Below are 72,089 nucleotides of genomic sequence, written 5' to 3'. Positions count from 1 at the left end.
GACTCCGGAGATCGTTTCGTTGCCGCCGCCGACTGTTACTCCAACGGAGGTCGTGGCACACTTTATTGAGTCGACGGTTGTGGCCACTGCAGGGTTATCGGTGACGATACCACCTGCGGTTACATCTTTGCCTACTTCTGAGGTCCCGGTTACATCGGAAATCCCTCCTCAGTACACTCAAGATATATCACATCTGAGGTTTGATTTCGATGCAACTTTATCAGACTCAGAACGAATAGCAGCACTTGAACGGGTCGTGGCAGAACAATCAAGGATAAATCTTATCCAGACCCAGGCTATTCAACGCCTAGTTGCAGAGAATCAGATGCAGTCGTCCCTGCTGGTAGAACATGGAAAAATCATAGATGCTCTGAAGGAGTTCTTGGCATCTCAGGGGGAGACGAGCTGTAAAGGCGATGAGTTGAGGACCAAGAGACGAAATGATAGAGACGATGATCCCAATGCATCGAAAGATGCAGGTGGTGAGTTGCCAAGAACTGATCAAGCTCTTGGGACTTCCACAACTCAGGGGGAGTCGACAACTGCAGCTGGTGATGATGATGTGGTGGTTGTGGAGGTTGAGGAGATGGATGATGACTATATAGGTGATGATGATGTATTACCGGTGGATGAGATAGAGAAGATTGGTGCAGAGATAGTGATTGATAATGATATTGAAGAGGGAGAGATAGTAGAGGAGAATGTGGAGCATGAGATACCAGAAGTAGATAAGGCAGATATGAGTCAAGAGATTGGGAATGATGAGACTGAATGGGAAAGAGCGGCCTAGATGGAAAGAAGGCTATGCTCAATGGTTTGTAAAAACGAAGAAACCAGCGGTCCCTACAATGTTCAAGAAGAGTTACAACATTAGAGGCTATGCTGAAGCGAGAAAAGGGATTATTTGCTGGATATACGATGAGCAGTTGAGGCTCTTCGTGATTAAGAGATATGATGGCGTTCAGTACTTCAAAAGACTTTTGAGATCATTGAATACACTGCCAGAATGTGAGGTGAAAGACTTAGCCAGATTGGGATTGATAAACCGAAGTGATGATAATATGGCTAGAGTTATTGGGAAGATTGTTTGGAAGGAAAGTATAAAAGAGAAGAAGTTTGAGCTGTTGAAACCACAAAAGGGAAAACTTATCGAAGACAAAGATCGTGGATTGAGAGCAGATGGTAAACCTTGGATGATTATGAAGTATAAGCCGATCCGGTGCCTTAAAGAAGTGCCGATGAAACAGATGCCCAAGGATGTGCTCAAAGATCTAAAGTGGTGGTATGTTGATTGTGAAACAGCTGAAGCAGTGATGGAGGACGAAGATGAACAAGAGCTGCTAAGAGTTTATGATCCGATGCATCTAGTGAACTTGTCGCAAGCTGATCTGCAGGTGCTGAATGAGAAGAAAATCTTTTATATTCCTGCTTGGAAAGACGAAGCGAAGAAATATCAAAGAATTGTATCAGTGTGTGTACGCGAAGGAGTTCATGCTTGAAGATGAAGATGCAAGGTCGTTGAAGATTACAAGACACGTGTTTGAAGATAAAGAGTTGAAGCTACTGCCAAGGGGGAGTCTGTTGGTACATGATGTCAGTAGTTCAGTGTCTAGTGTCTGTAATCGAGTCGTTTGGATTTGAGTTTGTATGTAAGCGAAGTTGCTAACAAGTTCGCTGATATAGGCGAACTTGTTAGACAAGCGAAGTTAGAGACAACTTCGCCTGAACATGCCAGGCGAAGTTGTCGTGATTATATAAACTTAGGTTACGGCTTAAGTTTATTAGAATTGAACGAGTTCATTATTCAGAAAACGAGCTAGAGAGAGTCTGTATTTGGTGATCTTTGTATCACGTGTTTACGGTTGCAATATAACGTGTTTGTGTTTATTGTTACGTGTTTAATCGTTTTGTCTTCTACGCTCGTAACGTCTTACGTAGGGATTCCGCACCTACGTAGAACGAGATATCTCGTGTAGATCCGGCTGGGAACCTACAAGAACAGACTTGGCGGCCCAGATTTTTGAATTGTTAGTAGCACGGGTCACCTCCTCCTGAAGCTGAGCCTCGATTGAGGATGCGTGTTCCTCAGCTTACTTTTTTTCCTTGGTCAGCTTGGAGATCTTCTTGTCCTTAGCAGCAGCCATGGCCCTCATCCCTGACAGGGTCTCTACATAGTCCTTGACCATCTTGTCATAGTAGCTCCTGGCGGAATCCATGGCCTATACGTTACAGCAAAATAAGTTCAAAAGGATTTTGGATCCACAAGATTATATAAAAATTATAAAGGATCCTTACGGTAGTGATGAGATACTTTCCAGCCTCAAACGGGTCTTCTTTCTCTTGAAAGCTCCATTCTCAGCGCGAGTTGTTACCGGACGTGGTTCATGGACTGGCGTGGTCTTTGGGGTCTCCTTCTACAAGATAAGAAAGTACATGCCTTCCAAAGAGAACTGGGAAGCAGATTTGCCAGATTTCCGAGCACCTACAAAATACAATATAAAATATAAGTCCTCTCTTATTCTCAATTAATATCAAATAATATTATTAAAATTCTTACTTGACATATTGCTTATTAATTCTGAAATCGATTCTTGAATGGCTTCGGTAGCTATGGATTGAAAGGTCCTAATCTCAGGATCCAGCGAAAGGAATTTCTTCACCTTCTCCTCTGATCCAGGAAGATCAGCCAGCAAAGCAACGTTGTCAACTGAAAAGCAAAAATAAAATCATTAGATGAAGAATACGTTATTCCACCCGGGTTAAACAAGTGTTACTAGTTCTTCATGATTTGAAGGGAAAACAAGAGGTATTGGATATATAGCCGGATGGGAAGTTCCCAAGGAAACTCCATAGATATATGATAATTATATATCGCTTGTCAAATCTCATATGTTTTTTCAGGAAGTTTGAATTCAACGGCAAAATGACAGCTATGATCTTATCACAACCGCCATTTTGGGGGAAATTGTTAGGGCACAGAAATTTGACACTGTGGATACGTTATCAGTTATCCTTAGAATGTGTTCCAGATTCTATCAGGATCAAGGATCCTTAGTACTTGTTATATACTAACGGTTATTCTCTTTATATATTAATATATTTGATAGGTATAACGGCTGGAGACATGGTCTAACCTATTATTTCGCCCTCTAAGTGGCCTAGCACGTGGTCAAATAAGTGTATCAAATATAGAGGGAAGGTGGCATAAAAATAGGACTTCTTGTCTATATATTTTTTGTATTTAAGGAAGCATGATCAGCTAGGGTTGATATCATACACATTACACAACACCATTCACGACTTTTCTCTATAAATATAGCAACATACACACACTTAGAAGCATTTGTAATCGCTGATCAAGACTTCCAATCCTTGTAACCTTATTTTCTTGATTAATATAGTGGTGATAGACATTTGCCATCACCCGGGGTTTTTGTGTCGGTGATCCTATTACGGTCAATGGCTTTTCCTCGTAACAAATCTCTGTGTTCGTCCATATTTCGTTTATAAATTCATCATTGTTATACAAGCACTATACCTCACTAAACAAATTTGGTTACATTATCCTTAAACTGATTTTTGACCAAAACACCATTGCCCATTAATTTCCCTCCCTTTTTATCACATCCAAAAGCAATTGGGCCTTCAAATTACTCTTTATAACTAACTGTTAATGCACGGTTTTGTGACCGGTGATTTGCATTTAAAGTATTCAAGATTAAAGTATTCGATAGCTATGGAAAAGGGGTGTCTGTTAGTGCACGGTTTTGGTGTCTGTAGCAATCGACTAAGTTATAGATAGTCTAGGTTGTTTATTTAATGTAAAATGGCCCATTCTCTTTGGATTGTATAGCGAATGAGGTCCATTCGTTAGTTAACTAGACTAGTTCATTAAGGTATGAGCCCATTCGTTATGAAAGCATAACGAATGGTGTCTAATTCGTTATGAATATATAACGAATTAGGCTTCACTTAAAGAATGGGAGCATACTGCCTATAAATAGGCTAATCCATGCTCATTTGTAAGTGATCACACATATCAGAGATGTGAGAGATCCTAGATCTAAGTTAATTCTCTCCATAACTTATTATTATTCACCATTATGTATTCATCCATATTTATCTATAAAGTATGTATTTAACGTATTGATCGATCTCGTGTTCATATTGTATAATTGATGTACCGATGTGGCTAGATCCATGAAAGGGTTCAACATTAACCAGTGATCTTTTATCACATGTAATGTGCCTGGAACATCCACTATCCATATACCATACATCAATGACTTCTGTGGATTGTTCTTGAACAGTTGAAAATAAAGTTAATTAGTTGAGTCATGAATCACAAGCTATGCTAGCTTGAAAATCATCTGAAACTATAGCAGTAATTGGATTTGGTTTTTGATCCTCATAGACTAGTTCACAAGACTCATCAGTCTCATAACCTGTCTCAAACATCCTTCCAAAGTAGGGAATTAGGCTTGTGCATTCTTCAATTACAGTTTCCCTTTTAATAATCAGTTTGGAGTCTCATCCATGGGCTTCCACAAGAACCCTCTTGGTTCTAAACCACTTTTCAACAAGAATTTTTCATCACCATTCAATTCTTTTGCTTTCTTTCTCTTGAAAACTTTCTTCTTGAATTGTCTTTTTCCATCATCTGAATTTTAATCTTCAGAGTCAAATGAGTATTCTGAACTCTGAGATTTAAAGGATGATTTCTTCTCCAACCTTTTCATATACATATTCTTTTTCTTTACAAACACATCACTTAACGTTTTCTTTTCTTCATAATCTCCATCATTAACTTGCATACCCTTTTGTAACTACTCTTCATATTTCTTTTTATACAAACCGGAGTCTTGACCATAGAGTGTAGTGTTAGGAACAGTGAAAGGTTCTGGTATGATTCTTTCTTGACATGAATCTGTGTGATGACCATAAATATCACATATTCTGCACCAAACCTTTCCCTGTTTCTCTTTTGTATATTTCACTAGGACTTGGAGGTTCTACACCAATGGTTTTCTGACGAGTGATGGGCTTTCCAAAGTCTGTTGAGATAGGTTGAAAAACATTGATCTTTTCACTACTCTTATCATTAGATCCTTTGACGAACTTGACATTTTCTAGTTTTACTTTTCTTTCATTCATTTTCTTGTCTTTCATTAGGCTCACAAACTTTCTTGCAAAATATTCAACATCTCCAATGTCAAAGAGCTCATGATTTGATAAAACTGGGTAAATGGGTGGATACTCAATTTTTCTTTTTATTTATGCTTCATCTCTTTTTATTGAAGTATTTTCTTTCTTTTATGGACTTCTGAATGTTTATGTTATTTCAATGTTCTTCTTTCTTTGAGATCCTTCGCAAATATCATATGGTTTGTGGTTTCTTCTCATTTGTTCATTATGTTTTTTCATTTTTGGTGTATTGTTGGGCTATTTAGGAATCTTGCCCTTTGTATTCTTTCTTTTCTTCTCTTTACCCTTGTTACTCCCACAACTTGAACACTTTCAACTTGAAATATTTGAGTTTTATTCAAATGATTCACTAGACTCTTGATCTTTCATGGAAACTTTAACTTCAATAGATTCTTCATTTTCATCTTCTTTTGTGTCTTCATTATTCAACACAAGCTCACATTCTTGATTCACAGCAACCTTCTTGTAGTTTTAAATGAATTCCTCTTTTTCATTGAATACCTTCTTGAACTAATTTAGATAGGCTTCTGATGTGCGAAAAGCTATATATATATATATATATATATATATATATATATAACTAATTCTCGCAATTCAAAACTAAGTCTTAAACTAAAACGGATAACATATCTAAGCTTCACACAAACGACAGGTCGCGTAGTAGCACAATCTAGTAAGTCCGAGTATCGAACACGAAGACACGTGAAGTGGCTCAAATACTAAACCCTAACCAAGTCATGCCTAAATAATATATTTATTTATCTTATTTATTTAAAACTAACTTAACTAATTAACTTAACTAATTGTGAAACTTAACGGAACTAACGATAATAAGAAAATGAATCACCTAGGTAGGATGACTTAACGACTATAAGATGACACACAGGTGCTAACATGTGGTTGAAACCAGAGTTCTAAAAATAGGCTAACATAGGTGAGGTCAAGGCAACTAGTTCCCTACGGTCAGTTTTACAAAAAATCCCTAACGACGTCTAGATATCTTTTAATTCATGATTGTTAATCTACGTACCCTAATAACTCATCACTTGGTCCACGTCTAAGTTACAGATCTTACTAAGGCTTGAGATTTTACAAACCTAGGAGAAGAGGGGTAATTCAATATTAAGGACTAAATAACACAACTTACAAACTTAAACTAGCCGACAGCGGGAAAACCGTGCGTGGTCTCGCAACGAAAAACCCGATCAACTAACTAGCAAGATAATCCGACACCTATGTTATTGGTCCAAATCAAAGGTGGTGAAATCACTTACTTTAATGACTCAGGAAACATAAACCGTATTGGTGACGTCTAACAATCTCAATTAACACACAAAGTATTAACCAGGTTATGTGTCACACCCTGACCAAAGGCGGCGGAACATGCCGGGGTGCAACGTGATTGGATAAATACACAAGACACTATTTAAAGTGACAATATTTAAATAACTCATTTTATTTCATAAATCAATAAACAACACATCTCGTTCATACAAACAAATTGAATACAAGTAACAATTATATTGTCCGTTTACTAATATCCTAATAGTCTTTGTAACGTTTTTCGTCAAGTCCTCGAGTCAACAAAAGTTAAACCTGTAACATTTCATAAAATAAAGTTTGTCAACACAAAGGTTGGTGAGAAATTCATAAGTTTGAGCATATAAGTATATAGTAATAAAAACCACAAAACTTGTATATGAAACAATAAATAAAAGCAATAACTTGGATAAAATGAGGTCGCTAATAAGAATACATTAGCGACACCGTCTATAAGAAAATACCAAATAGATTCGGATTTCATGAGGTCATTAATAAGAATACATTAACGACACCGTGCTATAAGAGAATACCAGATAGTTGAATCAACCTTCCAAAAGCGATAAACACATAAGCATATATGCATGTAAGCATAAAACACCAAATCGAGCATTTATTTAAGTAAAGTATACAACAACGTTTGTGGGTTTAGATTCAAGTATAAAGCATTTAGTTGAATAAGTATGAAATGTTACCCCCAAAACAAAAGATGGAAAACGGGGTATGAAAGTATCACGTTCAAGTAATAAACTTGAAAGGTTGGTAATTTGGAGATTTGCCGGAACGATGAGTTTAACATATGAAGCCTAAATAAAAGGAAGTCTTGGATTAAGAAAGGTTGTCTTGAAGATATTTAAATAAAACAATTGTTGCGAAAAGTAAACAATTAAAGTTCAAGGTTTAAAATGTAACTATTTAAGAATTTATAATAATAACCCCTTTAAATGTAAGTTTTCTCGAAACCGGGTTAAAGTATCTAACCTTAATATTTACTTAACCTATGTTAAATAATAAGGTGGGAAATAGGCAAAGATGCAAGTTCCTTTGGGATAAAGATACTAAAACGGGTCTTTAGCGAGTGTTTCGGGTTGTTGGTTCGGGTCTTGATAATTGGTCAAACTCAAAGTCAACTTTCCAAAATAATGAATGTTATGAGATAACTCAATAAAACTTTATAAGACTTAACCAAGTATGTAGATCTATTGTTTTAGAACTAACAACGTACGCTAAGCGAGTGTTCGGTTTTGTCGGTCCAAACTATGTTATGAGATCAAGTTGGATCCAACATTTCCAAGTACTTAAGAAGATAATTAAAATCAGTTTGTAAACTATTTTTAAAGAAATATACAAGGGTAACAAGGGGTGTGTATTATATATATGTTGTACCACCATAAACAAATAAAAATAAGACAACATAAGCTAATTAGAATGAAAGATTAAACTTGGTTTGACATTTGGAAGTCAAACCTTCAAGAACACATAAATAAACAACCTTGGATCTATGGAGAATTTAGAGAGAATTTGGAGATGTAGCAAGTGTTAAAATAAAGAAGATGGGTGTGTATATATAAGGTTAGTGTCAAAGCTTCTTTGCAAAGTTCTCTTTTATGTTTACATGCAAATAGGTTGGTTAAACAAACAAGCAAAGCACAAAACAACAAGAAAAACGAATATATGCAGACCTGAGGCCACCACCCGCGAACCCCTGCCCCTTAGTAGTCGCGCGGCGTTCCCTAGGGGTGGGGTTGGTCAGCTCGTCTTGCGTTATTTGTTACACGTCCGGAAGTTCGTTTTTGATGTATTTTAGTCGTTTTAAAGCCGTTTTCGAATCTGTAAAATGGTTTTTTCAAATTAAACAAGTGGGAATTATTTATTAACATAAAATTCTATATTTTATATATTTGGAATGTTCGGGATATAAATCGGGTCGGTTTACGTGATAAACGAATAGATAAACGAATACAAATAGAACTCGAAATTGACGAATGTCACAGTATCCCCAACTTTTTAAAAATTTCATCCCAAAATTAAAATTAAACTCAAAGAAAAGGTAATTACTAACGAATTTCGCTTTTAGTAAAACAATTTCATGAAAAATTTTAAGCAAAGAATAACGTCAAATCCTTGCATGATTCGAAAAACGCTACAAATGAGAAACATAATAAAGACACTTATATATAGGATGTACCGTGGGCGTATCCAGCATGCCTTTATCATGATTCGCATTTCCATCTTTTTTCCGCTACCATTATCGGGTCTGAGCACACAACCGCACTTACTATGGCTTCCATACAGATTCCGATAATTAAGTGTGCACCCCTAATTATTTGATCGCCGTATAGTCCACATGGTTCGTTCCATTGTGTGGTTTAAGGGACATATTTATTTTAAAATCTAAAACATTAGAAATGTACATAAGGCTTGTTAAATTTTACAAACATTGATAAAACAATACCAACGGTTGGAAATTTTTTTTTGGGGTTGACTTTTTAAATAAGTATAAAATGGAATAAATAACTGAAACAATTAAATCCAAAAATATAAACCAAGGTGTAAATATTAATTTGGTTTAATTAAGTAAGGAAGATCGAATAATATGGAATTTAGGGCAAACAATTACGAAACGAGATTTGAAGTCAAATGTCTTCAGTGTGAAAGAATATATAAATCATTAAAATCCCTGGTTGAAAGTCGGGTCACTAAATTAGTATAAAATCCGATAAGTGAAATTTTAATTATGAGAACTCCGATAGAAGTAAGAAGTCCAATAAATGAAAACGAGAGTCCAAAGAGTGAAAATGAAAAAAATTCGATAGGTGTAAATGAGAAGCCCAATAAATGAGTGCATGAGGTCGGGGTAAACGACGTTACAATTAATAATAGCGTACGATGAGTTTCATACGTGAACAAACTTGAGGTTATAAGTAATTGAGAATACGATTGCGTAGAATGTAATAACATGAGAATGATGTGAGTTTCTAGGGGTGACGCATACGTGTATCAACATAAATAAAATAGCATTTGATTAACAACCAAAACAATCGATGAAATGTGATAAAATGTGAATATGACCACTATTGTGAAACCATTTATATAATCGTCATTATAGTAACTTACTGACAACCACACATAGGCCGCTTGATAGATTAAATGGAACGAGGTAGAATAATGCATAGAATCGTGTTTACATAAATGCTCAGATATGATAACATAGTCGTGAAAATATCGTTTAAAAGATAAACGAAATTTTAATGAAATTAAGGTTTTGAAAGTATTACACAAAATGTTATTGAATTTTTTGGATTTGGTCATGAATAATCAAGACACAAAATGAAATCTCATGTGCATAAAGTTACCATCGAAACATCTTATCAATGTAAAAGTAAATCGTAATAACAGTGAGACTCGTATAAACGATGAAATATGTAAGTCACGTATCATATACTCTTGAAAATAATATAATGAAATTGAAAATGAAGTCTTAAGTAAAGCTGTTCAAACATTTCCAAGAAAATGAATAAAATAATAAAGCATCGCGGTAGCGCGTAGCTAGAGAAACATTTAAATCATTACTAAATATGAATCTTGTAAGCCAAATTGTTAAAGGAATTTGTATACATAAAGTACTTGTGATGAAAAATATTTATGAAATGATGCTTGCGATAATAAAAGATAATAGTTCGTGTAAATCGTTATTGAACAAAATTTTTGTCGCAATATGAAGTATAAATCATTTATAAATGCGTCCCAAAAATATTTGCAAAGCCATGGTCATTGAGTTTATGCACGATGGTGAAAGTTGTAATTTGTTATTGAATCAACCTTGCGTTCAACTTTCAAAATGAAACCTTGTATTTATAAAGTTTTTTTTATGAGATTTATCACCTTAAGTGACAATGTTTAAAATCTTGAAATCACACATATAATCGTTTAATAACCTTTGAAAACAAATCCTCATAATAGAATTTTGTTGTCATGACAATCTTAGATTTTTGAAAGATGATTTATAAGATTTGGACAATAAGTAAAATCGTTAATCTTGAAAGAGTTTATAATCTATAAGTGATTATTTGAACACATGAGGTTGTTATGAATATACTTGTTTTATATATATACATAAAAATATTTAAGGGTAAAACGAAGCTTGCGTGCGTAGAGAGGGGTTTTAGGCTTCGAACGGTGACTGGTTCGAAAATTTGGTGAAAGGTGAGTGTATTTCGGTTGGCTTGCGTAGTTGGGTTTTCTTGTGTTGGGTTGATGAGTTTCGTTGAATTTAGGTCGTTTGAGTGGGTTAGGCTTAGATGATTGTGTGAGTAGTGGTTGGCTATTTAGGTGAGGTTTTGCTTATTTGAGCTCGGGTTAAGTTGATGGGTTGGATAATTTGATCTTGACTAGTTTGGTTTGAGTTTCGGTTTATACATGTATTTCGTAAGGAGTATTTGAGGTTGCTAATTTTGATATCAAACCTATGGTTGGATCGGAATGGTGTGGCGACATGGTTTGTGATTTGACATAGCAAGGATTGAATGATCGAGTCATAGTTGGATAAACTTTGGTTTGTATATGTCTAAGGCATTTGTGGATGGGTTTGTCGGAGTTATTGAAGTATCAAGAAAGTGAGTTTGATAGGTTTTTGTGACGTAAAAGTGTCAGTAATTAGGGCCTTTTGTTGGGTTGATTGTGTATATCTTGGATTTGCATGGGGTTCGAGTACGTGAGGATATACTTTTGGATGTTTAGGTTTTTGTTCATATCAAGAAAAGATTTGGGTGTGCGGGAAACTTTTGAAGTGTAAGGATGGTTGGTTTAAGGTGGTAGGTTGAGTTGGAGTACGTGGGTTTGGAAACTTGGGGTTGTGCTTAGGGGAGTTTTAACTAATAATAAGTTTTAAATTGAAAATTCATAATTTATAAATAATGTTTGAAACATTCAAGAAACTTTTGGTGATAAAACTACAAATTAATATTTTTGACGTGAAAACGTAACTTTCGCGAACCATCATGGATTGTTCTCGTTTAGCAAACTCATGTTTGTGAAAGGGTTGTCATAATAGTTAGAGAGAATTATTTAGGAGGTTCCCACGATTTTATTTTTGAATCGTAAAGTTTTATATAAAATAAAGAGAAAAATATTAAGATTTAAGTTTATATAATAGAAAAATATTAAAAAGAAAATACTTAAATTTTTCTTACACTAAAACAAGAGTTGTTACGATAAGTCGGGTCGGCTTAAGTTGTAAGATAATTTTCGAGAAAATTTGAAATAAACCACCCAGCGTAATGTAAATCGTTCTTGAAATGCTTAAAATTAAGTAGTGAAAAATATCGTGGGAAACTAAGTTAATAGAGTTTGCATTTTGAAGTTTATTATAAAAATAAGTGTCGATTGTCATGAGGAAGCAAAATAAGTTTTATAAAGATCAAAACAGAATTCCTTGCGTATGAGGAAATAGATATAAAAGAATAAGTGAATTTGAATGTCGAAATTTGTTACGAGGTATCAATATGAATGATGAAAGTTTGTTTTGAGTATAGAAATTTGCGTAATGAAAATTTTTACCAAGTTCGTTATTTAATAACGTATAACGAAAATGTCACGGAAAGTTAAAATGACCGGCATTATGAATCGAGAAATCGGCATAAACGGTTTATGTCTTTAAAATAGAATTTCTATGAAGTTTTGCATGAGGATTTCAAGGAATTTACAAGCTTTAAGTTTGTGAATTTCTTGAAAAATCAAGGCGAAACTACCATAAGAAATTCAAAACGAGGAAAATCGTATAATGCAAATTTTATTTGTGAAAATTTTATAGTGAACCAAAAATTGCATAATAAAGGTTGTTATGAATATAGATTTGGGAAATGAAAATTCTACAAAGTGTATTATATAAAATAGTGAAATTAAAACGTCATGAGAATTTAAATAATTGGTATTGTGTCATGTTAGTTTAAAATAGACGGGATCATTACAAAAATAAAATTCTTATGAAATCATGTACATATACTTAAAAGAAAATTTAAAATTTATGAAATGAGTATTTACTTGAAAATTTAAGGTAAAATTTATTATGAAACCTTTTTCTCTCTTTTTTTTTTGTATAACGAAACTTATGTGATAAGAATTTTGTTTATAAAAAGTCTAAATGAACAAAGATGACATATTAAAAGTCGTTATAAATAGTTCAAAATATAGGTATTAATAATATATATATATATATATATATGTATATATATAGGGGTGGGATCTAGAGAGAACTTTTTTTAAAGAGAGAACTATAGAACTAGTAAAGAATTATTTTTAACTATTTTTAAAAAAATATTTTGTGATTTCTTTTTCTTTCCTTCTTCTAATAAGATGATGTTGTTCCTAAAAAAAAAAAAAACTTGTCGGTGTAGTACTGTAGTGCATATGTGCACTAATGCCTATTGCATATATAAAATAGTGTTTTATTGCATATAATACAACACAATTGCATTATCCAATACACACTATTGAATATATGCAAATAGGATACTAATAATTGTATGCAAAACACATTATCGCATATATGTAATACAACACTAATGCACATATGCACTATATCGAATTTTTTTAATTTTTATATATAATATAACACTATTGCATATATACAATACAAACAACTATATATATGTTATTCAACACTATTTAAAATATCAAAATGCACACTATTGCACATATGCATTATAAAAAAATTCGGTGTATTGCATATATGCATTACTCGTTAATTTTTATATTTTTATATTTTTTTGTGGTGAAGAATAACAACATATAAGAAGGATGAAAGAAAAAAAATTAAAAATATTTTTTTTAATTAAATTAAAAATACTTCACTACTGGTTCTCTCCATAAAATGGAGTTCTCTCATGATCCTCTCCCTATATATATTTACTCACTTTGATTTCACCGCGATTTTTGCTACAAAAATTTATTTATCATGATCTCTTCAATGTAAGAAATATATATATATATATATATAGGTAGATGATCATGAGAGAACTCCATTTTATGGAGAGAACTAGAGAACTAGTAGTGAAGTATTTTTAATTTAATTAAAAAAATATTTTTAATTTTTTTTTCTTTCATCCTTCTAATATGTTGTTATTCTTCACCACAAAAAAATAAAAAAATAAAAAATTAACGAGTAATGCATATATGCAATACACCGATTTTTTTTTATAATGCATATGTGCAATAGTGTGCTTTTTGATATTTGAAATAGTGTTGAATAGCATATATATAGTTGTTTGTATTGTTTATTTGCAATAGTGTTATATTATGTACAAAAATTAAAAAAAATCGATATAGTGCATATGTGCATTAGTGTTGTATTACATATATGCGATAATGTGTTTTGCATACAATTATAAGTGTCGTATTTGCATATATTCAATAGTGTGTATTGTATAATGCAATTGTGTTATATTATATGCAATAAAACACTATTATATATATGAAATAGGCATTAGTGCACATATGCACTACAGTACTACACTGACAAGACTTTTTTTTTAGTATCAATACCATCTTATTAGAAGGAGGAAAGAAAAAAAATCACAAAATATTTTTTTAAAAATAGTTAAAAATAATTCTTTAGTAGTTCTCTAGTTCTCTCTTTAAGAGGAGTTCTCTCTAGATCCCACCCCTATATATATATATATATATATATATATATATATATTTCTTACACTGAAGAGATCATGATAAATAAATTTTTGTAGCAAAAATCGCGGTGAAATCAAAGTGATTAAATTTGTTTAAAAAAAAACTTTACCATGTGAAATCAAAACATATTAGATTGAATCATATCGGTCAAATAGAATTTATATAAATGAGAATTTTGTGATTGAGGATTAGTATGATTAAATAGAGGAAAAATTTATTTAAATCCTTGAAACTTGTAAATAATGACTTAAGATTTAAAGGCGGAAAAATCGTGCATGAATCACCATGACTTGATATTTCCGACACTCAAAACCTTTTTACATATAAATAATACCTTGTTGGAGTCTAAACATATGCACGTACCTCAGCGTCTTGTTCATGTTTTAGACTCAAATAACGATTGTAACAAATATAATAAATCGGAATACAACGTCATGTCAAATCACTTGTCCACGAGCCACCGTGGTTCTATTGTTTCAACACTGAAAATTAGGATGGCGATCGGAACGCCCGCATTCGACAACATAAAGTGGTCATCACATATGAGGCAATCTTTAAGGAGATTTGAAATAACGGGATCCAAGTTAAGCTCGTGATCCATAAAACACAATAAAACTAATGTTTTTGCGGTAAGGTCACGATACCTTAGATTATTATGAAAATGCATGTATGAGTATATTTCAAATTTATCAAAAGGAATGTAAGGATACCTTAGTATGTTTCGAGTATTTGTGTATATATATACGATTTGATGAAATAAATAAGTATATAAATAAACAAGTGTATTGTACAATCAAGGGTAAACACGTATAAGCAACACGTATAAGGATCATAAAGTAAAAACTATACTAGGTTGTTACATCTAACCACTTATCTTATAGTCTTGTAACTATGATACCAATCTGTCAGACCCCGGCCAAAGGCGGCGGAACATGCCGGGGTGCAACGTGATTGGACAAATACACAAGACATTATTTAAAGTGACAATTTTTAAACAACTCATTTTATTTCATAAATCAATAAACAACACATCTCGTTCATACAACAAATTGAATACAAGTAACAATTATATTGTTCGTTTTAATAATATCCTAATAGTCTTGGTAACGTTTTTCGTCAAGTCCTCGAGTAAAAAAAAGTCAAACCTGCAACATTTCATAAAATAAAGTTTGTCAGCACAAAGGTTGATGAGCAATTCTTAAGTTTGAGCATATAAGTATATAGTAATAAAAAGCCACAAAACTTGTATACGAGAAACAATAAATAAAAGCAATAACTTGGATAAAATGAGGTCGCTAATATGAATACATTAGCGGCACCGTCTATAAGAGAATACCAGATAGATTCGGATTTCATGAGGTCATTAATAAGAATACATTAACGGCACCGTGCTATAAGATAATACCAAATAGTTCACGGATTTATGAATTAACCTTCCAAAAGCGGTAAACACATAAGCATATACGCATGTAAGCATAGAACACCAAATCGAGCATTTATTTAAGTAAAGTATACAACAACGTTTGTTGGTTTAGATTCAATTATAAAGCGTTTAGTTGAATAAGTATGAAATAACACCTCCAAAACAAAACATGGAAAACGGGGTATGAAAGTACTCACGTTCAAGTAATAAACTTGAAAGGTTGGTAATTTGGAGATTTGACGGAACGAGTAGTTTAACGTATGAAGCCTATATAAAAGGAAGTCTTGGATTGAGAAAAGTTGTCTTGAATATCTTTAAATAAAACAATTGTTGCAAAAAGTAAACAATTAAAGTTCAAGGTTTAAAATGTAACTATTTAAGAATTTATAATAATAACCCCTTTAAAATGTAAGTTTGATCGAAATTGGGTTAAAGTATTTAACCTTAATATTTACTTAACCTATGTTAAGTAATAAGGTGAGAAAAATGAAAAGATGCAAGTTCCTTTCGGATAAAGATACTAAAACGGGTCTTTAACGAGTGTTTCGGGTTGTTGGTTCGGGTCTTGATAATTGGTCAAACTCAAAGTCAACCTTCCAAAATAATGAATGTTATAAGATAACTCAATAAAACTTTATAAGACTTAACCAAGTATGTAGATCTATTGTTTTAGAACTAACAACTTACGTTAAGCAAGTGTTCGGTTTTGTCGGTCCAAACTATGTTATGAGATCAAGTTGGATCCAACATTTCCAAGTACTTAAGAAGATAATTAAAATAAGTTTGTAAAGTATTTTTAAAGAAATATACAAGTCTTGATAGCTAAAAACACACTTGTGTGTCTTAAGCAAGTGAAAATTGGATCGATTCGGTTTACATCTCACAATACGTTCCTTGATGGTCTCCACATGCCCAAATAACCAAGAACGTGTATAAATGATTTTTAGAAACTTAAATCTAACATAAAGCATGTTTAAAACAACTATTTAACAAAACATCTAACAAGTTCGGTTCCAGTTTGGACTATTTACGGTTAAACCGAGGTTAGTCTCAACAAACCCCCACCATGAAACTTCATAAATATGACAAACAAACTAAAAAGAGCATATGTTAAACAAGATTAATATCTGCAACAAGTTATGTGTGTGTGTATATATCAAAAACACGAAGTCCTCCATGAAGCCTTGCCTTACGAGGTCCGAAACATAACCAACCGGAGTCGGAGAAGTAACTACCAAAGGTAACAAGGGGTGTGTATTATATATATGTTGTACCACCATAAACAAATAAAAATAAGACTACATAAGCTAATTAGAATTAAAGATTAAACTTGGTTTGACATTTGGAAGTCAAACCTTCAAGAACACATAAATAAACAACCTTGTATCTATGGAGAATTTAGAGAGAATTTGGAGATGTAGCAAGTGTAAAAATGAAGGAGATGGGTGTGTATATATAGGGTAAGGGTCAAAGCTTCTTTGCAAACTTCTCTTTTATGTTTACATGCAAATAGGTTGGTTAAATAAACAAGCAAAGCACAAAACAACAAGAAAAACGAATATATGCAGACCTGAGGCTGCCACCCGCGAACCCCTGCCCCTTAGTAGTCGCGCGGCGCGGCGTTCCCTAGGGGTGGGGTTGGTCAGCTCGTCTTTCGTTGTTCGTTACGCGTCCGGAAGTTCGTTTTTGATGTATTTTAGTCGTTTTAAAGCCGTTTTCAAATCCGTAAAAGGGAATTTCAAATTGAACAAGTGAGAATGATTTAGTAACATAAAATCCAATATTTTATATATTTAAAATGTTCGGTATATAAATCGGGTCGGTTTACATGATAAACGAATACAAATAGAACTCGAAATTGACGAATGTCATATTATGTAATTAACAACTACACAAAACTAATTCATGCAATAATCAATCACACGAGGCACGTGCAACCTAAGACACATCTAGGGCAGCAGGTATACACATAATAAAATCAGAAAATATGAACTTTACAATATAAAAACAATCAACCACTAATTAAGCACCCTAAACTAGTTAATTTAAACCGTTAAACATCAAACCTAGGTGATTCTAACCAATCTAGCCAATCATAATCAATGAACAGTAGCAAATATATATAAAAGTGATGAACATGGTCATATAAATCTGATTACAAAAGGTTTGAATGATTAAAAACTAAAAACGAACTTAAAATCGTTAAAATACTCAAACCCGACAACCAAAGGATAAAAGATAGACGCAAGCTTGTCCTCCTTGGTTTCTCCCCTAGAACAGGTGTGGTGGCTGCTAGAATGAAAAATAATTCATTCATAGGGTTTAATATATATACATAGATTCCTTAAACTTGCTAAACAAGCCAAAATAGGTCAAAACTCAAACCCACAAGGCCCATATAGGACAAAATAGTATAGGCTTATGATTTTGGGCAGCATATTGGGCATGGGGGCGCCACCACACGCAAGCAGAAAGTCTCACCTGGCCGTGTAGCGCGGCCAGGCCTTCGGGTCATTATGCATGCGCGTTCCATCTTCGATCCAATCCTCGGGTGAACTATATCCATTACTTTAAGACTTGTTTTCCACGCTCTTATCACCCATGATCCTACATCAAACATAAACATGTAAAAACCATCGAATACATATAAACAACAGCCAAAGCACATCGAAAAGCTTGATAAAACAAGTACGGAAATATGTGTATTTCATAGCACATCAAACATCCCCACACTTGAACATTTTTTGTCCTTGAAAATGTAATATACACAGGATCATACCCAAGAAGAAAATAACAACTCTCGGTTTTATATATTACTTTATTTTATTTAAAGCAATAGAAACAAATTGACGTATTAACCGCGATTACCGATATATTGATCCACTTTAAACCCAACCACCAACCCATCGAGATCCCAATTGTATTTAGCATTAAGTATAAATTAATAATTAGTAAACTAATCACACTCAAGAGTGGCAGCTCAGCTTAACCATATCTCAAACATAGAGAGCAATTGACTCTTTAATGGAAAGAAGAAAGTGCACTAGATGGAATTATAAATGACTAGTCATGTGATGGTCATACGAGCTGATTCCTATATATTATTGGACTTTGTCCTATATAAACCTAAAATTTTATTTATTGACTATGAAATTTCAAGCCTCAATACCGATAACCTCAGAGTCACTATCCCCTTGGCAACGCGTAAACTCTAAGCCCTGTCTAGTATGGACAACTTTGGCCTCTTTTGCTATTTTTTTGGATGCTTTTTGAATCTTTTATTTGTACTTTCTCTTTTTTTAATACCCTATGTATATAAATAATTCAAAGCTCATGAAAAGATGGAATTTTGGTGGGGCGCCACCACTCAATTTATTTTCATAAAATGAGTGATGTGCTATCTTTTAAGCGCACCAAATTCTCACAACATCAAAGTAAAAAGATTACGGTAATCCTCCGTATATCATATTGAATGTTAGCTTTGCCGCTTCCCCCAAGATGAGATCCCATAAAGTTTATGAATATGTTAAGGTTATAATTAAGAATACTAAGGGGAACTTTTGGGTAATAGTTGGGCCTACCGACACATCCCAAAATTATATACACAACTGTTCTGATTTATTCTATATATATATATATATATATGTATGTATGTATTAAAACCAAGAGATTGTCATGAACACTCAGCAATAAAAACATCTCGTGTTTGTTAGGGCACATATATTTGTGCTGAGGATATGTTATCATTATGTTACTTCTGGATCGAATATCCTTAAATATTTTTTCCAGGTTATATCTGGATCATGGATCTTCAGTACTTATTGTTTAATAACAATTGTATTCTTTGAATGGTGTCGTGTAATAGGTATAACAACTAAAGGACTTGGTTTACCTATTATTTAGCAGTCTATGGGAAGTGGCACGTGGTCAAAAGAAGTGCAACATAAACATTAGAAAAGTGGCGCATTAATAGGGCTTATAGCTGGTTATCTTGTGTGTTTTGTGACATTTATCAATTTCGGGTCATGTTTGTATTTGTATTTGTATTTGTATTCGTTTATCATGTAAACCGACACGTTTTGTAAACCGAAACCTTGGATATAATCAAAATGATGGATTTTATATTACAATATTGTTTTACACTTGTTGGGTCTTGAAAACATTCATTTCGGTCTTTAAAACGCGTAAAAATCACTTAAAACGAACTTCGGGGGCCAAAACTGTCATTTTTGTAAACTTGGAAAATCTCGTAATCAACCCCGTCGCTCCGCGCGAAGGGGGACACCCTAGGGCGTCGCGTAGCGCGACCAGTGTCAGATCAGCAGCTTGTTTTTTGTGTTGTTTTATGCAAACATGTGACCAAAACACCCCGTTTTCATGCAAAACTCTTTATGCTTGACCATTTCAACTTACCCTATATATGCATCACCATATACACCCATTAATCCCTACTACAACACCAAAAACTCTCTCAAATTCAAAGATCTAAATGTTGTTTTCTTAGTTTTCTTGAAGGTTTGACTTCTAAAAGTCAAACTGAGTTATTTCATTCATTATGATTAGCTTATGTAGTCTTATTAATACTTGTTTATAGTGGTACAACATATATATATATATAATGCACACCCCTTGTTTCCTTTGGTAGTTACTTCTCCGACTCCGGTTGGTAAAGTTTCGGACCTCGTAAGGCAAGGCTTCATGGAGGACTTCGTGTTCTTGATATATATACACTCACATAACTTGTTTGCACATATTATTTATGCTTAACTTCTGCTCATTTTAGTTTGTTAGTCACATTTATAAGTCTTGGGTATGTGGAGACCATCTATGAACTTGTTGTGAGATGGAAACCGAACCAAACTGAACTTTCGCTTAAATGACTTGTTGTTAACTTTTTAGTTGTAGAACTTAAATATTTTCATTTGTACATTATTATACAAGATCTATTTGGGTATGTGGAAACCATCTATGAACTTGTTGTGAGATGGAAACCGAACCGATCTGATTTTTACTCGCTTAAGACACACAAATGTGTGTTTAGCTATCAAGACTTGTATAATTCTTTAAAAATAGTTTACAAACTGATTTTAATTATTTTCTTAAGTACTTGGATATGTTGGATCCAACTTGATCTCATAACAAAGTTTGGACCGACAAAACCGAACACTCGCTTAACGTACGTTGTTAGTTCTAAAACAATAGATCTACCTACTTGGTTAAGTATTTATGGATTTTTGTGAGTTATCTCATAACAATTAATATTTGGATAGTTGACTTTGGGTTTGACCAATTACCAGGACCCGAACCAACAACCCGAACACTCGTTAAAGACCCGTTTTAGTATCTTTATACCAATGGAACTTGCATTTTAGCATTTTTCCCACCTTATTACTTAACATTGGTTAAGTAAATATTAAGGTTAGATACTTTAACCCGGTTTTGAGCAAACTTACATTTTAAAGGGTTATTATTATAAATTCTTAAATAGTTACATTTTAAACCTTGAGCTTTAATTATTTACTTTTTGCAACAATTATTTTATTTAAAGAATTTCAAGACAACTTTTCTAAATCCAAAGCTTTCTTTTATTTGGGTTTCATACGTTAAACCCGTCTTTCCATTAAATCTTCAGATTACCAACCTTTCAAGTTTATTACTTGAACGTGAGTACATTCATCCCCCATTGTCTATCTTTTGTTTTGGGGGTGACATTTCATCTTATCTAAACTAAATGTTTTATACTTGGGTCTTAAACCACAAACGTTATTTGTATACCTTACTTAAATAATTGCTCGATTTGGTGTTCTATGATAATATGCCTATGTGTTTATCGCTTTTGGTTAGTTGATCTATAAAATCCTAGACTATTTGGCATCCCCTTATAGCAAGGTGTCGTTAACGTAATGCATTTAACGATAACTATAAATTCCTAGACTATTTGGCATCCTCTCATAGCAAGGTGTCGCTAACGTAAATCTATTAGCGATTTTATCTATTTATCCAAGTTATTGCTCTTATTTATTCTGTTGTATATAAGTTTTGTGGCTTTTCTTACTATATACTTATATGTTCAAACTTATAAATTTCTCACCAACCTTTGAGTTGATAAACTTTATTTTATGAAATGTTAAAAGTTTACATCTAGGTTGATTATGGATTTGGAGAAGAAAACGTCCCAAATACCTCTAGGATATTAGCAAAAATGAACAATATTTGAATTGCTATATTTTGTTATATATGTTGTATTTGTCTTTTAAATATTGTTATGTGACATTTTCGATGTGGTGAAATGAAATGGCCTCAGTGATTACCGAACTTATAACCCAAATCCAAGCTACCCAACCTACACCCGTTGTTGCACCCGTTGAACCCAAACCCGCATCCTATTTGTACAAGTAATTTACTAATGCCAACCCGTCCGAATTCCTTGGAACCAATTGTGCGACTACTTTGTTGAAATGGGTCGAATCGATTGAGTTTGTGTTTCGACATAGCAAATGCCCCGAAGCGAAAAAGACAAATTTCGCTTCAATCATGTTTAGAAAAACCGCTCTAACACGGTGGGGTAGTGTTATGCACCTCCAAGGTTCAGATACGGTTATGGATCTTCCATGGGCCGATCTCAAGACACTTATGATGAAGAAATTTTGTCCCAAACACGAGCTCCAAAAGCTTGAGTTAGAATTTTGAAACCTAAAACAAGAAAGTGGTGATAACGCCGCTTATTCACTCCCTTTTCCTGAGTTGAGCATTCTTGTCCCTCATTTGGTTACCCCAACCGAGCGTGAGCTTGAAGAATACATTGGGGGTTTACTGATGCAAATCCTTGACTCCGTCATGAGTAGCAAACCCGTGAATCTTGAGGACGCTATCATTTTAGCCGGTGCGCTATTAGAAAATCATGTATCTAACCCTCAAGAAACCGAGTGAGAAAGCCAAGCCTGAGCCCGCACAGCAAGCCAAGGTTGAACCCGCACCACAAGCCACTAACTACTTTAACTCATCCCGTCACAACAACAACAAAACAACAAGAAAACCAAATCCAACTACCGAAACTTTTCCGTCACCCAACCCCAACAACAAACTCTAGCTCCACCACAAAACCGAAAACCATATACCGGTACCGCCCCACTATGCAACACTTGTCAACTTCACCACCCACCAAATATGCCTTGTCGCCATTGTACCATTTGTAACCGACTTGGTCATCTCCACACCACATGCCGATCCGCCCAATGAACCCGAACTAACCAACTAAACTAACCTATCCAACCAAGAACTTTTCCCCAAAATGCCCAAAACCGATATGCACCCTACCCACCAAACCAACCTCAACAACCCCGAGCTTGTTTCAATTATGGAGATCCTAACCATTTCCGCAACAATTGCCCTCGATTAACCTTTTCCAATCAAGCCCAAACCGTGACCATACCATACTACCAAACCCAACCCTATCAAGTCCGAACTTACCAACCCCAAATTCCCCAACTCAATGCAACACTCATTCAACCCATCCAAGCAATTCAAGCACCACCTCCACCTCCACAACAAGCACCTCAAGTCAATCATGGAAACCAAGGGCGAGATTTTATGATGAATGCAAATCAAGCTCAAGTGGCTAACGATGTCGTGAACGGTATGTTTTTGGTGAACTATCATTTGGCTTCTATTTTATTTGATACCGGTGCCGATAGAAGTTTTATATCTTTGAAATTTGAGTCGAAACTTGCGATGCCTCGAACTAAGCTTTCCTGACCATTTTCCGTTGAAGTCGCCAATGGCAATTCTATTACCATCAATTATGTCGTTCGCGATTGTTCTCTCATTCTTTACAAGCATAAATTCTTCATCGATCTCATCCCGATGCAAATGGGAAGTTTTGATGTCATAGTAGGCATGGATTGGTTATCTTTGCACCGTGCCAAAGTCGTTTTTTTCACTAAATTCATTCGCATTCTGCTAGTCAACGGTAAAATACTTAAAGTATTCGGAAACACTACTTCTCGAAGGTTGAATCTTATGTCGTGCGCCAAATCCCAAAAGTACTTGCGCCAAAAGTATGTTCCGTTTCTAGCTCTCGCGGTGACAAAAGACAAAAAGGAAAGGAAAATCCAAGATATTTCCATCGTTCGTGATTTCCTCGACGTCTTTTCCAATGATGTCACCGGTCTTCCGCCCGTTCATCAATTGAATTCCGTATCGATCTTGTGCCCGGCGCGATGCCCGTGGCCAAGGCTCCTTATCATCTATCCTTGTCGGAAATGCAAGAATTATCAAACCAACTCGAAGAACTTTCCGATAAAGGCTTCATTCGTCCAAGCTCTTCTCCTTGGGGCGCTCCCGTTCTCTTCGTGAAAAAGAACGATAGTTCGTTTCGTATTTGCATCGATTACTGAGATCATAACAAACTCACCATCAAAAATCATTATCCATTGCCACGAATCAACGACTTATTCGACCAACTTCAAGGTGCAACTTGTTTCTCCAAATTTGATCTTCGATCAGGTTGTCATCAATTGCGTGTTCACAAAGAAGACATTCCTAAAACCGCTTTCCGTACTCGATATGGAGATTTCAAATTTTTGGTTATGCCCTTCGGGTTAACAAATGCATCCGCGGTATTTATGGACCTCATGAACTGTGTTTGCAAACCATTCCTTGATAAATTCATTAATGTCTTTATTGATGACATCCTCATCTTTTCTAAATCTAAAGCCGAACATGAACATAATTTGCGTTCCATTCTCGAGCTCCTTAGAAACGAACAACTGTATGCCAAATTCTCCAAATGCGAATTTTTGTTCGAGGAAGTTCAATTTTTAGGACATATCGTAAACTAAAAAGGTATTCATGTTGATCCCTCTAAAATTGAGGCCGTTAAGGATTGGAAAACTCCAACGACTCCCACAAAAATTCGATCCTTCCTCGGTTTGGCCGGATATTATCGGCGTTTCATTCGGAATTTTTCCAAGATCTTTTTGCGTCTTACCTCCCTCACTCACAAAGGGAAACCATTAGTTTGGGGTTCGAAGCAAGAGGAATCATTTTGTACTCTCAAGTACATGCTTTGCAATGCTCCCGTTCTAACCCTTCCCGATGGAAATGACGATTTTGTTGTATTTTGCGATGCCTCCCATCAAGGTGTTGGTTGTGTTCTCATGCAACAAGGTCAAGTCATCGCTTACGCATCAAGGCAACTAAAGGTCAACGAGAAGAATTATACGACTCACGATCTCGAACTTGGTGCCGTCGTTTTCGCTTCCAAGATCTGGAGACATTACCTTTATGGTACAAAATGTGTGGTTTTTACCAATCATAAAAGCTTTCAACATATTTTTGACCAAAAAGATCTCAACATGAGACAACGACGATGGACCGAATTACTTAGTGATTACGATTGCGAAATTCGCTACCATCCCGGTAAAGAAAATGTAGTCGCCGATGCCCTAAGTCGAAAGGTTAATGTTAAATACGTCCTAGTTCTAAGCGTTTTGTTCAAACCGATCTTTAAATTCGTATCTTTCAAGCTCAAAGTACCTCCGTTGAAAAAGGTAACATGTACGACGAGATGTCATGTGGAGTCTAACTTCAACTCGAAACTAAAACCGATGGTCTTTTTTACTCGACGAAGCTCACAATTCGTGGTATTCCACTCATCCCGGTGCAGAAAAGATGTAGTTCGATCTTCGTGCTACTTTTGGTGGCCGGGTATGAAAAAGGAAGTAGCTTTGTATGTATCTAAATGTCTTACTTTCTCAAAAGTCAAAGCCGAACATCAAAGACCTTTTGGTTTACTCGAGCAACCACCGATTCCCGTTTGGAAATGGGAAGACATTGCTATGGACTTTATCACCAAATTACCCAACACCCAAAAAGGCAACGATAGTATTTGGGTGATCATCGACCGTTTGACCAAATCCGCTCGTTTCATTCCGATCTGCGAAAAGTATTATGTCGAGCAGCTTGCTAAAATCTCTGTTCGAGAAATTGTGTGTCGACACGGTTTGCCTTTGTCTATCATCTACGATCGCGATGCCCGTTTTACCTCTCATTTTTGGCGATCTCTTCAGGAAGCTTTGGGAACACGTCTCGATCTTAGCACCACTTATCATCCTCAAACGGACGGTCAATCCGAACATACGATTCAAACACTAGAGGATATGCTACGAGCGTGTGTTCTTGATTTTGATGGGAATTGGGATTCTCACATTCCATTCATCGAGTTCTCCTATAACAATAGCTACCATTCTAGCATTGATATGGCTCCATTTCAATCTCTTTTCGGTCGTAAATTTCATTCTCCGATTAGTTGGAACGAAATCGGTGAAGCTCAAATAACGGGACCCAAAATGGTCCAAGAAGCTACCGATGAGATCGATCAAATTCGTAAGAACCTCTTAGCTGCTAGAAGTCGTGAAAAGAGTTACGCCGACAAACGGCGAAAACCTATCGAGTTCAATATTGATGATCTTGTCCTTCTGAAAGTATCTTCTTGGAATGGGGTAGTCCGTTTCGAAAAGAAGGGTAAGCTAGCTCCTCGTTTAATTGGTAAAGTAGCTTATCGACTTGAACTACCACAAGAATTTGCTGGTGTTCATCCGAAATTTCATGTTTCGAATCTCAAAAAGTGCCTAGCCGAGGGTAATCTCCATATACCTCTCGACGAAGTACATGTCGATGAGTCGATGATTATGGTTGGACGACCCGCTGAGATCATGGATCGCAACGAGAAGAAAACCAAGCGTAGTCGTATTCGGTTAGTCAAAGTTTGATGGTAATCACGGCGCGACGCAGAATTTACTTGGGAACGAAAAGACACAATTAAAGAGAAGTATCCACATTTGTTGCATCGTTGTCTTCATCTTAATTTCGGGACGAATTTCCTAAAGTAAGAAATACTGTGACATTCGTCAATTTCGGGTCGTGTTTATATTTGTATTTGTTTATCATATAAACCAACAGGTTTTGTAAACCGAAACCTTGGATATAATCAAAAGGATGGATTTTATGTTACAATATTGTTTTACACTTGTTGGGTCTTGAAAACATTCATTTCGATCTTTAAAACGCGTAAAAATCACTTAAAACGAACTTCGAGGGCCAAAACTGCCATTTTTGAAAACTTGGAAAATCTGGTAATCAACCCCGTCGCGCCGCGCGATGGGGGACACCCTAGGGCGTCGCGTAGCACGACCAGTGTCAGATCAGCAGCTTGTTTTTTGTGTTTTTTTATGCAAACATGTGACCAAAACACCCCATTTTCATGCAAAACTCTTTATGCTTGACCATTTCAACTTACCCTATATATGCATCACCATTCCGACCCATTAATACCTACTACAACACCAAAAACTCTCTCAAATTCAAAGATCTAAAGGTTGTTTTCTTAGTTTTCTTGAAGGTTTGACTTCTAAAAGTTAAACTGAGTTATTTCTTTCATTATAATTAGCTTATGTAGTCTTATTAATACTTGTTTATAGTGGTACAACATATATATATATATAATGCACACCCCTTGTTTCCTTTGGTAGTTACTTCTCCGACTCCGGTTGGTAAAGTTTCGGACCTCGTAAGGCAAGGCTTCATGGAGGACTTCGTGTTCTTGATATATATACACTCACATAACTTGTTTGCACATATTATGTATGCTTAACTTCTGCTCATTTTAGTTTGTTAGTCACATTTATAAGTCTTGGGTATGTGGAGACCATCTATGAACTTGTTGTGAGATGGAAACCGAACCAAACTGAACTTTTGCTTAAATGACTTGTTGTTAACTTTTTAGTTGTAGAACTTAAATATTTTCATTTGTACATTATTATACAAGATCTATTTGGGTATGTGGAAACCATCTATGAACTTGTTGTGAGATGGAAACCGAACCGATCTGATTTTTACTCGCTTATGACACACAAATGTGTGTTTAGCTATCAAGACTTGTATAATTCTTTAAAAATAGTTTACAAACTGATTTTAATTATTTTCTTAAGTACTTGGATATGTTGGATCCAACTTGATCTCATAACAAAGTTTGGACCGACAAAACCGAACACTCGCTTAACGTACGTTGTTAGTTCTAAAACAATAGATCTACCTACTTGGTTAAGTATTAATGCATTTTTGTGAGTTATCTAATAACAATTAATATTTGGATAGTTGACTTTGGGTTTGACCAATTACCAGGACCCGAACCAACAACCCAAACACTCGTTAAAGACCCGTTTTAGTATCTTTATACCAATGGAACTTGCATTTTAGCATTTTTCCCACCTTATTACTTAACATTGGTTAAGTAAATATTAAGGTTAGATACTTTAACCCGGTTTCGAGCAAACTTACATTTTAAAGGGTTATTATTATAAATTCTTAAATAGTTACATTTTAAACCTTGAGCTTTAATTATTTACTTTTTGCAACAATTATTTTATTTAAAGAATTTCAAGACAACTTTTCTAAATCCAAAGCTTTCTTTTATTTGGGTTTCATACGTTAAACCCGTCGTTCCATTAAATCTTCAGATTACCAACCTTTCAAATTTATTACTTGAACGTGAGTACATTCATCCCCCATTGTCTATCTTTTGTTTTGTGGGTGACATTTCATTTTATCTAAACTAAATGTTTTATACTTGGGTCTTAAACCACAAACGTTATTTGTATACCTTACTTAAATAATTGCTCGATTTGGTGTTCTATGATAATATGCCTATGTGTTTATCGCTTTTGGTTAGTTGATCTATAAAATCCTAGACTATTTGGCATCCCCTTATAGCAAGGTGTCGTTAACGTAATGCATTTAACGATAACTATAAATTCCTAGACTATTTGGCATCCTCTCATAGCAAGGTGTCGCTAACGTATATCTATTAGCGATTTTATCTATTTATCCAAGTTATTGCTCTTATTTATTCTGTTGTATATAAGTTTTGTGGCTTTTCTTACTATATACTTATATGTTCAAACTTATAAATTGCTCACTAACCTTTGAGTTGATAAACTTTATTTTATGAAATGTTAAAAGTTTGCATCTAGGTTGATTATGGAGTTGGAGAAGAAAACGTCCCAAATACCTATAGGATATTAGCAAAAATGAACAATATTTGAATTGCTATATTTTGTTATATATGTTGTATTTGTCTTTTAAATATTGTTATGAGACATTTTCGATGTGGTGAAATGAAATGAGTTTGTTAAATATTGTCGCTTTAACTAGTGTCATGCGCTTATGAGGAATTGTTGCACCCCGGCATGTTCCGCTACCTTTGGTCGGGGTCTGACATATTTATTGAGCTATGATACGTTTTAGGTCACACGCACATCGTTCATTACATACCTTGCAGAGATTATTCTAGCTACACTCATTTACACATAGCTTTACTTTATTCATTGATCATAAGCCCCACATTTGTAATATCCTTTTTTGATTAATATAGTGGTGATAGACGATTTATCCTCACCCAGGGTTTTTGTGCCGGCGATCCTAAATCGATCAAGGGATTTTCCTTGTAAAAAATCTTTGTGTTCATATCAATTTTAGCTACATATGCATCGTTAACATACGAGCACTCTAGCTCACAAAACCGATTTTTGACCAAAACAATTTGGCGCCCACCGTGGGGCAAGTGGTGCTTTAATCCAGAAGATTTCACATCAACTATCAACCATTTCAACCTATACCATTACCAATCGCCTTTCAACAAACCTCTTCATCAACTACCATGCCTTTATCACTTTCTCTCTCATCAAAGACTTCATTGCCAATGCCTTCTCCACACGCGGGAGTACAAAGAACCAACGCCGCTGGGAGCAAGATGCAAACTCTAGTCTTCCAAGGCTCAAACTCCTCCGCTGCCACTCCTGTGGAAACTTCTAACAATGATGTTTCTGCTATTTTTTCACAGGTTAAGGCATACATGAATGCAGCAGAACAAAACCAACCAGAGGATCCTACGTGAATTTGAAGATCACAAGAAGTCAAAAAAGCCAACAGAGAATCAGACTCCCTTGTTGCCTAGGGTGTTGGATTTCACCACTCAATGATCCACGGCACAACATGCTCAAGGATCCTCTATGCTTCAACAAGGATCATCTTTCTTACAACCGGGATCCTCAATCCTCCAACCAGGATCCATGGGACAGCATGCTCAAGGATCCTCAGTCTTCCATCACGGATCCATGGGCCAACACACTCAAGGATCCTCAATCTTTCAACAAGGATCATCCATCCTTCAGCCAGGATTCTTAGGATTGTTTCATCAAGGATCCTTCATGCAGAGCGAAGGATCCTCGGGAGTTCAACATCAAAGGTCGTCGGATGTTCATGAGGGAGACTTTATCCCAATGCAGACCATTGCTTCCGGTGGACCAACTGTCATAGATGATGCATCTTATCCTGGATACTCTTCTGGGATACCATCCTTTAATTAACAAAGAGGTAACCCTTATAATCATATATCCTTATACAATAACCTTGGTTCTACACAGGATACATGTATCAATCAAGCCATGGCCAAGGAACTACAACAGCTGAAGGATATAATATCCAGCGTTCCAGGGGCGGTTCGAACCATTCCTGAAATTCCGGAAGGAAGTCATAAACTATCAATGTCACACCCCGACCAAAGGCAGCGGAACATGCCGGGGTGCAACGATTGCTCATAAGCGCATGACACTATTTAAAGTGACAATATTTAACAAACTCATTTCATTTCACAACATCGAAAATGTCACATAACAATATTCTTAAGTCAAATAAAACAACATATAACAAAATATAGAAAATTAAATATTGTTCATTTTTGTTAATATCCTAGAGGTATTTGTGACGTTTTCTTCTCCAAACTCCAAATCAACCTAGATGCAAACCTGTAACATTTCATAAAATAAAGTTTGTCAACAAAAAGGTTGGTGAGCAATTCATAAGTTTGAACATATAATTATATAGTAAGAAAAGCCACAAAACTTGTATACGAAACAATAAATAAAGCAATAACTTGGATAAATAGATAAAATCGCTAATAGATTTACGTTAGCGACACCTTGCTATGAGGGGATGCCAAATAGTCTAGGATTTATATAGTTATCATTAATTGTATTACGTTAACAACACCTTGCTATAAGGGAATGCCAAATAGTCTAGGATTTATCGATCAACCAACCAAAAGCAATAAACACATAGGCATATAATCATCGAACACCAAATCAAGCAATTATTTAAGAAAGGTATACAAATAACGTTTGTGGTTTATGACCCAAGTATAAAACATTTAGTTTAGATAAGATGAAATGTCACCACAAAAACAAAAGATAGAAAACGGGGTATGAAAGTACTCACATTCAAGCACTAAACTTGAAAGATGATAATTTGGTGATTTTCCGGAACGACGAGTTTAACGTATGAAGCCTAAATTAGAGAAAGTCTTGGATTTAGAAAGGTTGTCTTAAAGATCTTAAAATAAAATAATTGTTGAAAAAAGTAAACAATTAAAGTCCGAGGTTTAAAATGTAACTATTTAAGAATTTTTAATAATAACCCTTTAAAAATGAAAGTTTGCTCGAAACCGGGTTAAAGTATCTAACCTTAATATTTACTTAACCTATGTTAAGTAATAAGGTGGGGAAAATGCTAAAGTGCAAGTGCCTTTGGGATAAAGATACTAAAGCGGTCTTTAATGAGTGTTCGGGTTGTTGGTTCGGGTCTTGATAATTGGTGAAACCCAAAGTCAACTTTCCAAAATAATGAATGTTATAAGATAACTCAATAAAACTTAATAAGACTTAACTAAGTATTTAGATATATTGTTTTAGAACTAACAACATGCGTAAAGCGAGTGTTCGTTTTTTCAGTCCAAACTATGTTATGAGATCAAGTTGGATCCAACATTTCCAAGTACTTAAGAAAATAATTAAAATCAGTTTATAAACTATTTTTAAAGAAATATACAAGTCTTAACCATGGAACTTGTAAATATAACAAATAAACTAAAATGAGCATAATTTAAGCAAGATTAATATGTGCAAACAAGTTGTGTAAGTGTATATATATCAAGAACATGAAGTCCTCCATGAAGGCTTGCCTTACGAGGTCCGAAACTTAACCAACCAGAGTCGGAGAACTAACTACCAAAGGTAACAAGTGGTGTGTATTATATATATGTTGCACCACCATATTCAAGTGTTAGTAAGACTATATGAACAAGTTCGAATGAAAGATTATGGTTAGTTTGACTTGAGAAGTCAACTACTAATAATATGAAGAACAACCTTTGAATCTTAAGAATTGATAGAGAAGTTGGAGTAAGAGCAAGAGTAAAATGAAGAAGATGTGTGTGTATATATAGGGTAAGGGTCAAAGCTTCTTTACAAGGTTCTTTTTTATGCTTGCATGAAAATATATTGCTTAAACAAACAAGCAAAGCACAAAATAACAAACAAAATCCGTAATAATGTGCAAAGTTGGCTAGGCGCCGCGCGAGCATTCTCTTGACCCTAACCGCGCGGCGCGACGTGCCCAGGGGGCTGGCCTAGCTCGTCTAGTGTGGTTTGATTTGCGTCCGGAAGTTCGTTTTTGATGTACTTTGCTCATTTTAAATGCGTTTTTGAATCCGTAAAAGAGGTTTTCCAAATTAAACAAATGAGAATTATTTAGTAACATAAAAATCCAATATTTTATATATCATAAGCTTCGGTTTACAAAACAGGTCGGTTTACGTAATAAAAGGTTACAAAACGAATACAAATCGAGACTTGAATTTGACTAATGTCACATTATCCCCTACTTTAGGGAATTTCATCCCGAAATTAAGATGAAGATGATGATGCGAACAAGTGTGGATACTTATCTTTCATTGCGTCTTCTCGTTTCCATGTAAATTCCGTGCCACGCCCTGATTTCCATCGAACTTTAACTAACCGGATACGACTACTCTTGGTTTTCCTCTCGTTGCGATCCATGATCTCAACGGGTCGTTCAACCATGATCATCGACTCATCAACATGTACTTCGTCGAGAGGTATATGAAGATTACCCTCGGCTAAGCACTTTTTGATATTTCGAAACATGAAATGTCGGATGAACACCAGCAAGTTCTTGTGGTAGTTCGAGTCGATAAGCTACTTTCCCAACACGCTCAAGGATTTTGAAAGGACCAACGAAACGAGGAGCTAGCTTACCCTTCTTTCCGAAACGGACTACCCCCTTCCAAGGAGATACTTTTAGAAGGACTAGATCGTCAACATTAAATTCAATCGGTTTTCGCCGTTTGTCGGCGTAACTCTTTTGACGACTTCTAGCGGCTAGGAGGTTCTTACGGATTTGATCAATGACATCGTAGCATATCCTTGAGTGTTTGGATTGTACATTCGGATTGACCGTCCGTTTGAGGATGATAACTGGTGCTAAGGTCGAGACATGTTCCCAAAGCTTCTTGAAGTGAACGCCAAAAATGAGAGGTAAAACGAGCATCGTGATCGGAGATGATAGTCAATGGTAAACCGTGTCGACACACAATTTCCCAAACATAGATTTGCGCAGGCTACTCGACAGAATACTTCTCGCGAATCGGAATGAAATGAGCAATTTTGGTATATCGATCGATGATCACCAATTAACTATCGTTGCCTTTTTGGGTGTTGGGTAATTTGGTGATAAATTCCATAGCAATGTCTTCCGATTTCCAAACGGAAATTGGTGGTTGCTCGAGTAAACCAAAAGGTCTTTGATGTTCGGCTTTAACTTTTGAGCAAGTAAGACATTTAGATACAAACAACGCTACGTCCTTTTTCATAACTGGCCACCAAAAGGTAGCACGAAGATCGAAATACATTTTATCCGTGCCGGGATGAACGGAATACCGTGAATTGTGAGCTTCGTCGAGAATACAAATACGAAGGTCATCGCGATCGGAAATCCACAAACGTTTGATAAAGTACAAAAGACCATCGGGTTTGGTTTCAAGTTGAAGTTCGGCTCCATATGACATTTCTTCGTACATGTTACCTTCTTCAACGCAGGTACGTTGGGCTTGGAAGATTCAGATTTGAAGATCGGTTTGAACAACAACGCTTAGAAGCAGAACGGATTTAACATTAACCTTTCGACTTAGGGCGTCGGAGACAACATTCGCTTTACTGGGATGGTAGCGAATTTCGCAATCGTGATCACTAGGTAATTCGGCCCATCATTGTTGTCTCATGTTGAGAAGTTTTTGGTCAAAAATATGTTGAAGGCTTTTATGATCGGTAAAAACCACACATTTCGTACCATAAAGGTAATGTCTCCAGATTTTGAGGTCGAAAACGACGGAACCAAGTTCGAGATCGTAAGTTGTATAGTTCTTCTCGTTGACCTTTAGTTGCCTTGATGCGTAAGCGATGACTTGACCTCGTTGCAAGAGAACACAACCAAGACCTTAATGGGATGCATCGCAAAATACAACAAAATCGTCGTTTCCATCGGGAAGGGTTAAGATGGGAGCATTGCAAAGCATGTCCTTAAGAGTACAAAAGGCTTCTTCTTGCTTCGAACCCCAATCGAATGGTTTTCCTTTATGAGTGAGGGAGGTAAGAGGCAAAGAGATCTTGGAAAAATTTCGAATGAAACGCCGATAATATCTGGCCAAACCAAGGAAGGATCGAATTTCCGTGGGAGTCATTGGAGTTTTCCAATCCTTAACAGCCTCAATTTTAGCGGGATCAACATGAATACCTTTTTCGTTTACGATATGTCCTAAAAATTGAACTTCTTTGAGCCAAAATTCGCATTTGGATAATTTGGCATAGAGTTGTTCATTTCTAAGGAGCTCGAGAATAGAACTCAAATGATGTTCATATTCGGCTTTAGATTTAGAAAATATGAGAATGTCATCAATAAAGACAATAACGAATTTATCGAGGAATGGTTTGCAAACGTGGTTCATGAAGTCCATAAATACCGCGGGTGCATTTGTTAACCCGAAGGGCATAACTGAAAATTCGAAATGTCCATATCGAGTATGGAAAGCGGTTTTAGGAATGTCTTCTTCGTGAACATGCAATTGATGGAAACCCGACCGAAGATCGATTTTGGAGAAACAAGTTGCGCCTTGAAGTTGGTCGAATAGGTCGTCGATACGTGGCAAAGGATAATGATTTTTTATGGTGAGTTTGTTAAGCTCTCTATATTCGATGCACATACGAAACGAACCATCCTTCTTCGAGTTGGTTTGATAATTATTGCATTTCCGACGGGGCTAGACGATAAGGAGCCTTGGCCACGGGCATCGCACCGGACACAAGATCGATACGAAATTCAATCAGACGAACGGACGGGAGACCGGTGACATCATCGGGAAAGACGTCGAGGAAATCACGGACAACGGAAATATCTTGGATTTTCCTTTACTTTTTGTCTTTTGTCACCGCGAGAGGTAGAAAGGGAACATACTTTTGGCATAAGTACTTTTGCGATTGGGAGCATGACATGAGATTTAACCTTCGGGACGTTGTGTTGCCGAAAACCTTAAGAATTTTACCGTTGACGAGCGAAATACGGATGAATTTATAGAAGCAAACAATTTGGCACAGTGCAAAGACAACCAATCCCTACTATGACATCGAAACTTCCCATTTGCATCGGGATGAGATCGATGGAGAATTTATGCTTGGAGAGGATGAGAGAACAATCGCGGACGACGAAATTGATGGTAATAGAATTGCCATTGGCGACTTCAACGGAGAATGGTCGGGAAAGCTTATTTCGAGGCATCTCAAGTTTCGACTCAAATTTCAAAGAAATAAAACTTCTATCCGCACTGGTATCAAATAAAATAGAAGCCAAATGATAGTTCACCAAATATATACCGTTCAGGATATCGTTAGCCACTTGAGTTTGATTTGCATTCATCATGAAAGCTCACCCTTGGTTGCCATGGTTGACTTGAGGTGCTTGTTGTGGTGGTGGAGGTGGTGCTTGGATTGCTTGGATGGGTGGTGTGACATTCGTCAATTTCGTGTCCTGTTTGTATTCGTTTTGTATTTGTTTTATGTTGTAAACCGACCCGCTTTGTAAACCAAGACTCATGATATATAAAATATTGGATTTTTATGGTACCAAAACATTCCCATTTGTTCAATTTGAAAAACCCCTTTTACGGATTTAAAAACGGACTTGAAACGAGCAAATTACATCAAAAACGAAATCGGGACCCGGAATCGATCTCCAATTAGTTGGAACGAAATCGGCAAAGCTCAAATCACGGGACCCGAAATGATCCAAGAATCTACCAATGTGATCGATCAAATCCGTAAAAACCTCCTAGCCGCTAGAAGTCGTCAAAAGAGTTACGCCGACAAACTGCAAAAAACCAATCGAATTCAATGTTGACGACCTTGTCCTTCTAAAAGTATCACCTTGGAAGGGGGTAGTCCGTTTCGGGAAGAAGGGTAAGCTAGCTCCTCATTTTCTTGGTCCTTTCAAAATTCTTGACCGTGTTGGGAAAGTAGCATATCGACTCGAACTACCGGAAGAACTTGCCGGTGTTCATCCGACGTTTCATGTTTCGAATCTTAAAAAGTGCCTAGCCGAGGGTAATCTCCATATACCTCTCGAAGAAGTACATATCGAGGAGTCGATGATCATGGTTGAACGACCCTTTGAGGTCATGGATCGCAACGACAAGAAAACAAAGCGTAGTCGTATTAGGTTGGTCAAAGTTCGATGGGAATCACGGCGTGGCGCGGAATTAACTTGGTAACGAGAAGACGCAATAAAAGAGAAGTATCCACATTTGTTTGCATCGTCTTCATCATCTTAATTTCGGTACGAAATTTCTTAAAGTAGGGAATACTGTGACATTCATCAATTTCGGGTCTTGTTTGTATTCGTTTTGTATTTATTTTATGTTGTAAACCGACCCGCTTTGTAAACCGAGACTCATGATATATAAAATATTGGATTTATATGTTACCAAAACATTTCCATTTGTTCAATTTGAAAAACCCCTTTTACGAATTCGAAAACGGACTTAAAACGGGCAAATTACATCAAAAACGAACTTCTAAACGTGAAACGAACCACTAGACGAGCTGGGCCAGCCACCCTCCCCCCGGGCACGCCACACCGCGCGACCAGAGGCCCAATTGGAGCTCGCGCGGTGTCTAGGACCCCCTGTACACCATTTCTTTTTTGTTTGTTGTTTTGTGCTTTGCTTGTTTGTTTAACCAACCTATTTTCATAAAAAACATAAAAGAGAACCTTGCAAAGGAGCTTTGACCCTTACCCTATATATACACACCCATCTCCTTCATTTTCACACTTGCTACATCTCCAAAAACTCTCTCAATTCTCCATAGATCCAAGGTTGTTTTATTTATGTATTCTTGAAGGTTTGACTTCTCAAGTTAAACTATCCATTATCTTTCATTCTAACTAGTTAATCTAACATTACTAACACTTGAACATTGTGGTATAACATATATATAATACACACCCCTTGTTACATTTGGTAGTTACTTATCCGACTTCGGTTGGTTAAGTTTTGGACTTCGTAAGGCAAGGCTTCATGTAGGACTTTCGTGGTCCTTGATATATACACACTTATATAGCTTGTTTGCAAATACTAACCATGACTAACTTCTACTCTTTAGTTTATTTGTCATATTTAAGAAGTTCCATGGTGTGGGTTTGTATAGACTAACCTCGGTTTAACCGTAAATAGTCCAAACCGGAAACTGAACTTTTTCTTACTATTTTTGTTAAAATAGTTATTTAAACATGTTTAATGATAGTTTTGAGTTTCTAAAATCATTTTTACAAGTTCTTTGATATTAAGCATGTGGAATCCATCAAGGAACATATTGTGAGATGGAAACCGAACCAAATCGAAACTCTTTCTTAAAAGACTTGTTGTTAACTTTTTGTTGTAAAACTTAAATATTTCTCATCTATAAATTATTATACAAGATCTATAATATTTGGGCATGTGGAGACATCAAGTAACATATTGTGAGATGGAAACCGAACCAATCCGATTTTTACTCGCTTAAGAAACACATGTGTGTTTTTAGCTATCAAGACTTGTATATTTCCCTAAAAATAGTTTACAAGATGATTTTAATTATTTTCTTAAGTACTTGGAAATGTTGAATCCAACTTGATCTCGTAACATAGTTTTGACCAACAAAACCGAATACTCGCTTAACGTACGTTCTTAGTTCTAAAACAATAGAACTACATTCTTGGTTAAGTCTTATAAAGTTTTATTGAGTTATCTCATAACATTCATTATTTTGGAAAGTTGACTTTGGGTTTGACCAATTATCAAGACTCGAACCAACAAACCGAACACTCGCTAAAGACCCGTTTTAGCATCTTTGTCCCAAAGGAACTTGCATTTAGCATTTTTCTCACCTTATTACTTAACATAGGTTAAGTAAATATTAAGGTTAGATAATTTAACCCGGTTTCGAGAAAACTTACATTTTTAAAAGGTTATTATTATAAATTCTTAAATAATTACATTTTAAACCTTGAACTTTAAATGTTTACTTTTTGCAACAATTATTTATTTAAAGATCTTCAAGACATCTTTCTAAATCCAAGACTTTCTTTTATTTAGGCTTCATACGTTAACTCGTCGTTCCGGCAAATCTTCAAATTACCAACTTTTCAAGTTTATTACTTGAACATGAGTAACTTCATACCCCGTTTTCTATCTTTTGTTTTGGGGTGACATTTCATACTTATTCAAATCAAATGCTTTATACTTGAGTCTTAAACCACAAACGTTATTGTATACTTTACTTAAATAAATGCTCGATTTGGTGTTCTATGCTTACATGATTTTATACTTATGTGTTTACCGCTTTTGGAAGGTTGATTCATAAATCCGTTAACTATATGGTATTCTATTATAGCACGGTGCCGTTAATGTATTCTTATTAACGACCTCATGAAATCCGAATCTATTTGGTATTCTCTTATAGACGGTGCCGCTAATGTATTCTTATTAGCAACCTCATATTATCCAAATCATTGCTATTTATTTGTTGTTTCGTATACAAGATTGTGGCTTTTCTATTATATACATATATGCTCAAAAACTACGAATTGCTCACCAACCTTTGTGTTGACGAACTTTATTTAATGAAATGTTACAGGTTTGCATCTAGGTTAATTGATTTTGGAGTTTGGTGAAGAAAACGTCACAAATACCGTTAGGATATTAGCAAAAATGAACAATATTTGATTTGCTATATTTTGTTGTATTTGACTTATGATTATTGTTATGTAACATTTTTGATGTTGTGAAATGAAACGAGTTGTTAAATATTATTGCTTAAAATAGTGTCATGCGCTTATTGGCAATCGTTACACCTCGGCATGTTCCGCCGCCTTTGGTCGGGGTGTGATAGATTGGTATCAGAGACATGACAATTAGGATAGGTGGTTAGACGTAACGATCTAGAATTGTTATGCTTAGGGTCCTATACGAGTGTTCATACGTGTTTACTCTATTTTATTGTTCATATCGCATGTTTATTTATAAACTTGTTTAAAATTCCCTTAAAACGCAAAAGTAGATTTTTATTGTGTTTTATGGATTACAAGATTAACTTGGATCCCGTTGTTTTAAATCCCTTAAAGGTTGCGTTTATATCGGGTTTATAGCCATCATAGAAAATGAGACATTATAAAATGACTATTTGACAAAAAGATTCCAAGGATTGAAGGTGATTTACTTACCTGGGATGGTTGAGTTATAGTGCTCGTTTTCTAGGCCATAAACCGTGTTATAAATGTCAATACTTTAAGTAGTCGAATGCGAGCGTTCCGGTCGCCATCCTAATTTTTAGTGTTAAAACAATAGATCTACTGTGGTTCGTGGACTAGTGTATTGACATGACGTTGTATCTCGATTTATTATGTTATTATTGTTATTTGAGTCGAAAACATGAAAAAGTCGCGGTGGTTCGTGCACATGTTTAGACTCCAACATGGTGTTTTATAAACTTTTTAGTGTTGGAATATAAAGTCATGGTGGTTCATGCACGACTTTCCGACTCTATAAATCTCAAAATCTCAAATTTTCAAGCTTTAACCATCTAAAAATCATTTACGTTTTGTTTACGGTTTTGTTATTTATATACAAAGTTTTATATTTTACCTAACACTAACATCTTCTCCATACTAACTCTAGGATTCACAAATCAAAAATCGAAATCTTATTTTATTTTATACACCTTTATATTCATTTCCTTTTACCCAAAACCTTTCCATTTTCTTTATAAATTTTAGCATTCCTCCGCTAAGACACCAACGGCGCAAGAACTCCACCCGCCGCATGGCTGCTCTCGTCGCCAAACAAATGGCCGCTGTGATTCCCGAACTTATAACCCAAATCCAAGCTACCCTACCCGCACCCGTTGTTGCACCCGTTGAACCCAAACCCGCATGTTACCTTCTTAACCAATTCACTAGTGCCAACCCGTCCAAATTCCTTGGAACCAATTGTGTGACACCTTGTTGCAATGGTTTCAATCGACCGAGAGTGTGTTCCGACATAGCGAACGCCCCGATGCGAAAAAGACAAGTTTTGCGTCAAGCATATTTAGAGAAACCTCTTTAACATGGTGGGGTAGTGTTATGAGCCTCCAAGGCTCGGAAGTGGCTATGGCTCTTCCATGGGCCGAACGCAAGGCACTTATGATGAAGAAATTCTATCCCAAACACGAGCTCCAAAAGCATGAGGTAGAATTTTAGAACCTAAAACAAGAAAGTGGTGATAACGCCGCTTACTCACTTCGCTTCCATGAGTTGAGCATCCTTGTTCCTCATTTGGTTACCCCAACCGAACGTGAAATTGATAAATACATTGGGGGTTTACCAATGCAAATCCGTGACTCCGTCATGAGTAGAAAACCCGTAAACCATGAGGAAGCCATCACTTTAGCCGGTGCACAATCGGAAAATCATGTGAAGGCGGGTACCCTAACCCTCAAGAAAGCAAGTGAGAAAGCCAAGCTCGAGCCCGCACCGCAAGCCAAGGTTGAACCCACACCACAAGCCATCAACTACTCAAACTCCTCTTGGCACAACAATAACAACAACAACAACAAACCCAAAAACAACTATCAAAACTTTGTCGTAACCCAACCACAACAAATCTAAGCCCCAACTCAAAATCGAAGGCCCTATACCGGTACTTTCCCGTTATGTAAAGATTGTCAACGCCATCACCCATCACACTTACCATGCCGCCAATGCACAATTTGTAACCGTTTTGGTCATCTCAATACCATATGTTGATCCGCACAACAAACCCAACCTAACCAACCAAACCAACCAAGAACTACACCCCAAAATCCCCAAAACCGCTATGCACCATACCCACCAAGCCAACCCCAACCACCCCGAGCTTGCTTCAATTGTGGAGATCAAAACCATTTCCGCAACAATTGCCAAACCATGACCGTACCATACTACCAAACCCAAGCTTACCAAGTCCAAACCTACCAACCCCAAATTCCCCAACTCAATGCACCACTCATCCAACCCATCCAAGCAATCCAAGCACCACCTCCACCTCCACAACAAGCACCACAAGTCAACCATGGCAACCAAGGGCGTGATTTTATGATGAATGCAAATCAAACTCAAGTGGCAAACGATGTCGTGAACGGTATGTTTTTGGTGAACTATCATTTGGCTTCTACTTTATTTGATACGGGCGCCGGTAGAAGTTTTATTTCTTTGAAATTTGAGTCAAAACTTGCGATGCCTCGAACTAAGCTTTCCCGGCCGTTCTCTGTTGAAGTCGCCAATGGAAATTCTATTACCAGCAATTCCATCGTCTGCGATTGTTCCCTCATTCTTTCCAAGCATAAATTCTCCATCGACCAAATCCCGATGCAAATAGGAAGTTTCGATGTCATAGTAGGCATGGATTGGTTGTCTTTGCACCGTGCCGAAGTCGTTTGTTTCGATAAATTCATTCGTATTCCACTTGTCAACGGTAAAATTCTTATGGTCTTCGGCAACGCAATTCCTCGAAGGCTTAATCTCAAGTCGTGTGCTCAATCGCAAAAGTACTTACGCCAAAAGTACGTTCCGTTTTTAGCTCTCTCGGTGACAAAGGACAAAAAGGAAAGGAAAATCCAAGATATTTCCATCGTTCGTGATTTCCTCGATGTCTTTCCCGATAATTTCACCGGTCTTCCTCCCGTTCGTCTGATTGAATTCCAAATCGATATTGTGCCCGGCGCGATGCCCGTGGCCAAGGCTCTCAACCGTCTAGCCCCGTCGGAAATGCAAGAATTATCAAACCAACTCGAAGAACTTTCCGATAAAGGCTTCATTCGTCCAAGCTCTTCTCCTTGGGGCGCTCCCGTTCTCTTCGTGAAAAAGAAGGATGGTTCGTTTTGTATGTGCATTTATTATCGTGAACTTAACAAGCTTACTATTAAAAATCGTTATCCTTTGCCACGTATCGACGACTTATTCAACCAACTTCAAGGCGCAACTTGTTTCTCCAAAATTGATCTTCGATCGGGTTATCATCAATTGCGTATTCGCTAAGAAGACATTCCTAAAACCTCTTTTCGTACTCGATATGGACATTTTGAATTTTTGTTTATGCCCTTTTGGTTAACAAATGCACCCGCGGTGTTTATGGACCTCATGAACCGCGTTTGCAAACCGTTCCTTGATATATTCGTTATTTTCTTTATTGACGACATCCTTTTCTTCTCTAAATCCAAAGCCGAACATGAACATCATTTGCGTTCCATTCTCGAGCTCCTTAGAAACGAACAACTCTATGCCAAATTCTCCAAATGCGAATTTTGGCTCGAGGAAGTTTAATTTTTAGGACATATCGTAAATGACAAAGGTATTCATGTTGATCACGCTAAAATTAAGGACGTTAAGGATTGGAAAACTCCAATGACTCCCACGGAAATTCGATCATTCCTCAGTTTGGCTGGATATTATTGGCGTTTCATTAGGAATTTTTCCAAGATCTCATTGCCTCTTACCTCTCTCACCCATAAAGGGAAACCATTCGAATGGGGTTAGAAGCAAGAGGATGCCTTTTGTACTCTCAAGGACATGCTTTGCAATGCTCCCGTTCTAACCCTTCCCTATGGAAACGACGATTTTGTTGTATTTTGCGATGCATCCCGTTAAGGTATTGGTTGTGTCCTCATGCAATGAGGTCAAGTCATCGCATATGCATCAAGACAACTAAAGGTCAACGAGAAGAACTATACGACTCTTGATCTCGAACTTGGTGCCGTTGTTTTCGCTCTCAAAATCTGGAGACATTACCTTTATGGAACAAAATATGTGGTGTTTACCGATCATAAAAGCCTTCAACATATTTTTGACCAAAAAGATCTCAACATGAGACAACGATGATGGGCTGAATTACTTAGTGAATATGATTGCGAAATTCGCTACCATCCCGGTAAAGTGAATGTTGTCGCCGACACCCTAAGTCGAAAGGTTAATGTTAAATCCGTTTTGCTTCTAAGCGTTGTTATTCAAACCGATCTTCAAATTCGTATCTTTCAAGCTCAACGTACCTTCATCGAAGAAGGTAATATGTACGACGAAATGTCTTGTGGAGCCAAACTTCAACTCGAAACTAAACCCGATGGTCTTTTGTACTTTCTCAATCGTTTGTGGGTTCCCAATCGCGATGACCTTCGTACTTGTATACTCGACGAAGCTCACAATTCGCGCTATTCTGTTCATCTCGGTTCAGATAAGATGTATTTCAATCTCTGTGCAACCGTTTGGTGGTCGGGTATGAAAAAGGACGTAGCGTTGTATGTATCTAAATATCTTACTTGCTCAAAGGTCAAAGCCGAACATCAAAGACCTTTTGGTCTACTTGAGCAACCACCGATTCCGTTTGGAAATGGGAAGACATAGCTATGGACTTTATCACCAAATTACCCAACACCCAAAAAGGCAACGATAGTATTTGGGTGATCATTAATCGTTTGACCAAATCTGCTCGTTTCATTCCGATCCGCGAGAAGTATTCTGTCGAGTAGCTTGCTCAAATCTATGTTCGGGAAATCGTGTGCCGACACGGTTTGCCATTGGCTATCATCTCCGATCACGATGCCCATTTTACCTCTCATTTTTTATGATCTCTTCAAGAAGCTTTGGAAACACGTCTCGATCTTAGCACCGCTTATCATCCATCCGAACGTACGATTCAAACACTTGAGGATATGCTACGAGCATGTGTTCTTGATTTCGGTGGGAATTAGGATTCTCATCTTTTATTTATCGAGTTCTTCAATAACAATAGCTACCATTCTAGCATTGATGTGGCTCATTTTCAAGCTCTTTACGGTCGTAAATGTCGATCTCCAATTAGTTGAAACGAAATCGGCGAAGCTCAAATCACGGGTCCCGAAATTGTCCAAGAAGCTACCGATGTGATCGATCAAATCCGTAAAAACCTCCTAGCCGCTAGAAGTCGTCAAAAGAGTTACGCCGACAAGCGGCGAAAACAAATCGAATTTAATGTTGAAGACCTTGTCCTTCTAAAAGTATCTCCTTGGAAGGGGGTAGTCCTGTCATACCCTCAAAATCCACTAACGGAGTTTTACCGTCAGAGGGTGTGAACTAACAGGATCGGAATCATTAGTTATAATCAAACCATAAGTAAAGTTTTCAAACCACGAAAACATTTAAGTGTAAATAAGTGCGAAAGCGTAAAATCATAAACCAAGTGTTGCGTCACGCAGGACGACTTAAAACCCAATTTATAACAGTTTAAGAAAAACAAGTTTGCAAAACAATAGAGTTCAATGATGGATGTTCCTATGCCGCGCGCCCGCCTCGGCTACCTGAGAATAACATACTAAAAGTGTCAACACGGGGTTGGTGAGTTCACAAGTTTATATAAAATAAAGCGTTTGCGTTTTGCGTTTTGCGTTACCAGATAATGTTAAATCAATTATATATCTATAGGTAGCTAGCCTATAAAGCAAGTATTACTAAGTGTTCGACACCGAAGATGACTGTTTATCAATTGCCTTGCCACCAGGTCGATCCCGACCATGGTAATGTGTTAGCCAAGATTACACCCACTTGACCTCCAGTCGAGTTTAGCGTTGGGTGGGGTTTGTCAAACCCAGTGACTTGCTATTATCCAACACTATACGGTTCGATGTTATGAAGGACTTCAGTTGCTTCGTTTGCCACTTAGCCTTTACAAGTGATATATAACTAAATAACAAAATCTAAAGCGTTTTGGAGTATGTATTCTCCCCCAAGTAAAAGCGTTTAAAAGAGTGAAAAGGGGAACGTGAAACTCACTGTTTGCGAAGAATTCAAAACAAGTCAACCAAGAGATGCGCGTCACAGAAAATCCTCACTCGCGTTCTAAAACAAGAATGAGATTATCTAAGTGTTGGAACTATTATTGAGTCTCTAGACTCGGCACATAATACCTATGCATGAGATACGTTTCGTGTTTCGTTTGTGAATTGTGTGTGACTCAACAAACACATTGGTGATACGTTACATGTGTGAACAACTACTTACGTGTCAAGTATTAATATTGTACATTACTAGCAATTATTCCCAACAAGGGCAATTTAGTCAAAACATAGCAATTATCTAGCAACAAGCACGTTTCATGTATTTTCATATAGTTCAGCAGCTAGTTTCATCAAGACAGAATTCTACTTAAAAGATTACTCTATTCAACAGATCATAACATATCAATTAATTCACCAAAAATCGTCACAAAAGCACACATCAGTTAGGTTTCCAGGACTATTTTTATTGTATTTTTATTCCGCATAGATTTCTCACAATGATCAAAACATTATAGTAAACTCACAGCAGTCAAAATCATGCGCAACAGAATTTTATTTGTTATTCCTGTTATGAAAAATCCAATTAATGCAAGACCAATTGGGTTAGGTTCTTAACTTAACATTTTAACTTCCAGAAGTGTAACCAACCCATTTGGTCTTGTAGTTTATGAGATATGACAATTACAAAACAGCCTAACAGCAGGTCTCACAATTCAGATTTGCACTTCAGTTTTGTAAAATAATAAAAGTTAACTTTTACTCGTCCAAAAATTACAAACTTGGACTTTATAGAAACTAGACTCAACCTAGTACCCTGTAGTGTTAACAATCTCGACCAATTTCCACATTAACATTTTAGTTACAGTTGTCTAAACATAACTTAGAATCTGTCCAGTACCAGTTTTGACCTTTAATAACATTTAAATCGTTTGAGCAACCAAAACACCTCCAAATCAGGCGTGGTTGGGTTTTCTGAAAACTAGACTCAGAGCACTACCTTTTAGACTCATAATATTGGGGTTTGGTTTTATATTCAACAAGTTACACGTCGTTCAAGTTTAGTTATCTCTGCTGTCAAAACTCAGCAAGCACACACAATCGTCTAACATGCATCCTAAGCATACGACATATCTCCAAACATGCAATAAACATAATTATCCATAAAAATCAGTAGTAACCCTCAAGGGTTTACAAACAATCAATGCTCTAACAATCTTCCACCGTTCAAAATCACATATGATCATCTAAATCAATAACCAAAGCTTAATCAAGCATATAATCAACCCTAGTTCATCTTACTCCTCAATTTCGTGACTTAGGGTTTTAGATTAACCCATTAAAAATCAAAATCAAACGTATAGAATGCATAGAATAGTTGTTTATACCTTCCTAGCACCTTAATTCTTCAACCAAGAGCTTGAAAAGATTGTATGTATGTGTGTGTATGTTTACGGCAGCCAAAGGGGAAGGGAGTGGGAGGCCGATCGAATGAGAGGGAGGGGGAGGGAGTTAAGGTTTTGTTAATATTAATTAATAATAATATGTTACACAAAGGCCCCTCAACTTCTAATTATTACTTTTCTAGCATAAAGTAACTTGTTTGCATCTTGAGTTAGTGTTCTATATAATATTATCAAATAGCACATAAGCCTAACACATAATTATCAAATAATTATTGTTTGGATGTTTTTCGTTTATTCACCAATGGTTTGTGTTTCGGTGCAATCCCGAAAGACTACATATGTAGTGATTGTCAAGCGTCATTTAAAACCCTAGTTTAAATGTAATGGGATGTGAGTTATAGATTAAGTGGTCTTAAGTTTGAAAAATTTCGAATGAAACGCCGATAATATCTGGCCAAACCAAGGAAGGATCGAATTTCCGTGGGAGTCATTGGAGTTTTCCAATCCTTAACGGCCTCAATTTTAGCGGGATCAACATGAATACCTTTTTCGTTTACGATATGTCCTAAAAATTGAACTTCTTTGAGCCAAAATTCGCATTTGGATAATTTGGCATAGAGTTGTTCATTTCTAAGGAGCTCGAGAATAGAACGCAAATGATGTTCATGTTCGGCTTTAGATTTAGAAAATATGAGAATGTCATCAATAAAGACAATAACGAATTTATCGAGGAATGGTTTGCAAACGTGGTTCATGAAGTCCATAAATACCGCGGGTGCATTTGTTAACCCGAAGGGCATAACTGAAAATTCGAAATGTCCATATCGAGTATGGAAAGCGGTTTTAGGAATGTCTTCTTCGTGAACACGCAATTGATGGAAACCCGACCGAAGATCGATTTTGGAGAAACAAGTTGCGCCTTGAAGTTGGTCGAATAGGTCGTCGATACGTGGCAAAGGATAATGATTTTTTATGGTGAGTTTGTTAAGCTCTCTATATTCGATGCACATACGAAACGAACCATCCTTCTTCGAGTTGGTTTGATAATTATTGCATTTCCGACGGGGCTAGACGATAAGGAGCCATGGCCACGGGCATCGCACCGGACACAAGATCGATACGAAATTCAATCAGACGAACGGACGGGAGACCGGTGACATCATCGGGAAAGACGTCGAGGAAATCACGGACAACGGAAATATCTTGGATTTTCCTTTACTTTTTGTCTTTTGTCACCGCGAGAGGTAGAAGGGGAACATACTTTTGGCATAAGTACTTTTGCGATTGGGAGCATGACATGAGATTTAACCTTCGGGACGTTGTGTTGCCGAAAACCTTAAGAATTTTACCGTCGACGAGCAAAATACGGATGAATTTATAGAAGCAAACAATTTGGCACAGTGCAAAGACAACCAATCCCTACTATGACATCGAAACTTCCCATTTGCATCGGGATGAGATCGATGGAGAATTTATGCTTGGAGAGGATGAGAGAACAATCGCGGACGACGAAATTGATGGTAATAGAATTGCCATTGGCGACTTCAACGGAGAATGGTCGGGAAAGCTTATTTCGAGGCATCTCAAGTTTCGACTCAAATTTCAAAGAAATAAAACTTCTATCCGCACTGGTATCAAATAAAATAGAAGCCAAATGATAGTTCACCAAATATATACCGTTCAGGACATCGTTAGCCACTTGAGTTTGATTTGCATTCATCATGAAAGCTCACCCTTGGTTGCCATGGTTGACTTGAGGTGCTTGTTGTGGTGGTGGAGGTGGTGCTTGGATTGCTTGGATGGGTGGTGTGACATTCGTCAATTTCGTGTCTTGTTTGTATTCGTTTTGTATTTGTTTTATGTTGTAAACCGACCCGCTTTGTAAACCGAGACTCATGATATATAAAATATTGGATTTTTATGGTACCAAAACATTCCCATTTGTTCAATTTGAAAAACCCCTTTTACGGATTTAAAAACGGACTTGAAACGAGCAAATTACATCAAAAACGAAATCGGGACCCGGAATCGATCTCCAATTAGTTGGAACGAAATCGGCAAAGCTCAAATCACGGGACCCGAAATGATCCAAGAATCTACCAATGTGATCATCAAATCCGTAAAAACCTCCTAGCCGCTAGAAGTCGTCAAAAGAGTTACGCCGACAAACGGCAAAAAACCAATCGAATTCAATGTTGACGACCTTGTCCTTCTAAAAGTATCTCCTTGGAAGGGGGTAGTCCGTTTCGGAAAGAAGGGTAAGCTAGCTCCTCATTTCCTTGGTCCTTTCAAAATTCTTGAGCGTGTTGGGAAAGTAGCATATCGACTCGAACTACCGGAAGAACTTGCCGGTGTTCATCCGACGTTTCATGTTTCGAATCTTAAAAAGTGCCTAGCCGAGGGTAATCTCCATATACCTCTCGAAGAAGTACTTATCGAGGAGTCGATGATCATGGTTGAACGACCCTTTGAGATCATGGATCGCAACGAGAAGAAAACAAAGCGTAGTCGTATTCGGTTGGTCAAAGTTCGATGGGAATCACGGCGTGGCGCGGAATTAACTTGGTAACGAGAAGACGCAATAAAAGATAAGTATCCACATTTGTTTGCATCGTCTTCATCATCTTAATTTCGGTACGAAATTTCCTAAAGTAGGGAATACTGTGACATTCGTCAATTTCGGGTCTTGTTTGTATTCGTTTTGTATTTATTTTATGTTGTAAACCGACCCTCTTTGTAAACCGAGACTCATGATATATAAAATATTGGATTTATATGTTACCAAAACATTTCCATTTGTTCAATTTGAAAAACCCCTTTTACGGATTCGAAAACGGACTTAAAACGAGCAAATTACATCAAAAACGAACTTCTGAACGCGAAACGAACCACTAGATGAGCTGGGCCAGCCCCCCTCCCCCCTGGGCATGCCACACCGCGTGACCAGAGGCCCAATCGGAGCTCGCGCGGTGTCTAGGACCCCCTGTACACCATTTCTTTTTTGTTAGTTGTTTTGTGCTTTGCTTGTTTGTTTAACCAACCTATTTTCATGAAAAACATAAAAGAGAACCTTGCAAAGGAGCTTTGACCCTTACCCTATATATACACACCCATCTCCTTCATTTTCACACTTGCTACATCTCCAAAAACTCTCTCAATTCTCCATAGATCCAAGGTTGTTTTATTTATGTATTCTTTAAGGTTTGACTTCTCAAGTCAAACTATCCATTATCTTTCATTCTAACTAGTTAATCTAACATTACTAACACTTGAATATTGTGGTATAACATATATATAATACACACCCCTTGTTACGTTTGGTAGTTACTTATCCGACTTCGGTTGGTTAAGTTTCGGACTTCGTAAGGCAAGGCTTCATGTAGGACTTTCGTGGTCCTTGATATATATACACTTATATAGCTTGTTTGCAAATACTAACCATGACTAACTTCTACTCTTTAGTTTATTTGTCATATTTATGAAGTTCCATGGTGTGGGTTTGAATAGACTAACCTCAGTTTAACCGTAAATAGTACAAACCGGATACCGAACTTTTGCTTACTAGTTTTGTTAAAATAGTTGTTTAAACATGTTTAATGCTAGGTTTGAGTTTCTAAAATCATTTTTACAAGTTCTTTGATATTAATCATGTGGAATCCATCAAGGAACATATTGTGAGATGGAAACCGAACCAAATCGAAACTATTGCTTAAAAGACTTGTTGTTAACTTTTTGTTGTAAAACTTAAATATTTCTCATCTATAAATTATTATACAAGATCTATAATATTTGGGCATGTGGAGACCATCAAGGAACATATTGTGAGATGGAAACCGAACAAATCCGATTTTTACTCGCTTAAGACACACAAGTGTGTTTTTAGCTATCAAGACTTGTATATTTCCCTAAAAATAGTTTACAAGATGATTTTAATTATTTTCTTAAGTACTTGGAAATGTTGGATCCAACTTGATCTCATAACATAGTTTGGACCAACAAAACCGAATACTCGCTTAACGTACGTTCTTAGTTCTAAAACAATAGAACTACATACTTGGTTAAGTCTTATAAAGTTTTATTGAGTTATCTCATAAAATTCATTATTTTGGAAAGTTGACTTTGGGTTTGACCAATTATCAAGACCCGAACCAACAACCCGAACACTCGCTAAAGTCCCGTTTTAGCATCTTTGTCTCAAAGGAACTTGCATTTAGCATTTTTCTCACCTTATTACTTAACATAGGTTAAGTAAATATTAAGGTTAGATACTTTAACCCGGTTTCGAGCAAACTTACATTTTTAAAAGGTTATTATTATAAATTCTTAAATAGTTACATTTTAAACCTTGAACTTTAATTGTTTACTTTTTGCAACAATTATTTATTTAAAGATCTTCAAGACAATCTTTATAAATCCAAGACTTTCTTTTATTTAGGCTTCATACGTTAACTCGTCGTTCCGGCAAATCTTCAAATTACCATTTTTTCAAGTTTATTACTTGAACGTGAGTAACTTCATACCCCGTTTTCTATCTTTTGTTTTGGGGTGACATTTCTTACTTATTCAAATCAAATGCTTTATACTTGAGTCTTAAACCACAAACGTTATTGTATACTTTACTTAAAATAAATGCTCGATTTGGTGTTCTATGCTTACATGATTATATGCTTATGTGTACCGCTTTTGGAAGGGTGATTTATAAATCCGTGAACTATATGGTATTCTCTTATAGCACGGTGCCGTTAACGTATTATTACTAACAACCTCATGAAATCCGAATTTATTTGGTATTCTCTTATAGACGGTGCCGCTAATGTATTCTTATTAGCGAACTCATATTATCGAAATTATTGCTATTTATTTGTTGTTTCGTATACAAGATTGTGGCTTTTCAATTATATACATATATGCTCAAAAACTACGAATTCCTCACCAACCTTTGTGTTGACGAACTTTATTAAATGAAATGTTACATGTTTGCATCTAGGTTGATTTTGGAGTTTAGTGAAGAAAACGTCACAAATACCGTTAGGATATTAGCAAAAATGAACAATATTTGATTTGCTATATTTTGTTATATTTTGTTGTATTTGACTTATGATTATTGTTATGTGACCTTTTCGATGTTGTGAAATGAAACGAGTTGTTAAATATTGTTGCTTAAAATAGTGTCATGCGCTTATGGGCAATCGTTACACCTCGGCATGTTCCGACGCCTTTGGTCGGGGTGTGACAGGTTGGATGAGTGGTGCATTAAGTTGGGGACTTTGGGGTTGGTATGTTTGGACTTGGTAAGCTTGGGTTTGTTAGTAGGGTACGGTCATGGTTTGGTTAGCAAAGGTGAGGCGAGGGCAATTGTTGCAGAAATGGTTAGGATCTCAACAATTGAAGCAAGCTCGGGGTTGTTGAGGTTGGTTTGGTGGGTAGGGTGCATATCGGTTTTGGGAATTTTATGGAAAGGTTCTTGGTTGGTTTGGTTGGTTAGGTTGGTTTGGTTGGGTTCGTTGGGCGGATCGGCATGTGGTGTTGAGATGACCAAGTCAGTTACAAATGGTACAATGGCGACAAGGCATGTTTGGCGGGTGGTGAAGTTGGCAAGTGTTGCATAGCTGGGCGGGTACCGATATAGGGTCTTTGGTTTGGTGGTGGAGCTTGAGTTTGTTGTTGAGGTTGGGTAACGGCAAAGTTTCGGTAGTTGGATTTGGGTTTCTTGTTGCTGTTGAAACGAGTATTGTGTTGTAAATTGTCGCACCGCCTCATCGCATAGGATTCATCTAGTACTTTATATATATATATATATGTGTGTGTGTGTGTGTGTGTGTGTGCGCACGCGCGTAACGAAAGCTTTTAACGAGTTTTGACAGAAAAATAAACTCCAAGATATCGGTTAAGTAAAATAATGTTTATTTTATACTTATTAATAATTATAAGTGATTTATAATTTTTTTTAAACAATTAAAACAAGAAAAATAACACAAAAGTAACAAAACTGGGCTGGGGAAGGACCGAACCTGCGCCCCCAGCCGATACGCGACCTGAGCACTCACATACCAGCCAACTGGGCTGTTGTGTCAGCTGGTTAAACTATAGAGAAGATAATTTAAATGTAATAATTAATAAAGCCCTAAATTAAGTATGAACCCTAAAATTACCATCTATTAAATCTCGTTTTCGTTTGTTTAATTAACCTTAGGGTTAATGTTATTGAATCAAAAACGAATGTATTGCATGTATGAATTACCAGCTTTGATGAGGGATCGATGGGTAACGGCGAAGGGTGAACGGCGGCCAAAGTTGTAACCACAAACCACACAAGCAGGCTCGAAAAATCAATTAAGTATAGGGTTTATCGTTGCGGGATCAGGAAGCAGATGTATGCTTGTTTAATTGAATTCTTATTAACTGTTAATGGTATGAACGTATTATGATATATAACCGGTTGAATAATATCTCAAATCGTATCCCATTGATCTTAATTTCCTAATCAAATGTGTCGGTGAGGCCAATTAAGCAAATATTAGCAAAGTGATTAATTCGATTACCAAGATTATAACGAAAATTTTGGTCCAAGGTGTTAAACGGGTCGCGGATTGTTAATTGGATCGGGTACGTGTATATGGGTACAAGGTAAAGGATATAATATAATAATATTTCACATATTTTCATATTGGTCCTTGTAGATTGAGGATGGAAACATTTAAGGTAATACTCTTAGTTTGGGTTAAAAATGCCATAATGTGAAAGTTATAAATATATAATATATAAATAATTAAACAATAATATAATAAAAATTAGTTAATTTGATATTTTTATTTGATAAAATAACTCGAACATAAAAGTGGGTCGGGTAACGGATATAAAACATTAGTTTGAAACCCGAGTTGTTACAAGCAACACTTGTAGGATTACGGTTTAAAGTTTCTTATTACTCCCATCTTTTTTTATAACTCTGATGCCATGTATCACGAAGAACCGTGTGCACCACTCTAAAACAAAACACATTGATATTCGTCATCACTTTATCCGTGACTGCTATGAAATGAAACTAATTAACATAGAAAATGTGCACACGAACTATCAAAAGACAGACCTTTTTATCAAAGCATTTGATAAAACACGATTTAATTTTTTTCTTGGTTTAAATGGTTCAGAATCTCTTGCTGATATCCCTAAGCTTGGATAATAATTTTTTATGTTTTGTTTTTCTTTCTTTAATATTTTGGTTTTTGGGGGAGAAAATGGGAAAATACAAAAATATTGTGCTTTCAGTATTTACATATATAATCAAAAAACATTTAAATATTTCAAAAATCCAAAAAATCATTCAAATATTTCAAAAATACAAAAACATTAAAAGATTGTGCTCCTCAAAAAAGAGATTTTGAAGCAAAAAGAGAATATGATAGTACATTAATCCTTTTATTCTGAAATTTAAATATAAAAGTAGGCTTAAAAGACTGAGTGCTTAAATGCATTGGTGCATAGATAGGTCTTAAACAAACAACTAGGGTAAAGTATTCGATATAAACATAAAATTCCCAAATTGAAAGATGTGTTAGTCTCATCCAAAAGTCTTTGTAATGATGACAGAAATGTAATAGTCTGTCATACTCAAGCCTTATGTTTGTTTGATCACCAAAAAAATAATAATAAAATAAAATAAAAAATCAAAATAAACCACCTAGTTTATGGTTAACATTTCAATGGTGTATGGCTCTATGGCTTCAAATCCTGTATTAATGGGATGCCTCAAGTTTGTAGATACTGTGAGTCTTTATACGGTTTATCATCTGTTTATTCATAATCTGAATATTAAAATGCTTTAAGAGCGAACCCTTATAAGTCAATAAACTTAATCATTGTTGTACTTCGTACTACTTCACTACTAACTTGATCAAACATGTTGTTAGTCATACATTGTTCATTCCTTGAGTGCGTCTTAATACCAATAAGAAACTGACCCTAGGGGATACAATGCATGTAAGCCATACGGATGAACTCATGCATACTCATTCACAGTAAAGGAAGCTTGGTGTATTTCTTGATAACAAGGGCATACCTTGTAGTGAGGATTATTTGCTAAGATTGCTCAAAAACTAAAAAATCATATATTTTGATCAGCAGGCTTAATGGTTTAACTCAAGTTGGGGCGACATGGTAAAAGTCAAATTAAGCCTGAACTGAGATTAGAGGCTGATAGTTTCTGATATCTTATGCTTTAATTGAAACTTAATCATATAACAGAAATACTTGAAAAAGTTTGTTATAAGATTTAAGTGGACAACAATATTAACGACCAACGTAACAACAGTCATAATAATGTCGAAGAATAAACCTGCTATGGAGAATTTCTTTATCAATATGATTCTCTGCTCAACTCACAAAAATATGTAATGCTTTCGTAGATTACATTTCATATTTGTCTTAGTTTTAGTTTTGATTTTGTTTTTAGTTTGAAAGTATTCGAAATCCAAAAATAAGGTTCGAAGGATCTAGGATTTGATGGGATGTTTGGACACAATAAAGTTCGATTCTCTAAACTTATTGATGTATTAAGGTATGCTGAGCAAGAGGATTGTGACATTCGTCACTTTCGGTTTAACTTGTATTTGTATTTGTATCGGAAACCCGACCCATTTTGTCTTTTGGATCCTTTGTTATTAATAAAATATTGGGTTTTATGTTTCATTTATGTTTCACAATTGTCGGATCATGAAAACACTATTTAATTATTAAAAACGACTTAAAATAAACTTCAAGGACCCAAATCGCCAAACAACCAAAGCTAAAAGGGTGTTTTCAACTAATGGATAACCCTTATGGGCAACCCTTGCCTTTTCCACAATAAATACAAGTCCAATGCACCCATTTTTGTTGGTCATTATTCCTCAAAACTCTCCTAATCTAGATCTAAGTATTCTTCTTCAAACTCTTGATAGTTTGACTTCTCAAGGTCAAACTAATGCTAATCTTTCTTTCTAACTAATTTTTGTTAATTAAAGTTTGTTATTATAGTTTTTTTAAAACATACTTCCCTTGTTTCCTTGGGTTTACCTTCTCCGACCATGGTCGGTTTAGGTGTATTGCTAGGCAATGGCTACATGGAGGACTATTATAGTCCTTGATAAACACTTTAATTTTGTTTAAGCTTATTAATATTGTTTAGTCCTTAGTTACTTTTAGTTTTCAAATCATTTTAATAGTTCAATGGTATTTGGGTATGTGGTAGCCATTCTCGGTTTCATCTAGAGACAAGAACTGAACCAAAACCGAACTTTTGTTTAAATACTTTATTATTAACATATTGTATGTAAGACTTGAGTATTATTATTTCTAAGTTTTTTCTAATGAGTTCTATGCTATTTGGTATCTGGTTACCATCCTCGGTCTTATTCTGAGTCAAGGACCGCACCAAGACCGTACTCTCGTTTAGATGCTTTAAATTTAAAATGATTTAATAATATGTTACATGTAAGATTTGTATATTATAAATTCTAAGTTCATTTTAATAAGTTCTATGGTATTGAGTATGTGGTAACCATCCACGGTCTTATTCCGAATCAAGGACCGAACCAAGACCGAACTAAACCGAGTTCACTCGCTTATGACACACTAGTTGTTTTTTGGGCCATCGAATCTCATATTTTCTTTAAAACTATATTATAAACTAATTTTAATTGTTTTCTCATATACTTGGTATGTCAGATCCAACTTGATCTTATAACAAGTTTGGACCGACAAGGCCAAACACTCGCTTAATGGACATCAAGGTTCTTCTTAATAGAACTACACACTTGGTTAAGTTTCTTTTGATTTCATTGAGTTATCTTATAACATTTATCACTTTGGAATCTCGGCTTCGAGCTTGGCCAATTATCAAGACTCGAACCGACAAATCCGAACACTCGTAAATCTCGATTTGGTATCTATTTAACTTTGCAATTATACCCAAATATTTACTTAACAAAGGTTAAGTAAAACAAATGAATAGAATACCGAGACCCGACTTCGAGTAAACTTGCTTTTTAAAAACCATTACTTTAATTCCTTATGTATTTACATTTTAGCCTTCAAACTTTAATTATTTATTTTACTTGTCAAGTTATTTTACTTTAAAGCTTTTAAAACCATCTACTAACTCAAGATCCTTTTTAATCTTGGTCTTGCTCGTTGAACTTACCCTTCCCCGTTTTATCGCAAACTAATCCTTCAAGTTACTTATTTCATGTGAGTACATTTAATTCCCTGTTTTCACTTTTATACGTTGGGGGTAACATGCATACTTATTCAAAACAAGAATGATTTATAATACTCTATCCTCAAACCACAAACTCTAGGGTGTATGATACTTATAATATTTGCTCTATTGTGTGTTATATGTTTCATATGATTTACGTGCACGAGTGTTTATTTTTATGTTGTTGAGTCTCAATAAGTATGATCATACGCACCCCTAACTACTTTAGCCTTGTGCTAGTAGAATAAGGCCTCATTATCCGAGTATATCGGTTGTTACCGATTAGAAAGGATCCTCATTTACTTATGATTTATATACCGCAATTGTTGCTTTTATTTATAGTCTCATATACGTTTGTGGATTTCGCCTCATATTATATATACTCAAAACTATGAAATTGCTCACCGAAATTAATGTTGACAAATATTATTTTATGCATTGTTACATGTTTGATTGGAGTTTGAAGATACCATTTCATTTGAGACCGTTTAGGTTATTAGAAGAATGAACAATTTATTTTTTTATGTTTGATGTTATTTTGTATGAACAAGTTTTGTTATTTGGTTGATTGAATGAAATGAATGAGTTGTTTAAATATTGTCACTTTAATAGTGTCTTGTGTTCTTGGGCAATCCGTTGCACCCCGACATGTTCCGCCGCCTTTGATCGGGGTGTGACAAGGATGATAGGCAGGTCAAAGCTCGTGCAACTGCTCACCAAATGACAACATTCAAAGCTTCGAAGACCGTCAAAGGTGATATCGTCTCTTGGCTCTACGAATCTGAGCTTAATCAAGTGGGAACACTGCGTGCAATATTATCAACATATTGCGGATGTTCTTACTTTGCCGAGGGGGGACGTGCGTACTTTTGCAAATAGGTTGTTCATCAATCGTGGTAAAAGCGAGATGACGGATTTGTTCTATCAACACTTACAGTTTGAGATACATCACGGTTTCAAATTCTTTAAACCTTATGAAAAAGAAAAAAAAGTAACAATTATCTCAAAGAAGAAAGAAAATAACAATTATCTTAACATGAGATGTTGACCTTTTGTTTATTCTTTCTTACTTTCTGGTCTCCTTCAAGTGAACACAACAAAAAAAAATGGAAATTATGCTCTCTTCACGCATGTACACCGAAGCCATACTCAATTTGCTTTCATTTACGTGCAAAGCCCAAGGCATAATCACTTCCCTTTATTTCTTTAATGTTGACCGTCAATTTGAAAGAGAATGATGGCGACTCCAAGGTTTAATTCAAACAAAAAAAAACTAACTGACTTTGATCTTCAATGTTCGAACAGACCCGCGCGACGATCCTAAGGATTTTCCCGGTAATCCAGTCAGCAAACACAACCAACAAAACCAACCCTAGCTCGCAATCTTCCAGTTTTCCGACGAGCGAAAGAGATAAATGAACCTCTGTGAATTGTCTCAGTGCAAAACCGTGTGTTCAACATGTTGGGTTTCGTAGGCCTTTCGGTGTAGGCCCGGTTTATTATTTGAAGTCCAAAGGGCAGGCCCGGCCCGGTTTGGATTTCTTGTTTAATAAGATACAAACCCTAAGTGTTTCTCTATATATATGCTTGTTATGTAATTGTAATCGTTGTCACTCAATAAAGAATATTTAGTTGCCACCTGTGGACGTAGGTCAGTTTAGACCGAACCACGTTAAATCCTCGTGTCCGTTTATTGCTTTCGTGTCGTGTTCAGTTTCGTGTGTGCGTTTAATCCTAACAAGTGGTATCTAGAGCTTAGGTTCGGATCACACGAAGAACACGTTGAACCAGTCCCGTACGTCGCCGTCACAACAAGAGTCGGAGCTAGGTTCCGCCGCGTTACCGTAGGGTTTCGCAGTTGTTACCAGTATATTGTGTCGCCGCAGATCTGCGTTGAGGTTCTGTTTGAAAGCAGTTGAGCACCGCATCACCACCACCGCGTCAGATCAGAAGACGTCACCGTGGACTCTTAGGCAGGTGTCTAGTGTCGTTGGGTTCTTGATTGTCTGTCCGACCATAACTTAGTATTCGTCATCGTTCTAAGCAGGGGCAATTTGGATTGAGCATAATAAAAAGGAAGTTGACTTTATTGTTTTGTTCTTGAAGTTCGTGACTTTCAAGAAAAAGTAAAGGAGAATTTCTTTTTATGCCATCTTTACTGTTAACGTAAAAGGGAAAGAGAAAAAGGTTGTTTTTTAGTTTTCCTTTTGTTAATTAACCAAGAGAATTATTTGGGTCAAGAAATTAATATTTTTTGCAAAGTACGAGTTAAGAACATAAATCCGATCCTATTTTAGTTGAAGAACCGTTATCAATCAGAAGAAGCGTTAAAGTGCCAACTGCGTTTGTCAGGTTTTATCGTTTCAGTTTTCTGATTTACAGTTCGTTATTCCGCTGCGTTTAAATAGGTTGATTGTTTAACAGAGTTTAGTAAACAACTGTTAAGTTCAGGCCCGTGCGATTGTTGTGTCTGTCTCTGTTTTTATCCAGTTTTTTTTTTAGTCATTGTCATGGCAGAAGACGGAAAGGTTTCGATACAGAAGTTTGATGGACAGAAGTTTGGTTGGTGGAAGATGCAGATTGAGGCACTACTTTGTCAGAAAGACTTGGATGTAGTGTTTTGAGGATGAAAATTAGAAAAGTTGTTAGAAGCACATTGGAAGAAGTTAGACAAGAAAGCTAGGGCTTGTATTACACTGTCGTTGTCGGAAGATGTGGCGTTTAACGTCATGAAAGAAACCACAGCCCCTGGTATGATGAACGCACTATCCAACATGTATGAGAAGCATTCGGCAGCAAATAAGGTTTATCTTATCAGAGAGCTAGTGACAACTCGAATGAAAGAGGGTGGGTCAGTTACAATGCATATCAATAATCTTAATTCGAACCTCCCCCGCTTAGTGTCAGTCGGCATTAAGTTTGATGATGAAGTTCAAGGTCTTTTGTTGTTATCCTCTTTGCCCGACAGTTGGTCGCAAACAGTGACTGCGGTTTGTAGTTCGTCTACAAAGATTACTTTTGATGGGATTCGGGATTTGATTCTTGGAGAAGATTCAAGACGCAGAAATTCAAGTGGATCATCAAGTGATATATTAGTCACAGAAGGTGGAGGTAGGGGAAAACAACGAGGCGGTGGGAGTAGGAAGAGGAGTCAGTCTAGGACTCGTAATGATATTGAATGATGGGGTTGTAAAGAGAAGGGAAACTTCAGGAATCAGTGTCCGAATGGTAAGAAAGAGGTGAACGTTACAGAAGTCAACACTGCAGAAGAATGCCCAGAGGATGAGTTTTACGTTCTTAGTGTTGAGGATAACGTTGATGCTTGGGTGATGGATTCTGGTGCATCGTTTCATGCCACTCACTGTAGTGAAACGATGAAGAATCTTAAAGGTTGGGGATTTTGGAAAGGTTCGACTTGCGAACGATGATATTCTAGAGGTTACGGGTATGGGAGATGTTGATTTGATAACTTCAGCCGGTACTTCTTGGACTTTGAAAAATGTTAGGGTTATTCCAAGTTTGAAGAAAAGTTTGATTTCAGTTGGGCAGTTGGATGACCAGGGTTACGATGTTAAGTTCGGGAATGGGCAGTGGAAAGTAGTCAAAGGGAATCTCGTTGTTGCTCGTGGCAAGAAAATTGGTTTGTTATATATGGTCGATATGTCACCGAAAGGAGTGGATCCAGTTTTGGTGAAAGACAAAGTCCGGTTCACAGAATCTCGTGGGCAGAAGAAGGTTCGTGCAAGTAACAAACCCAGAGCCAAAGTGAAGATTCAGGATGAACGAGCTAGGAAGGTTAAATCAGTCAGAGGACATCGTGACAGTGGGAGCACATGTAGTGTTTCTGTTACAGTTCCAGGTCGACAGTGGATTAAGAAAACCAGTATTCCAGCTGTAAAAGTCTCTCCAGTGAATTACTTGCAGAATATGGAGAGTGTTTGTTCTCAGAGCATCTCGGGATCCGGTAGTTTGTTTCAGTGGGAGCCGGTAGGGACAGAGAACGGGTCAGGGGCAGTTTTAGCCGTGACTGACGTGTTGGAGCTCCGGGGAGCTTCAACGGGCCTTCAGGTTAATTGATGAGAAGGCGGTGGCAACTAGAAGATGGTTAATGTTCGGATTACAGAAGTACAATCAGGAGTGCAGACGAGAGTACTCAAGGCCTCCGAGTGGGAGTTTGTTGGGTTTCGTAGGCCTTTCGGTGTAGGCCCGGTTTATTATTTGAAGTCCAAAGGGCAGGCCCGGCTCGGTTTGGATTTCTTGTTTAATAAGATACAAACCCTAAGTGTTTCTCTATATATATGCTTGTTATGTAATTGTAATCGTTGTCACTCAATAAAGAATATCTAGTTGCCACCCGTGGACGTAGGCCAGTTTAGACCGAACCACGTTAAATCCTCGTGTCCGTTTATTGCTTTCGTTTCGTGTTCAGTTTCGTGTGTGCGTTTAATCCTAACACAACAAGCCGAAGCTCTGATACCACTTGTTAGGAACAAAGCGACGTGCATCGGAAACAATACACTCAGACAGACGATTAAACACGCAATATAACATAAAATAATAGCTATAAACAACACAAAAAATTTACGTGGTTCAGTCCCAGCGGAGGACCTACATCCACGGGCTACAACTAGGTTATTTCATTAGTGGTGCAAAGATTATTACATAGTATGGTTATTTATAATATATGAACCAAGGTTAAAGGCTTAATTAACAAGAACAATAACGGGTGAAGTCTTTGTTCTCCTTGTCACCAATTTGAGCCCAAACCCAAAACTAGCTCAAAGTTTTCATAAATCCTAACACATGACACTGACTTTTACCCGATTCTTAGAGATATCTAGACTCTTAGGAAATAAGAACATATTTAACAATGTTTACAAGTATATATTCTTAACAAACAATATTAAAATTACATGTTATGAAAGTGTTATCCTATATAATTTATCCCATCATGACACAAAAATGCAAAAAAGCAACATGTCACATAATAAATACTTTTTCTGCATGCACACGTAATGCTTCCCTCTCCTCTACTCATACTCATCTTATCCCTACTTCAAGATCAGAAGATATTATTCACAAGCAAAATATCAAAATCAGTCCCTCAAGGATAGTCAGATTGGAAAGTTAAGTCCTTCAATCATCCATACATTGATACATACACAAATATGGAAATATGCTTAATGTTTTCTTCTTTATTTTCCATTCACGTTGGTCAAATGATTTTTATGTATTAATCGTAATCTAATATATGTCATGATCTCGACGGCGGACGAAATTAAAGAGAAGCCCATATCCTGATATCCATAATGTGTCTCGAAAGATAGAGCATGCATGCATTCTTCTCGTTTGATGAAAGTAAAATTTCTAAAAAAAAATATGTTGTTTTCGATGATCGAAATATGAACATGAAAGGATATCGTTTTCTAAATTATAGAAAGATGGTTATTTTTTATTTGTGAATTACTAAAATTGAGAGAAAGGTATAATGCAGGGTTGTTGTCGGGTTGTTCAAAAAGCGCGAGGCTCGAAGCTCGCTCAATAAAAGCTCGAATAAAATTAGCTAAAAAATCTTGGCGTATAACAACCTGAGCTAAGTTGGCTTATTTTTGTAACCAGGCCAAGCTCGACCCAAGCTCGGCTCGTCTTGTTGACTCCATAGGCTTGTTTAACTTCAAAATCGACCTCGAGCCTAGCTGAGCTGCCTTGTTTAGTTTCGAGCTCGAGCTTAAACCTACCATGGCTTGACTTGAGCTTGACTTATGAACCACCCTAGTATAATCTATGTTAACATTTTGATGGTTATTACCAAAGAAAAATGATGAGAATAAAAAACAAACGAAAGAAAAACATGTTTCTTATATATGAGATGATGAGTTGCTTAAAAAAACCAAAACCAAAAACAAAAACAAAACTTTACCCTTTAAAAACATTTTTTTACATTATAAAATAGATTAAAAATATATAGAGATACTGGATTTTAATCATCTAAATTTTGGGATTTTGGTCGGTATTAATCTCAACTTATACAATTCTCTAGGTTAATCATAACATATTGGCATCTATCAGATCTTTTCATAACGGGAACTAATCCGGATGTTTATTAAGCCAAATATGTCAAATTAAGTAGGCCAAGCACACCCCTCTTCTTCCCCTACCCCCACCATCCACCCCACACCCTCCTTTCTTTACCGGCGCCACCCATCATTAGGATTTCATTCACCCTTAATCGTGCCTTCGTATCTCCACAAATCAAATCAACAACTTCGTTATCGTCGACCCATCGCTCAATTCCACTGAACTCATTTCTAATTGAAGCGATTTTACTCACGCTCCTCCTCACCGCAAAACCTCTGAACACTTGTTGGATCTTGAGTGCTACTAATCTTTCAACATCGGCATTGTTGTTTGCGGTTGATAAGAAAACAAAAAAATAAAAAATATTAATAAGTAATGATGAATGGTTAGTAATAAAAATAGAATTTACAATAAATAGTAGAAACAAATTGGATAATTATAAAAGTTGATAATCAACCTAAGAATAATAATATTAGTAATTAGGGGTGTGCATGGTAAACCGAATAACAATGACTGAAATCGAAAAGCTTTTAAGAATTTAAAAACCGATTTAAATCGAACTATGCTCACCTAAAGAGAACAAAAAATAAATAATACAAAAGAAAAAATAAACGCACAAATAAATAGTCATTAAGCATCTGGGGTTGAGAGAGAAAGATTTTGAGTTAAAATTTCATAGACAATAACGATTAGTAACCGTGGGGAGAAAAGGTGCAGTATCATAACTCAGGGACTGGTTATGTAAATCAGTGTATTATTGGAATTGGAGTGCACAGCACGACGTTATTGTATTGTAAATCACACTCCGTTACCGGCTACACCTGGTTTCCTTAATCTCTTTCTTTACTCCTACTAATAATATTATCCCCCAATTTTTTTCTTTCAATTAAATCAATTGCCGGTCACCGGAGTTGCCTTACTCTCCGATCACTCAACTGTAAGCACACATACATCAATCTAAACCCTAATCTTGATTCGATCTGGGTTTTGTGTAATTTTTGTTGTTTAATTTAAAGTGTGTATCGATTTGATGTATTGGTGTTTACGTTTCTTGTTGTTTGTTGTTTTGAATAATTGATGATATGTAATTTTGTTAATAGAGATTTATCGAATTAGGGTGCTGGTAAGTTAAGTTGTTGCTTGTTGGAGTAGATGTATGTTTATTAATGTCTAGCTAATAATGCTTATAACAAGCATGCATTTTCATTGGGTATATATGTTGTCACAGTATTCCTCTTTTAAGTTACGTTTTTGTTCGTTTAAACTTGCTTTCTCTGATTAAATGTAGTTGATCACAATTGTTATATTTCGATACAAGATTATCTGGATTTTGAAAGTGAAACGCTAGTACGGTACTGGTTTACGTTTATGGAAACTCGTGTTGCTGTTTTTATTATGTCGGATGACAAAAGCAATTTGGTTAATGTCACGTTTGCGATTTTATTCTTTTCACCAACATGGAGAATTGATATAACTGCAGAATGTTATTGAAAGCTCATTACGCCTTGCTTTATATCTCTTAAGTGTGCTTGTTCCCTTAAATTTGTTTTCTCTAAGTAATTGTAGTTGATCGGAACTGTTATGCTTCGATAAAAGATTATCTGGATTGTGAAGTTAAAACGGTACTGGTTTACGTATACTGAAACACGTGTTGCTGTTTGTTTTTATTATGTCTGATCACGAAAGCAATTTGGTTAAATTCTCGTTTGCGATTTTATTCTTTTCACTAACATAGAATATTTGATACGCAACTGCAGGATATTATTACCTGGTAGATGGCGGAAAAAGAGGAAGGGAAAGCCGACTGGGAAGTTGTATCACTAACAGCATCTACATACGCTGCTGCTCCCGGTCCAGATACGGGAGACTTCAAAAGTGACGAAAAGAGTGACTTGGTTGACACAAATCAAACTGGAACTTCAAACCCGTTGTTCATGTCTGGTCACTTTGTCTTCCCGCCAAGTCAGCATGAAAACTTGCCATTGGAGCCTGAAACCACAGAGATTATTGATGAACCGCAAGAAGAATATGTTCCAGAATCTACTAAAGAAAAAGGAGAAAGATCTTTTGCTAATATTGAGGAGCTAACCGAGTCTGATAACTGGAATATCAAGAAAGGTGGCAAATTGACAATTAATGATGTGGCTGAGAATATTTACAATTCTGGCAAGTTTCAATCTTTTCAAAGTGAACCGACTATGGACGAGTCAAACATAGATGATGAAGACAAAGTGTTGGCGGAATCTGTTGGATCTTTTGACTCGTCCGTTGGTTCAAATGTTCCGAGTTTGCCTAAACATGCCGAAGAAGATTCCTATGATGAATCTGGTTTGCCATATGCAGCATGGTGGAAGAAACAAGCTGTTTCTTTATATGCTCATGCAAAAGAGACAAATACTTTTTGGTCAATCTTCATTGCTGCTGCGGTGATGGGCCTTGTGATTATTGGCCAGCAATGGCAACAAGAAAGATGGCAAGTTTTGCGTCATAGGTGGCATTCTGGCGTGTATGATGAGGTACGCAACTTCATTCGGATAAAAAAAGTGACCTTTTTTGCTTGCTTACGTTGTACTTGTAGAAACAAGATATATTTTATGCAAAGTTATCAAATGCGCTAGGTGCATAGGCCTTGCTTGGGGCTTAGGCGCAAAAAAAGCAAGGGCCTGAAGAAAAAGAAGCGCACTAGAATAAAAAATTAAAAATATATTATGTATAAGAAAAATAATGTTGTTCTTCAAATAAAATAAACAAAAGTTATTATATAACATTTAACGTCATCTAAGTACCAAAATTTTTAAAATAGTCCAGATTAAAACGTAATTCCAAAACTTGAATAACAAAATGTATCAATATAAGTATATAACGCCGTTGACCTCTCCTAGATCTAAGTTCCACTAGCACTCGTTGCATTTTTTTGTTCGCCTTTTATCTTCTGATGCTCTTGGCAGAGCCAATGCCTAAGCGCTCGCCTAGGAACAAGAAGCGCATTTCTTGAGCCTCGCCTGAAAAATGGGCCTAGGTCGCAAGAAGCGAGGGCTTTTAATAACTAGGATTTTATGTCTACCGACTACTGACTTACTTTTGTTCTATGGATATGTAATCAGCATAGCTATTCTAGTATTCACTTGGTAAAGAATTTAAGTGCTGCATACTAGAGACAATTTTGGCTGATACAAGTGGTTTACATGTTATGTTTAAGTTATATTATTTCCATAATAATGAAATTTTAGGATAAATAGTTCTTCTCTTTGGGTAACTTTCGAGTTGTTTTCTTATTAGTCAACGTGTTTTACCTGTTTTGATCCGTTAAGCATTTCCCAAAATTACATGTAATGTTTGATGATTAAGGTAGTTTTTACTGTTGACAGAAATTTGGGAGAATGGTGGGACCAATATCCCGATTTAAGGATGCAATCATAGGTAGCAACCGACGAGGATTCTCCATTAGATCGAGAGATCATTGAAGTTAAAGGTGATGCAATGCTGAAGAAAATAGAGTGGAGGAAAATGTGGAGGTTTTGTGAGTGTGGATAGCAAAGGTTCTGTTTTGAGTATCAGCTGACCAATTTGTAAGAAAACCAGAAAGGATAGAAGAAGTTACAGTTGCTTGTTTGTCCTCTTTTTTTTTTTTAATGTTTTTGTGAATTCTGTTTCTCTCAAATGATAATAAATATTATTTACTTGCTTGGTTTTCTATCCTTATTAAGCCTGGCAAAATGGCCGTGACAGGTCAGAGGTTGGGCTTGGGTTAGAAAGGGTTCGGGTCAAGATAGGCCGCTTTGAAAAAAAAGTATCGTTTTGGTTCAGGTTAAAGTGGGTTTGTACTAAAGCAAGATTGGATCAAATAAGTTGTTTTAGATGAAAAAAAGTACTAAAACGGGTTCACATGCTACATGTATCCTATGGCGGCTAGTGGTTACTGAGTTTTGCGGTGTCAGCGGCGAAGGTTGGGTATGTGGCAATCAAAGAGGTGTTGGTGGTTGTGTGGTGACTGTGTGCAAGGCCAGATTTGAGAAGAGAGAAAAGGGGGGGGGGGGTTGACATTTCCTGGCCCGATCTCTTGCTAGGCCTGAATTTTTTTAGATTAGTTTTATATATTTAAAAAAACAATAAATTATATTTTTAATGTTTAAATCTAATTACACAACTCATTTAAGCCCATAAAGAAATAAAAGAAAATAAAATTGTACAACTCAAATCATAATCAATAAACTCATTTACAAATTTAGTTGTTTAAGTCCGATAAGAAAACTTTGTTTTTATTGAAGGCCCAAGTTTTTTTTCGTATTTGACCTAAATTTTTTTAACGATTATCGAGAATGACCCCGATTGTCGATGATTAATGTAGGCGGTGGTTGCGTCGATGGTTATTAAAAGAGAACAAAATTATTTTTATTTAATTAAAATGGAAAACCTATAACTTTTTTTTTGTTAGAAAGGTTAATAATAAATCAATTAACTTTTTAGAGAACATAATATACTATCAGAAAGAAGAAAATCAATTAATTTTTTAGAGAACAGAATATATATTATTTAATAATCACATATTTAGAAGCGAGATAACTCTCAAACCGTTCTCTACTCATAACGTGTATTGTTTTCTTGTCCATGATCGATAATTATCCATGTTATGCGCAACTAACCAGGTGCATACATATATAGTCCTATATAAGGATAAATAATAAGGAACGACTAACTAATTTATAAAAACAATACAATGTGGATGTCATGTCACTATTTCCTATTATATTAGGATTCATTACCGGTTTTTCTATTATAACCTATTGTAACAACTCGGGTTTTCGAATTTATATTTTTATTAAATACTCAACCCGTTTCGATGTTCTTGATTATTTTATTAAATAAAAATATTGCATTTATCGAGGATATTAATTATTGTTTAATTATTATATATATAGTTATAACTTTCAATTTATGGCAAAAATAACCCAAACAAAAACTGTTATCCCTTTATGTTTCCACATTCATTCTTTAGGGACTAGAATGCAAATATCAACATTATCTTTATCCTAACCCATTTAACCCAGATCCGACATGTAACCCCGACCCTATTCACAAACCCGTTCATACTAATTCGTGTCTTGGACCTCAATTCTCGCATCTATTGTAGAAATTGTATCATAATCTGTATTTTACTTACCTATTGCAGCCTACCGACAATCCTAATTAAAATGATTTGATCACAATGATTCGTGATACCAATTTTAACTATGCCGACCCTAACTCGGACTAGTTAGACAAATAAACGATTGTAATAATTCAATTAGACTTGTAGTTTCAATCTTCTAACCCTCTTCGTCCTTAACCCCATACTTTATTGAGTTATACTCAACTGATTGGTCGTGTTCTTCGTGTCGTTTAGGCCGGCTACTGTTACTCTTAATTAACTTATCAGTTATCGGCTTACGAGGTAATTAATTACATCGACATGATCGCTTTGATTTATATATCAATAACCCCAAGGTTAATTGGATTAATCATAGCGGATAAAGCCAACTGATCTTGCTAGGGTTCTTAGGGTTTTCTGGTTATTTGCTAAACTAGTTAAATAATATCTTTTTTGGTTTATAAAGCGAGTTAGACACCAGCTTGGATGGCTGGTGCATAAGGGTTAAGGCACATGGGGGGCTGGGGCGCGGGTTCGAATTCCCTCAGCCCGTTTTAAGTTTTTATTTTGTATAATTCCCATTTTAAACATATATTGTATATTTACTAAATTAAATCTATACTATAAATATTATAAATATATTAATCAATCGGTATTATATTAAAACCGGCATATTAACTAGTTATGTTTCTGAAACTTCGTTAAAACCTTATATTATTTTATATTTTTCTTATAAACAAGTATATTTTTTATAGTAAGAATTGTTAAAGATTTTAATATTAAAAGTTTAAGGGTTTTAATTTAAATATACATAATTAAAATATATAGCATACCTTATTATAATTATGTGACAAAGTATTGTATAAATCAGTTGTATTTTTATAAAGGATTAATTTCATATATATCTCTACAAACTTTAATAATATCATATATACCCAAGCAAAATTAAATATATCATATATACCCAATTTTAATTAACTTTTTTAATGACTGTTCTACCCCTTTTAAACTATTTTGATATGATTAAGCTAAAACTAAAATTTTAAATCATTTCATTCCCCCCATAAGTTTCCTGTCAGAAAACAAACTACACTAGAACTATGGGCTGTCACACCCCGACTAGCTAGTTGCGGAAGCGTAATACGGGAATGTAACAGATAACACTGGTATCAACCACATTGTTTATAAAGAAATTCAACAAACTAATTTACATCATATTACATTGGTAGGTACTAAGTTTACAAACTAGATGAAAAACACATAACCAGTTCTCGGTTCCTTATTCATTAGTACGTATTTGCATCTATTCACAGCTATTCAACTTTCATTCTAACACCAAGCACGTAAGCAAATCATTTCAATTTCGGCTTACCTGAAAAGCATGTTAAAACGGGTCAACTACGTCTAGTTGGTGAGTTTCAAGTTTCACGAGTACGAACAAAATCAGTATACGAGTTCGTAAAGTTCATAGTACGTATGTATATAAGTATGTGTATGATGTATTATACTAAGCCACAAGTGAAACCGAAACGAGCTAAAACACATGGCCACCCCTGCCCATGCACTCCCGTTGGCATTTAACAGCCACTTTGCCCCAAGTATGTACTATGTCTAACACCACATAGCAGTATGTAATAAGTTTAAATGACAATGTGCAACTGGGTTAACATGTTCCGGCATACCCCACCGGCCCTGTCAGTTGTGTTTCTCAAACCGATAGTACTATCCACACGTCACCGGCACGAAGTTAATCACTTGTGTTTGTGGGGACTTTCAAGTGTTAGTATTTAGATAATGCACATCATCACAGGTTTTCAAGTATATAAGTATAGGTAAACATGCTTTCCACCTCAAAAGTTCGTAAAACAGTTTAGAAAGTGGGGTCATGAAACTCACCTTTGCGTAGTTCAAGTTGGTAATACATATCAGTAAGTAATGTGTCTCGATTATGGCTTGAGTCCTATAACCGGTATCGTACTGTTAATAGTAGTACAGTGTTTAAGCTAAATCGGGCTGTATAACTAGCCTGGGTATAGCTATTAGGCCCAGAACATGACCATAGTCTTAGATTGTGACGTTGTATACTATGAAATGTTGAAAACCAGATTTGGCTCAGTTTCACCGTTTTCCAAGCAAAGCCAAGTTGATCGTTTATGCGTTTTGGAATTAGGTAAGATCACATAAACTTAATTAAACATATTTATTGATAAAATGATTTGATTTATAAAAGAATTTTAAGGTTTCGGTATCTAGATTGATCATAGGGTTTGTTTCCATTTTCACACGGGTTTGATTATACAAAACGCGTACAATCCACCCGAATTGTCCGGAATTCTCGTAAAAAGTTCGTTTTTCATTCGAAACTATGATATTTGACCACTTTTGATATTTTGATATACCAGTTAGTTCGTTAAACATAAAACTGCCGGTTTCGTTAAAACAATATATAGTTTAAATCTTTGATTAATCATAACTAATTATGCACTTAAATAAAAATTATGGAAATTTTTGTAAAATTAAATTAAAATATGGAGAATTTTATAAAAATATTTTCAGAAATTTTATAATTAAGTATCTATTTATAAAAATTCATTTGATGTGTTATAATTAAGTAATAAATAACCCCTTTATACCAAACGACATCCGAAAAATCCAATAATTTTTTCAAGTGGTCCCAATATCATCACCTAGCCTCTGCAAAATCTCCAGAATCTAACTCTTTGGCCAAAATGCCTTTTTGCACATTTTTCGGCTATTAAAACTCGATTAAAACACAATTGCACAAAAATACTTAGCCATCTCCAAATGTTCTCAAATTTTTCCAGTGATCTTAACATAGCATTTCTAGGTTCCAAGACAAATTTCATAAGTTTTCATGAAGTTTACCTATTTTCCCGAATAAACGCCAATAAACGGTAATAAATTCGCCAAATATTCTCCGTTTATCGAAAAATTACCAAATTTTAACAGGGACTCACTTATGTGATCCCTGATGTCCCTGCAAGTTTCAAATTCGCCAAATATTCTCCGTTTTGATGTTAACGATTGCGTTTAAACTTATAGCGTATCGATAAACGAAACCTTTTTCGTTTAAAGAGTTTTAAGCGTACCGAGGCCTAAATATCAATATGTTAGCCTCTATAACATATGTATAACTCATATATGACCCCTTAGTATATATACGGGCCATAATCAGTATCAGTCGGTTACTCGTTTAAGCACTACGAATTAACCGATTTATCGTTTACTCATTACGTATTAAATAAGGTATATCTCGTTTTGTCACGAATGTCACATTCTCCCCCTGTTAAGAAATTTCGTCCTCGAAATTTGATGTGTCATCGGTTTTCTTTTTAAGGAATAGGTGTGGGTATTTCTTTCGGAATTCGTCATTTCGTTCCCAAGTATATTCGGGTCCTTGTTTTGAGTTCCATCGAACTTTTACCAATGAGATTTTGTTGTGTTGTAACTGTTTGGTTTTCCCGTCCACAATTTCTACCGGTTCCTCTACGAAATTGAGCTTTTCATTAATCTGAACATCTTCCAGTGGTACTATTGTCGTTTCATCAGTCAAACACATTTTCAGATTCGATACATGAAACACATCGTGAATAGTGCTCAGTTCTAAGGGTAGTTTTAATCGGTAGGCTACGGGACCAATTTTTGCAATAATCTCAAAAGGTCTAATGTATCTCGGGGCTAATTTACCGGTCTTTCCAAACTGTATAACAACTTTCCACGGCGATACTTTCAAAAACACCTTGTCGCCTATTTCAAAAGATAACGGTTTTCTAAGAATATCGACATAACTCTTATGTCGGTCCCGGGCGGCTTTCAACTTTCGTTTAATCTTGTGAATCTTATCGGTTGTTTCTTGAATCAAATCGAATCTTGAAATTTGAGTATCACCCACCTCTGTCCAACAAAGTGGCGATCTACATTTTCTCCCATATAAGGCTTCATAAGGTGCTGCTTGTATACTGCTACGGCAACTATTATTGTAAGAGAATTCAATGAGCGAGAGGTGTTGATCCCAATTCCCTTTAAATTCCAGTACACAAGCACGAAGTAAATCTTCTAAGATTTGGATAGTTCGTTCGGATTGACCATCTGTTTGGGGATGGTAAGCGGTACTCAGGTCTATTAGAGTTCCCAGAGCTTCTTAAAATGCATGCCAAAAATGTGAAGTAAAGTGACTGTCTCGATCCTTGATAATCGAAAGAGGTACTCCGTGTCAAGATACAATTTCATCGATGTAAATTTGGGCTAGTTTTTCGGTAGAGTAATTGTT

General features: G+C 36.0%; 1 protein-coding gene and 1 long non-coding RNA gene across 2 annotated transcripts; both read left to right on the top strand.

The window, feature by feature from the left end:
- Positions 1–27,814: 27,814 nt before the first annotated feature.
- On the top strand, positions 27,815–50,767 carry LOC143571679 (uncharacterized). Its single transcript, XR_013142137.1, has 3 exons — positions 27,815–27,857; positions 37,976–38,039; positions 50,605–50,767. It is a non-coding gene; the product is annotated as an uncharacterized LOC143571679 (long non-coding RNA).
- A 12,746-nt stretch (positions 50,768–63,513) lies between these two features.
- LOC143571677 (ATG8-interacting protein 2-like) lies at positions 63,514–66,272 on the top strand. Its single transcript, XM_077057040.1, has 3 exons — positions 63,514–63,607; positions 64,428–65,186; positions 66,039–66,272. The coding sequence occupies exons 2-3, from the start codon at positions 64,446–64,448 to the stop codon at positions 66,132–66,134; spliced, it is 837 nt and encodes a 278-aa protein (XP_076913155.1). The 5' UTR covers positions 63,514–63,607; positions 64,428–64,445; the 3' UTR covers positions 66,135–66,272.
- The last annotated feature ends 5,817 nt before the right edge of the window (positions 66,273–72,089 follow it).

The sequence above is a fragment of the Bidens hawaiensis genome, unplaced genomic scaffold (genome assembly GCF_021521415.1).
Source record: "Bidens hawaiensis isolate Kalapana, Puna unplaced genomic scaffold, B.hawaiensis_p1.1 tig00025460_1, whole genome shotgun sequence".
In the NCBI taxonomy this organism is placed as follows: Eukaryota; Viridiplantae; Streptophyta; class Magnoliopsida; order Asterales; family Asteraceae; genus Bidens; species Bidens hawaiensis.
The sequence above is the reverse complement of the archived record's forward strand: the minus strand, read 5'-3'. Positions and strand labels throughout refer to the sequence as shown.

What these genes read in the sequence shown, in the direction of transcription:
- LOC143571677 (XM_077057040.1), top strand. Translation starts at nt 64,446, where the DNA reads ATGGCGGAAAAAGAGGAAGGGAAAGCCGACTGGGAAGTTGTATCACTA. An exon ending in ATTCTGGCGTGTATGATGAG is followed by an intron (nt 65,187 to 66,038) that starts GTACGCAACTTC and finishes TACTGTTGACAG; the next exon opens with AAATTTGGGAGAATGGTGGG.